General features: G+C 44.7%; 1 protein-coding gene across 1 annotated transcript; it reads right to left on the reverse strand.

Moving 5' to 3' along the window:
* Positions 1-34,499: 34,499 nt before the first annotated feature.
* On the reverse strand, positions 34,500-34,814 carry LOC140596194 (putative large ribosomal subunit protein eL32'). Its single transcript, XM_072743921.1, has one exon. The coding sequence runs from the start codon at positions 34,812-34,814 to the stop codon at positions 34,500-34,502; it is 315 nt and encodes a 104-aa protein (XP_072600022.1).
* Positions 34,815-71,908: the final 37,094 nt, after the last annotated feature.

The following is a 71,908-nucleotide window of genomic DNA, read 5'->3' on the forward strand; positions in this document are numbered from 1 at the left end:
GGACATTTCTGGCCTCCTCCAGCTGACTTGCATCAAACTGGGGCTGGCCCAGGCTCTGGACTCTGGAGTACACAGCCAAGTGCACCAGCCTCAGGCCCTGGGAAAGAATTTACAACCATCCTGAGCCTGTTTACCACCTGCCAAGGAGCCCTTGGAAGGCACAGGCTCTTTCTCAAAACCAGTTTTTACAGAGCTGTGTACAAACCAATTCAACCGGATAGGATTTTTTTTTCCTTAGGTAATCTCTTTTTAAAGTATAACATATTAGTTGAACCACATGAAATTGCCGACATTCAACCACTTCTCATGTATAAAGATGGCAATTTCATGCAATTCAACATAGATTTCATGTGATTCAACATTCATAGAACTGCATAAATCAAGTGTACAACTCAGTGAATTTTCCCAAAGTGAACACAACTATGGAACTAGTGGACAGGTCAAAAAAAGAAAACACTACCAGCATTCTGGAAGCCACATTCATGCCCTTCCCATCTCTAACCACCACCATAACCCACAACAGTATTCACGATCTTGACTTTTAGCACCATAGATTAAGGTCTATTTTTTTATCTTTCTATAAATGGAAATACATAGTAGATACTTTTTTTGTATGAGATTCATCCATGTGGTTGCCTGTAGTTGTAGTTTCTGTTTTGTTGCTATATACTATTCTGTTGTATAATTGTACTGTAGTATATTTGTTCTTACTATTTTTGATGAATATGTAGTTTCCAGTGTTTATTTTTTTTTTAAGATTTTATTTATTTGAGACAGAGACAGAGTACAAGCTGGAGGTAGGGGTAGAGAGAGAGGAACAAGCAGACTCCCTCCTGAGTGTGGAGCCTGATGTGGGGCTTGATCCTGGGGCTCAGTCCCAGGACCCTGAGATAATGACCTGAGCTGAAGTCAGATACTTAACCAACTAAGCCACCCGACACCCCTCCAGTGTTTACTTTTAAGAATATTGCTTCTAGAGGGCCCCTGCTGGCTCAGTGGGTAGAGCATGTGACTCTTGATCTCAGAGTCCTGAATTCAAAACCTGCATTGGAAAAAAAAAAAAAAAAACCTGCATTGGGCATGGACTCTACTTAAAAAGAATAAATAAATAAAAATTAAAAAATAATAATACTGCTTTTAGGGCTGCCTGGCTAGCTCAGTAGGTGGAGCATGTGACTCAAGATCTTGGGGTTGTGAGTTCAAGCACCATGTTGGGTGTAGAGATTACTTAAAAATAAAATCTTTTTTTTTTTTTTTAAGATTTTATTAATTTATTCAAGAGAGACAGAGAGGCAGAGACACAGGCAGAGGGAGAAGCAGGCTTCCTTTGGGGAACAAGAGACCTGATCCCAGGACCCAGGATCATGCCCTAAGGTGAAAGGAAGATGCTCAACCATTGAGCCACCCACCTGTCCCCAAAATAAAATCTTTAAAACAAAACAAAAAAAGAGTATTGCTTCTGTTAATAGTCCTACATGACTTATGTTGAAGACATGTTTGTGTATCTATGGATGTACAATAAAGTAAACCAGAGGACTGGTTTAGCTTTAGTGAGTACTTCAGTTATCACAAGTGGTTGTAGTAATTCACACTCTCTGTACTTCTTTATTATGTTTCCTTGCTGCCTAGGTCTTGGGCCAGGTTCTATGTAAAGAATGAATAGAGGGGGTTGCCTGGATGGCTCAGAGGTTGAGCATCTGCCTTTGTGATCCCGCAGCTCCAGGATGGAGTCCCACATCGGGCTCCCTGCAGGGAGCCTGCTTCTCCCTCTGCCTGTGTCTCTGCCTCTCTCTCTGTGTCTCTCATGAATAAATAAATAAAATCTTTAAAAAAAAAATGAATAGAGGGGAGAGGTGTCTGGGTGGCACAGTTAAGAGTCTGACTCTTGGTTTCAGTTCATATTATGCTCTCAAGGCTGTGAGATCAAGCCCCACACTGGGCTTTGTGCTCAGGGCAAAGTCTGCTTGAGATTCTCTCTCCTGCCCCTCCCAATCCCTTTAAAAAAAAAAAAAAGATTTTATTTATTTATTCATGAGAGACACAGAGAGAAAGAGAGAGAGGGGCAGAGAGACAGGCAGAGGGAGAAGCAGGCTCCATGCAGAGAGGCCGACGTGGGACTGGATACCGGGTCCCCAGGATCACGCCCTGGGCTGAAGGCGGCACCAAACCACGGAGCCACCCAGGCTGCCCTGCCCCTCCCACTCCTGTTCTCGCTCACTCTCCCTAAAATAAATAAATCTTAAAAAAAAAAAAATGAATGAATAGAGAGGAGATAATCATGACATGATTCATGAAATGAGTCTCTATTTGTGTAGTGATTAAGAGCACAAGTGGATTGAATTGTTACTCAGTGCTTCTATTTACCTACCATCTCTGTGATCTTGGGCAAGTCACCCAACACCACTAGGCCATAAGTTCTTTACCTGTAAAATTGGTTAAGCATAGTAGTTCTTATATCTCAGAGTCTTTCACTCATTCCTTTACTTGAAAAACGTTTGTGGAATGCCTACTGTGTGCTGCTCTGTTTTGGACACTGAGAATTCAGGGGCGAAAAGATAGATGAGGCTTTGCTCTCATGGAATGCATGTATGTTCTGGTTAGAAGATGCAGATAATAATGGAACAAACAAATAATTAAGGTAATTTTAGATAGTGATACAGTCAATGGAGGCAATAAAACAGGGTGCTATGACCAAGCAATGGGGGAAGCATAGTAGCGGAGTCAGGATGGCAGTGATTGAGCTGAGATGGATGATCAGAAGGCAGCTGTAGGTGGATCCGAGGGAAGAACACTCTGCGCAGAAGGGCCAGCTGGTGCAAAGGACATGAGGTAGGGACAGGTTTGGTGTATGTGAGTTGCAGAATGAAGGTTGATCTTGCAGGAACTAACTGACTAATGGGTGGGCTCTTTGGGATACAACAGCAGAAATAGGCAGGGGCCAGGTCATGCAGGGCCTTGAAGGCTGTGGTAAGGAGTTTGCATTTTATTTATTTAAATTTTTAAATTATTTTTAAAAGGATTTATTTATTTACTTATTTATTTGAGAGAGAAAGAGGTAATGGGGAGGGAGAGAGGAGATCCCAAGCACACTCCCTGCTGAACATAGAGCCCCTAGCAATGCAGGGCTTGATCTTATAATTCTGACATCTTAACCTGAGCCAAAATCAAGAGTCAGATACTTAATTGACTGAGCTACCCAGTCGCCTCTTACTTTTTAAAATGTATCTTAAGGTTTTATTTTTTAAATTTTTATTTATTTTTTATTATTTATTTATGATAGTCACAGAGAGAGAGAGAGAGGCAGAGACATAGGCAGAGGGAGAAGTAGGCTCCCGATCGATGTGGGATTCGATCCCGGGTCTCCAGGATCGCGCCCTGGGCCAAAGGCAGGCGCTAAACCGCTGCGCCACCCAGGGATCCCATAAGGTTATACTTTTAAATAATCTCTATACCCAACATGGGGCTCAAACTCACAACCCCAAGAACAAGAGTTGCACACTTTGCTGAGCCAGCCAGGCACTCCGCATTTTATTTTAGTATCAGTGGAAGTCATTGAAGAGTCTTAAATGGGACCACCATGAGCTACTTTATGTGAAGATTAAAAGAGATTTTATATATATAAAAATAAAACTTAACACAGAATCTGGCATGGAGTGGTGTTTGGTAAATGTCAGTAGCTGCTACTGCTATTATTATTTTTTTTATTTTTAAAATTTTTATTCACCCATGATAGTCACACAGAGAGAGAGAGAGAGAGGCAGAGACACAGGCAGAGGGAGAAGCAGGCTCCATGCACCGAGAGCCTGACGTGGGATTCGATCCCGGGTCTCCAGGATCGTGCTATGGGCCAAAGGCAGGCGCCAAACTGCTGCGCCACCCAGGGATCCCCTGCTGTTATTATTATTGATGCTCTTAAAGAATCTAAAAGAATCTAAAAATTTTCATCCTCATTGAGGATCAGGAAGCCAAGGCATAGAGCCATGGCAACCATGTGTAAATTCAGTCCAATCGGAGAAGAGGATATAAATTTCATTAATCAAAGGAACTGCTTTTCATCGTCTCTTTTCCAAATGGGAATTTTAAGGCAGAGGATTTTCTTTGTGGTCAGCAATTGTTTGAAGCCAACCAAACTCAACTCTTTCAGTCCCATTCTGCCAAAATGTCCAGTGTTCAGTCACTTGGGTGCCATTGGCTGTGGCCCCATCCACCATTTAGGGCTTGGAAAGGCTCATGATTGGTCATTAATCCATCTGCCTCTGCCCCGGGTCTGATGGATCAAGAATGGGGAGGGTACTCCCTGCCCTCCACCTTGGGTGGAGGTTTGCTGAGATGCTGTCCAATTGCCGGCCTTTGAAGGTAGCTGTGTTTAATTTTCTCTGAATGAACGCAAATTGTGTGATGAAACCAGGGAAAGTTTCTTAGGGTGTGGAACACTTGTTTCTGGGCAAAGTGCCCTTCTCTTAGTAAGGATGTTTTCAACCCTTTACTCATCAGTATTATTTGAGCTTGTGCTGGGTGCCAGGTGCCAGGCACTGCGTAGATGTGAATATAAAGAGTGCCATTCTTACCCTTACAGAGTTTCCAGTTTAGTGAGACATACATTCACCAAACAACTGCACCAATATAAACATAAAATGACAGCAGTGATCAGTGCTCTGCAGGAATATAATGAAGGCTGGGGCTTTGGGAAAGTTCCTCTAGTATGTAATGATACCTGAGCTGAGCCCAAAAGGATCACTGATGATAAGTGGGTTTAAAGGGTGGAGTGAGAAGTATTCCAGGCCAAGAACGGCACACACAAAGGTCCTGAGGTGGGAGGGAGCAGGCATGGTGAACCTGAGGATGAAAGAGAAAGCCACTGTGACTAAAGGATTGAAAATCCAGTAGACTCTAGGCCCAGAAATAGCTAGAGATAGGGGCGAGGGGACAGAGGCTATGGAAAGATGTGCAGTTTTATCCTTCTCAAGGACCACAGGATACTATTAAAAGTCTTGAAGCTATGGGTGTAGGAGTGTGAGTGTGTTAGAGAATATGTCATTCCATCCTAGAGGTGATAACAGAGTAGTTTTTCCCAGTTCCAGGGTGTCGCACTATCCTTGTGGCTTCCTTGAAGTCTGGCCACATGTTTGCAAATAGTTCCTTTATCAAACTCTCCTCAGATGACTGAATTTCTTCTGTTCTCTTCTGTTCGACTTTACAGAGAAATCGCATTGGCTGGATGAAGCAGGAGGAAACTTCACCAGTTACTTAAACTCACTCCTTTGTTTTACTTGTAAGAAGCACGCATTACTGGATTTTGGTTTCTAGCCAGTCTGACAAGCTCTGTCTTTTCAATGCAGAGCGGTACATTTCAGTTTTTCATGTATTTATATGAGAACTGAAAATTACTGAATTAGTTAGAGTTCTTTCTGTCTTATTTTTAGGGCTTTTTGTATTGCATATGTATATGTTGAGATTACCTTTTAGAGCAGTTTTTAGATTTTTTAAAAAGATTTTTATTTATTCGTGAGAGAGTGAGAGTGAGTGAGAGAGAAAGAGCACCAGCAGGGAGAGGGGCCAAGGGAGAGGGAGAAGCAAATACCCCACTGAGCAGGGAGCCTGATGCAGGGGCTCCATGTGGGCCTCCATCCCAGGACCCTAGGACCATGACTTGACTAGAAGGCAGCCGTTTAACCCACAGAGCCACATGCACAGCCTCCTTGTGTGCTGGTTTTTATTTTTGTTTTTCCTTCTACTTTCTCATCCTGTGGACTGAAGTGTTTTTTTTTTAAACATCCCATTCTTTCCCACTGGTTGCTGTGAAGGTTATAATGTCCGAGATACTTAAATATCAATCACAATTTTTGACCTCTTAAGCAACACAATTCAAGGACCTTAATTAACTTAAATTCTTAACTTTCCACTCCCCTTCCTCCCCCCCTTTATATTCTGCTATTTCAATGTGTTCATTCTGTATTTATTTAATTAGTTAATTATTTATTTATTTTTCAGAAGAGATGAGACATTGTTGTTTCTTTATGTGGTCAAATACTGTTTATTGGTGGCTTACAGAACCACTCATCTCTTTGTTCACTGTTCCTTTTTATAAGTGTCTGAGATTGCTTTCTTTCTGCCTGAACTTCATCCCTCAGAGTTTCCTTCAGTGCCTGTAGTAAATTCTGTTTTCATTGGTTTGAAATTTACTTTCTTTCCTCTCATATTTGAATTCTTGGATAAATTCTTGAACAACTGTTATTTTGTCTCAGCACATTGAAGATAACCTTCTGGTTTCCATTGTGGCTACTGAGAAGCCTGTGGCCCGTCTAACTTCAGTTTCTTTGTCATTGATCTATCTTAGTCCCAGGTCCTCTGCAGTTTCACTATGATGTAAGTAGTTGTGAATATATTTTTCTTTACCCTTCTTGGGATTTCTGGGTCCGGAATTTGCTGTCTTACAACAATTTGGAAAAATTCTCAGCATGGCCGGCATCATTGTGAAGCCAGTGAAGTGCCCAGGGCACCAAATTTAAGGAGGCCCTTAATTTTTATTTTATTATTTTTTTAATTTATATTTGTGTAAATGGAGAATTGGCCCTGAGACTGAGTGTCTAAAATAAATTTTATCCCGTAGGTACCTCACTCACTTCACTCTAATTCTGGTCCTGACTCTACAAACACTCCTATTCCTTATTCTTTCCTTTATTTTCTTTGGTAAATACAATTAAATATATATTAGACCATCTTATTCTAACCTCCAGTGTCACATACATAGTTTTTGTATTCTTCATCTCTTTATATCTTTGGGTTTTTAGATTTCTTCAGATCCATTTTCTAGTAAATGAATTCTGCCTTTAACAATATCTTATCTATTTAATTTATCTTAGTTTTAATTTTTTGTTGTTGTTCAAAATTGGCTTGGTTACTTTTTATAGTCTTTTATCCCTAGTCCATCTATTTAAGGCTCACATTTATTTCTTGAAATAAGGCCACCTGGGTGGCTCATTCAGCTAAGTGTCCAACTCTTGACTTCAGCTCAGGTCATGATCTCAGGGTTGTGAGATTGAGCCCCAAGTTAGGCTTTGCACTGAGCATGGAACCTGCTTAAGATTTCCTCTCTCTGGGGATCCCTGGGTGGCTCAGCGGTTTAGCGCCTGCCTTTGGCCCAGGGCCCGATCTGGGAGTCCCGGGATCGAGTCCCGGGATCGAGTCCCGGGATCGAGTCCCACGTCGGGCTCCCGGGGTGGAGCCTGCTTCTCCCTCCTCCTGTGTCCCCCTCTCTCTCTCTCTCTCTCTCAATCTGTGTGTCTATCATAAATGAATACATTTTTTTAAAGATTTATTTATTTATTTATGAGAGAGAGTATAAACTCATGTGAAGGCTGGTTTGTAGGTATGAATTTTCATGGGAGATTTTATTTTTCTTTGCTCATCCAATATTAGTGTTTGCCAAACAGATTTCCTTGAGGCCCCTTCTGTGCTTTTAGATATATTTCTCATTCATGCTTACCCTGAGGTTATGACTCTTTATGGACCCCCCCCTCCCCCTTTTTAAAGATTTTATTTACTTATTCATGAGAGACACACAAACAGAGGCAGAGACATAGGCAGAGGGAGAAGCAGGCACCCTGAGCCAGACGTGGGACTCCATCCCGGGATTCTAAGGATCATGCCCTAGGCCGAAGGCAGATGTTCAACCGCTGAGCCACCCAGGCATCCCTTTTTTGAGGGACTTCTATTACACTTCTTACCTTGTGAGGTATTACCTTCTACTTACCTTTGTTTCCTTCTTACCTTGTTTTTTTTTTTAAAGATTTTATTTATTTATTCATGAGAGACACACACAGAGAGAGAGGCAGAGACACAGGCAGAGGGAGAAGCAGGCTCCATGCAAGGAGCCTGATGTGGGACTCGATCCAGGGTCTCCAGGATCACACCCTGGGCTGCAGGCTGCACCAAACCGCTGTGCCACCGGGGCTGCCCTCCTTCTTACCTTGTATCTTCTATCTGCCTCATTCCTTGTATTAATCAGGATGGGAGCTTCATGTCACCAGGATTTTGCCAATAGAGTTAGTGTAAAGCTGTCTTGTGTACTCACTTGTGTTCCAGAGTTCCTCTCTTCTTTTCTTTTCCTTACTTTTCTTTTTGGCCTCTGCATATTTTACCTTTTTTTTATTCCAATTCAACAATGTATTTTTGAAAAAATTACATATTTTATTCACTATTTGGAATTGTTTTCATTGGGAAAGCCATCCAGGGTATTTGACTATCATACTATAAGAAAGTGAAGCAATTATTTTACATTCCCAGAGAAAGAGGTAGAGTGGTATAGTATGACCAGTTTGAAGGCCAGATCATACTGAGTTCAAATCCACATTTAATTCTTACAAGATCAAGGTGCCTGCTGGCTCAGTTAGTAGAGCAAGCAACTCTTGATCTCAGGGTCATGAGTTCAAGCCCCCTGTGTGTTGTAGAGTTTACTTAAAAAAAAAAAAAATTCTTACAAGAACCCTGTGAGGTAGTTATCATTGTTGTCTTCATTTTATAGTCAAAAAGACATATTGAAAAAAACAAAAACAAACAAACAAAAAAAACAAAAAGACATATCGAAAGCCATAGGATAGAACCAGGAACCAAACCCATGTAAGAGACTGGAGCTTATGCTTTTACCTTCAGTGATATTCTGTCTTTCTAACACAACAGGCCACTGAGTCCTAAAAATTCAATACTTATCTAAATATAAATGCACTGAGGGATCCCTGGGTGGCGCAGCGGTTTGGCGCCTGCCTTTGGCCCAGGGCGCAATCCTGGAGACCCGGGATCGAGTCCCACGTCGGGCTCCCGGTGCATGGAGCCTGCTTCTCCCTCTGCCTATGTCTCTGCCTCTCTCTCTCTCTGTGTGTGACTATCATAAATAAATAAAAATTAAAAAAAAAAAGGCCAATTTTAAAAATAAACAAATAAATAAATATAAATGCACTGAAATAGTTTATCTGTTGGGGGGACAGAGATAACAAAGATAAACAAGATAGAGCTGGGGTGCTGGCTGCTTTAGTTGGTAGAGCATGTGATTCTGGATCTTGGGATTGTAAGATTAAGCCCTATATTGAACATAGAGCTTAATTAAAAAAAAAAAAGGAGCTAAAACACTAGATAACAGACATCATGATTTTGGGATCAATTAGAAGTTCCTTGATTGGCTATGAGGGAGGAAAAGGGGCAGAGTAAAAGATTATTCCACATTTTTGAGTGACCTGATGGATGGTACCTTTAGGAATAGGGAAGTCGGAAAGAGCCAAGTTTGTTTTTGTTTTGTGCCTTAGTTTCTTCATGTGTAAAGATATGTGGTTGGACTGACCTAGAAGGATTTTGTGGTTTTAGACTACCCTTGAGGCTTCAGGATTGGCAAAACAATTCAGGAATAATTGTCTGGTAGGCAGCTGGAATTTGGGGCTGGGATCTGGATGGAAGTTCAAGTTACAGTGTATGGATATGTTGACCTGAGTGAGACATTGGGAAAGGGAGGGATGATAGTTGAGGCCATAGAGGTAGGTTAATAGAGGAGGATGGGATCTTTGGGGGTGATGATTGTGACATACACTACAGGGGGTGTATTAGTTTGCTAGGGCTGCTGTAACAAAGTACCACAGATGAGGTAGCTTAAATGATATAAAATTATTAGCTCACAATTCTGGAGTTCACAGTTCTGGAGACTAGAAGTTGGAGGTCAAAATGGCAATAGGATTGTTTTCTTCTTAGGCCTCTTTCCTTTGCTTGTAGATGGCCATCTTCTCCCTATGTTCACATGATATTCCCTCTTCCTATGTCCTGATAAATCCACCAGTCATAGTAGATTAGGACCACCTAATCACCTTTAATTACTTTTTTTTTAGATTTATTTATTTATTCATGACAGACAAACAGAGAGAGAGAGAGAGAGGCAGAGACATAGGCAGAGGGAGAAGCAGACTCCTTGCAGAGAGCCCAATGCGGGACTCGATCCCAGATCCCAAGAACACGACCTCAGCTGAAGGCAGGCGCCCAACTGCTGAGCCACCCAGGCCTCCCTCATTAATTACTTTTTAAAGACCCTGTCTCTAGGGACACCTGAATGGCTCAGTTACTTGAGCATCTGACTCTTGATTTCAGCTCAGGTCATGATCTCAGGGTCATGAGATTGAGCCCTGCATCAGGCTCTGTGCTCAGCCCAGAGTCTCCTCAAGATTCTTTCCCTCCCCTTCTGGCTCTTCCCTCACTCGTACTCATTCACTTTCTCACTCTCTTTTTCAAGTAGAAAATAAAATGTTTATAAGACCCTATCTCCAGGGACGCCTGGGTGGCTCAGAGGTTGAGTGCCCGCCTTGGGCCCAGGGTGTGACCCTGGGGTCCCAGGATCGAGTCCCACATTGGGCTCCCTGCATGGAGCCTGCTTCTCCCTCTGCCTGTATCTCTGCCTCTCTCTGTGTCTCTCATAAATAAATAAATAAAATCTTAAAAAGAAAAAAAATTCTTAAAAATAAAAAAGACCCTGTCTCCAGATACAGTCATATTCTGAGGTTTAGGGTGTTGGGACTATAACATAATGGATTTTGGAGAGATGCAGTTACACTCACAACACAAAGCAAGAATCAGGGGCAGAGGAGGGAGAAGGGAGGACAATGGAAGAATATGCTCACCCAGAGAAACCAAAGGAGGAGAAAGGTGCTGGGAGAGAGGTAGGTACTACCCTGGGAGTAGTCCAGAAGGGCACCTGGATTAACAGTGGGAGTACTGAGGACTACCTACAGGAAAGGGAGGTGGGAGATCAGGCTTTGAGGGTTTGAGGCAGATGCCAGCATGGCAAGAGAGTAGAGGCAAGACCAAGCAGCAAGCTTTTGTCTAGACACAATAGATATTCCACATATATAATTATTGAATGAATAAAATGGACTTTCTTTCCTCCCTCCTCTGATACTCCGTGATCCTAGGACTTAGTTTCTCTTTAGAAATCGTGAGGTTGGGGATCCCTGGGTGGCTCAGTGGTTTAGCACCTGCCTTTGGCCTAGGGTGTGATCCTGGAGTCCCGGGATTGAGTCCCACATCAGGCTCCCTGCCTGGAGCCTGCTTCTCCCTCTGCCTGTGTCTCTGCCTCTCTCTCTCTGTGTGTCTCTCATGAATAAATAAATAAAATCTTAAAAATAAATAAATGAAGGGTAAATTAAAAAAAGAAAAAAAAGAAAGAAATCCTGAGGTAATGCTGCATTCCAAGACCTTGGCCCTGAGCTTATTCTTTGATGTGGCTGGATCTTGGGGACAGGCCAAGGAGAATAGAACATCTTTTCTCTGAGGGAGGGAAGGAGGAAGGGAGAGAGAGAGAGCACGAGAAAGAGAGAGAGAGAGAGAGAAAATGAATTGAGTGAACCAAACCAAACTGCATTATCAGTAAACTTCCAGATCGTGAAGAAGAGAATAGGGTGACATGAGGTTGGAGAGGTCTTCAGGGTTATTTTCCAATTTTCCTGTCTGCCCTTCAGAAATGAAGAGGTTGTTCATTCATTCATTGAAAAAAAAAATTTTAATTAAGCACCTACTCTGAATTGGGCACTGAGCTAGGCAAGAGGGAGATATCAGTGAAGCAAGTATCAAAGATTTATTGACTGCTTATGTAATGCCATGTTCTTGTTAAGCACTTGGTATACCTCCTGCCTTCAAGGACAATGTAACCCAGGAACTGTTGGTGTTTCATTTACTTTTTTTTTACAGATGGAGGATGGGCTAACTGAAGCTTAAGATGGTTTGATGGCTCACTGTGGGTCATAGAGTTATAAGTAAGCAACTTGGATACATCCCAGGGGCAACTTTTTCCAGCCCCAGTTTCACCTAGGCTCCTGGAGCTTCCCCCAGGGTACAGTAAGGGGCTGGCTTGGGGTCCTGCATGAGTCAGGCTGAACTGGGGATAAGCAATCAAAGTTCCTGCTGTTCCATCCTGTCCTTGGCCTGAGCAAGGACACTATGTAAAGGGACGGATGTGGGCTAGGATAATAATGCCAAGTCACTGCTGATGAAAGCCTTGTGTGTTCACCTCCCCCCAGCCACCACCTGAAGCCTGTCTCAGCTACTATCCTTGTTGTTACACTCACATCCCTCTCAGCTCCACTGACAACAGCTGGAATTGTGGCTCATGAGCCAAAGACGTGTTTCCTTCCTTCTTTGGGGCTACCTCAGGGCTACCTGAGAACACAGCTGGATTCTGAAATCTTATTCTCCAATGCCTGGGATGCCCCTCTGGTTCCAGATAAAGGGAGAAGCATAGGTTCTGTGAACTCTTTTTGAGTGGGATCATGACGAAACAGTCCAGTGATCTCTTTATTCTATTTTGAAGTGAAGAGGAAGATGGCCACACTACTGACCAGTGAGTCAGTGGGTATAGGGACTGAATACCATATTTGGGTGGAGAGTCAGGAGATAGAATGAAATTTGTTGAATCACCCCCCTGTCCAATCTAATCTGGAAATCAGAGAAGCCTGAAGACTTAAGGAGTACACAGAGATGTTTATACAAGGATGTTCATCACGTTGTTTTAGTAGTAGCAACCTACATGCCCATGTGTAGAGGATTAATAAAATCAACTTTAGTTGTTCACAAAAGAAATCTAAGGGGTGACTGGGTGGTGCAGTTGGTTGAGCATGGTTTTGGCTCAGGTTGTGATCTTCTATTTGTGGGACTGAGCTCCATGTAAGGCTCTGCGCTCAATGCAGAGTCTGCTTCAGATTCTTTCTGCCTCCCCCTTCCTCCTTCCAGCTCACTCTCTCTCTCTCAAATAAAGAAAAAATTTTTAAAAAGAAGTCTAAGTTGCCATTGAACAGTGTGTGGTAAAGCTATCAGGGATAGGTAGAGAAAGGTGTTCAAGACTGATAATTAAGTGAATAAAGCAAGCCACAGAAAAGTATCTGTGTGTATGTTTCTAGAGCCATGGATGTTTTCTGGAAATACACATGAAAAACTCCTAACTGGTTACTTCTGAAGAGTATGAATGGAGGTTTGAGTGAGGAGTGAGACTTTAGCTCTTTACTTTATATTCTTATGTACTTTTTTTTTTTTTTTCAGATAATGAGCATGTATTGTTTTTGAGATACGACAATAGTGATAAAGAAAAAGTGGAAAAAAGAAAGGCTTAAGGTTGACAATCCAGGGCAGCCCGGGTGGCTCAGCGGTTTAGTGCCGCCTTCAGCCCTGGGCCTGATCCTGGAGTCCTGGGATTGAGTCCCACATCAGGCTCCCTGCATGGAGCCTGCTTCTCCCTCTGCCTGTGTCTCTGCCTCTCTCTCTCTCTCTCTCTCTCTGTGTGGGTCTCTCATGAATAAATAAATAAAATCTTAAAAAAAAATACATATGTATTTTTTAAAAAGGTTGAAAACCCAAAGGTATTGAACAATTCAGCACTGAATTCAGTAGTGCTGAGGGCAGGAGGAACCACCATGTGGGGCCTGAGATGACTTTGCACGATGGAACTTTCTCTTAGCCACTGCTTGCAGAAAATGCTTTGACCAGCCAAGGCTGGACACAGAGGCAGGAACTGGCAGGAAATCACTATTTGCAAGGCTGGCTCAGTGACAGAAAGTCTAAAGCAAAATCAAGGCCAAAGTTCAACTCCAAGAACAGGGATTGGAGTCTCTAATAACAATAGCTGACACATACTGAGTACTTATCCTGTATCAAAACAATGTGCAAACTGCTTTACTTAGCATTATCTCATTTAAATTTTCACAACAAACCTATGAGATAGCACTATTATCCCAATTTTGTAGATGAGAATATTGAGGCTCAGAGGGTCCAAAAACACACAATTAGAATTGGTAGGATTGGGATAACCCTGGTTTGTCTGTTTCTGAAGGCAGCTCTCTTACTACCTCCTGAATATTACTCTGTGTTGAAATCTAAGGCCCTGAAATCCAAGAACAGGACATCCTTACCATCAAGGAGCAGCCAGGCTAGCTGGGGAAGATGACATTTATGCATGTGGACTATAAAGATTTTATTTATTTATTCATGAGACACGCACACACACACACACACAGAGGCAGAGACATAGGCAGAGGGAGAAGCAGGCTCCATGCAGGGAGCCTGACATGGGACTTGATCCCAGGTCTCCAGGATCATGCCCTGGGCTGAAGGCAGCGCTAAACTACTGAGCCACCTGGGCTGCCCTGGACTATATATTTTATATAAGGCACACATCTGGATATACCTGGGCTGCAAAGATGATAAATGCTATTTGGATCTTAAATTTAGGGAGATCTGCAAGGCCTAAAGTTGTACATAAAGGCATCTTGGAGGAGGAAAGATGTAAATCAGGTCTGGGAAGGATGGATTGAATTAAGAGAGGGGTGAGAACATTCCAGAGAAGAGAATGTATAAGTCGTGCAGAAGTCTGTTCTGTTGTTTCTGAGACCGTGAAGCATCTTGCCTAATCAGTGAGAATTGTGTATGGGTGATAAGTGGGCAGTGTGTGTGAGGAGGGAAAACAGAGCATCAGAAGTCATTCTGAAGGGTGAAAACTTGCAGAAGAGTTGTGACTTAACACAGGAGGAAGTCAAGAGCCTCTGAAGGTATTTTTGGGCAGTGAGGAGACACTGAAAAGTGATGCTTCAGAGAGATTAATCCGACAGAGGTGTCAAAATGACTTGGAATGAAGGACAGAGCCATGGGGAAACATAGGTGTGGGGTGACGGAGGTGTCAGTGGGTACTATAGGAATGAAGCAAGAGGTTCAGGGTGAGAGCTGCTGTAAAGGGAGAGAGGTAGAGGAGACAATAGAACTTGCTGATTGAAAATAAACAGACTGTAAAATCAGGGGTCCAAACCAGATAATTGTGGGACTTCAAATCCATGTGTCCAAAGAAGGGAAGGCCTATATCTGGAACAGGGAATTGGAAGAGGGTTTGCTGTTGGAGGCAGGGTGGAGACAGATGGTGAATTGTGTCTTCATTAGAGACCTCTGTTTTCCCTATGACTGTAAGACAGTGTAGGGACTTTTTCTGTTTTCTTGATCGTGTGATGCATAGGACTTCCTTTGTTTGGATCAGTTCATTAATTCAGCAGTTCTTTATTAAGCTGTCATTATGGTATGGTTGTTGGGAACACAGCATTGAGAGGTCAGATCTGGTCCCTGTCCTCATGAAACGCAGATACTGAACAAGAAATTATAAGTGTTCTTACTGCACCCTTAGTATCAAGGTGGCATTTCTTCTCCTAGACCAGTCCTCCTCCCTACTCCCCCAGCATACACCAGCTGGTAAGGGCATTTGTGAAACATTTTACTGTACATCGTGTCTTGTAATAAAAAAAATATCATCTGGGGCGCCTGGATGGTGCAGTTGGTTGAGTGTCTGACTCTTGGTTTTGGCTCAGTTTGTGATTTCAGGTCCTGGGATTGAATCCCATGCTGGGCTGTGTGCTCAGCATAGAGTCTGCTTGAGATTCCCCTTCTCCTTCTGCCCCTCCCGTGTGTGCTTGCATCTCCCTCCATCAAATCAATCAATCACTCAATCAATCAATCTTAAAAAAAATATCACAACCATTCATTTTTTTCTTTTCAACAAATATTTATTGAGTGGCACTTTGGCTTTGTGTTTTTAGCCCTCATGCTCACAAACTAGTGGAGGACACAGATAAGTAAGCAGGTAGTGATAATATGTTGTAAGAATTGTACCAAGGAGTAAGTACCAGGTTGTGGGAGCAACTAGGAGGGATATGTGTCTGGGCAGATAAGTTTCCCTGACAAGAATAATGAGATGTGAGGCACCCATCTGGCTCAGTTGGTGGAGCATGTGACTCTTGATCTCAGGATTATAGGCTCCGTGCCCTATTTTGGGTGTAGACATACTTAAAAAAAATAATAAATTCTTAAAAAAAAAAAAGAACAATCAAGTATTAGTCACACAAGGGCATGGGGTGTATTTTCTATGCAAGAGGATCTTCTAGTTCAAACACCTGGATGCTGCAGAGGCCTAGGCTTGTTGGGGAATGATTTACAACCTAGATTTTTATACCTAGCAAAACTACTGGTAAAAATGTGAAGAGGGAACGAAAGGCAAGATAGATGCTGAAATGCAAGGTTTCAAAAAATTTACCTGCCGTGCGTCTCTTCCCAGGAAGCTAGTTGAGGACCTGCACCACCAAAATCAAGGAGTAAATCAAGAGAGCAAACAACATGGGAATAGCTGCATGAATCTCAGGTAGGTAGGGGCTACATCAGAAAAGGGTTCTAAAGGCATAATGAGGACCCTGGACATGATTGTAATGACAAAATTACCTAATAGTAGAGTGATATTAAAATATTGTTTGTTTGTTTGTTTGTTTTATCCCAAGGACCCATTTGAGCAACCTTGTGATTGGCTCCTACCACATTAAAGCGATAGTTTTTTTTTTTTTTTTTTTAAGATTTTTATTTATTTATTCATCATAGACACACACACAGAGGGAGAGGCAGAGACACAGGCAGAGGGAGAAGCAGGCTCCATGCAGGAAGCCTGATGTGAGACTTGATGCTGGGACTCCAGGATCACACCCTGGGCCAAAGGCAGGCGAAAAACTGCTGAGCCACCCAGGGATTCCCTAAAGCTATAGTTTTCATCTATTTTACCTTTGTGTCCTTTTGGAAAGGATTCTGCTGAGTTTTAAAGAGTTTGGAAACTATTGTACTAGTAAAACCTAAAACTGTGTATAGCTACTACTTAAGCTGCCTTGTGCAATTTGGCAGGGCTTCCAGAAGCTCCCAGGGCTGTGCAGGTTTCTAGAGCAGTGCAGTGTGGGAGAGGAGAGAGTGGTACAGGGAGGTGATAAGGCACAGCTACCAAATTTCAGGAGGACTCTTTGCTGGTCATTCTTCCTTCAGCAGCAAAGGTGATCCCTAGAATACTTTTGTTTACCATTTAAGTGCTGAAGCTGCCTTCCCCAATGACTTCCAGACTGCCAACAAATAAATTTTAAAAATATAAACTTGGGGTGGGGGAAACACAGCAAGACCATGACTCTTCTCCTACTGAACTTTATCACAGCTGGAATAAGGCAAGGTATGTATGAGAGGGAGTGGTGTGTGTGTGTGTGTGTGTGTGTGTGTGTATCTTCAGTGGCCTCCAAGAAATTTGTGGATATGTTGTATTGTAACAGGGATCCAGGTGTTCCCTAAATCTGAAGCCAAGGAGAACCTTTTCTTTCTGGATTTTATTCGATATCTGCTTCTTAAGTACTATGATAAAAGATCAGCCCACAAACCAAGCCACTTGTAATGGTGTTTATTGGTTTTGCTATCCATAAAAAGGGTATTCCTGAGTTCCCCATCAGCTAGGAGAAATCCTTATCCACCCTCTCATGACCAACCTCTTTCCCTACTCCTAAGCAAGTGAATTTTAAATACCACTCTAAAGTTGTTGGCTGGTGACCTGGAAAATTTCTTTTGCTTTTTTATCGTGTTAATGGCCCATCAGTTTAAACGTCCTACCCCCAGAAACTTTCTTTCTCCTAACTAGACTGAAGAGGGAACAGATTTAAAAAAAAAAAAAAAAAGAAAGAAAGAAAGGATTCCTATTTCTAAGGGCCTTGGGAAGATTCCAAGATGGCCAGGTCTGATTGAATGGAAGGAAGGGATTTAATTTGTCTTGATCAGTCTGTACAGCACCTAGCTGATGTAAAGGCAAATGTAAATTAGGATATTATTGAATAACTTTAAAGGAAAGTGATAATTTTTTAAAAGATTTTATTTATTCATGAGAGACATAGAGAGAGAGAGAGGCAGAGACACAGGCAGAGGGAGAAGCAGGCTCCATGCAGGGAGCCCGATGTGGGACTTGATCCCAGGACTCTAGGATCATGCCGTGGGCCGAAGGCAGGTGCTAAACCGCTGAGCAACCCAGGGATCCCCTTAGCTCATGCTCTTAACCACAACGTTATGCTGTTTATAAACTACAAAGATCTAAGGAAGCCTAAAGTTGAAGCGGAGAGTGGCTAAACTATTCCCCTCTGGTACATGACAGTTCACCTTGTGCCAGTCATGTAGGCCAGGAAGTTGCCAAGTTATCAGGTCCTCGTTGGAGGGGTCAAGCCTGCATATAATATTATAAGCAGACACTTGCCCCTAGCCTTTTGGATTTCTGGAATAAGGTTCTGACCACAGAACACTATTCTCTTCAGGTCTTGGTCTGTCAGATTCCATTTCTCAGTTTCCAGAACAACACACAGATGCACAGGGCAATCAGAGCCTTTATTTATTTATTTATTTATTTATTTATTTATTTATTTATTCATGAGAGACACACAGAGAGAGAGGCAGAGACACAGGCAGAGAGAGAAGCAGGCTCCCTGCAGGGAGCCCGATGTGGTACTTGATCCAGGACTTGAGCCAAAGGCAGATGCTCAGCCACTGAGCCAGGTGCCCCCAGTCAGAGCCTTTAACATCATGCTACTTCCTTCACCTATGTTTATGGGCAAGTAGCACTTTGGGCAATTTTTCTCTCCCAAATCAGCTTTGTCATCTCTTATATCAAGTCGGGCTGCTAGCTTTCAAATCCATCTTCTGTAATCCCTAAATCCCATGGGGCATTCCCTAACTGGGCAGGAAGCAGCTAACCAGGTCAGAGACTGTCATTGGAATAGCATGCTGAGGAGAGAGCAACTGTGGGAGAGCAATGGGAGTGCTACCACCCCCTGGAAAATTACCAAAGGTGACCTTGCTGGGGGACGATCCTGGATGGAATTCCCAGGGCCTAGGGTAGGCTTTTATGCTTCCTTTTAAAATTTTTATATTTATAAACAGAAGTCCCTTTATCAAAAAAAAAATTAATCCCAGTTGTTGTGAACAATTTAAATAATATGGTGATTAACAGAGAAAGTACAAGGATGCCATTAATAATACAACGCACTTCCCTGCCCCACACCTCCAACCCTATGCATCTGCATAATCACCACTAGTAACAGTTTGGAATCTGTCCTTCCAGATGGTTCTGTTAAGTTTCCTGTGTGTGTGTGCGTGTGTGTGCATGAGAGAGAGAGAGAGAGAGAGATTCACATAAGCATCAGTGAGAAGATCCTATTCTGTACCTCATGTACCATGAGCATCTTCTGAGTCCATCGTACAGCTCTCCCCGTTTTAACAGCAGTGCAGTAGTCCATTGTAAGAATAGACAATCTTGGGACACCTGGGTGGCTCAGGAGGTTGAGCGTCTGCCTTTGGCTCAGGGCGTGATCCCAGGGTCTCGGAATCGAGTCCCTCATTGGGCTCCCTGCAAGGAGCCTGCTTCTCTGCCTGTGTCTCTGCCTCTCTCTCTGTCTCTAATGAATAAATAAAATCTTAAAAAAAAAAAAAAAAGAATAGACAATCTTCCCTTTTTCCTAATTTCTCTGCTTTAACAGATCTTTCATTTCCTTGGGAACCTCAGCTCCCTGTTAACCAGCCCAACTCTGGGTCCTGCCTCAGGTTGCTGCACAAATGGGAAGGCAGTCAAAAGGTGGGAAGGGCAGTGGTGGGGGGAATGGGGCTGTGCAAGTGTATTCCAGCCAGCCATACTGGGGTACATAGGAAGTTCTTTCTCCCCACCCTGCCAAATGGTTCCCTGCTCTGCCTAAGGTCAAACTGCACATTTTATAAAACCGATGATTTTATGGGAATCATCTTTGAAAATGACCAAGAAGATCAATGGGAAGAATCAAAAGGGTGTTTTCTTAGAGTTACACTGTATCATTTGGGACCTGCACTCTGGGCATGTACACAGGGGTCTACCAGAATGACCAGAGGCCTTTCAGGCCAATCCCCTGCCTCCATCCAAGATATGTTTGCTTGAAGCCCCCCATGTTCTCTCTTGGTGGCTCTCCTGTGTGAGCAACAACTCCATTAGGTAGACATTTGCTTCTTGTCACCGGAAAGGTGCTTCAGCTTAGAGGATCCAAGCTCTTGACCAGATTTGCTCTCTGTACCTGTTTCCTTGTTTGTAAAATGGGTATAAGAATAGTATCTATCTAATTGGTAGAGTTTTTAATCTGTAACTTAAATAAAATATACACATGGCATATTTGTCATATTATATGGTATATGGCAAGCACTCAACGCTGTGAGTGATTATACCCTAAATCCAGATATCCCTCACTGCATGTTTTTTTTTTTTTTTTTTTTTTTTTTTTTCTCACTGCCCTTTAAACCTAGACTTTCGAGATCATCTAGGTCACTGGCTCTTGACCCTGGCTGCGCAGTGAAGTTAGCCAAGTCAGCCACGGAACCTTAAAAAAATGTCAGTGCTCAGGCTTCACTGGCAGAGATTCTGATTCTCTCACATGTGGAATCAGGGGGATCACTGCTTTTGAAAATCAACCTGGAGAATTCTTGTTTGCAGCTAGGGTTAGAGTACTGAATTTAGTTCAGTATTCTGTTTCTAGGTGAAGCAACTGTGAGGCCTGGATCCAGGAAGGGACTTGTCTTTCTCAGTCTGGACACCAACCTCCAAAGGCTTTCCTTCCCAGGGACGGAGATCTGTCCCTGGGATGCCCTTCGGGTAGTCTTGGGTATGATCCGGGGTGCTGCTCCTGCTTCTGGTCTCTTTCCGGGTAATATTGCTGGACCCCTCAACCCATTATTTGGTCACAAACTCGAGGAGGTCTCCCTATAGGAAGCCACAGTTCTAGAATACAACCCTCTTTTATTAAAGCATTTACAGCGTTTGAAATAATCCGGTGCATCCATCCATCCATTCATTTTAAGAATCTAAGCTCCCTGGGGGCAGGGGCGATGTGTGTCCTGTTCCCGGGGTACCAGGCCTAGGATGGTGACCAGCACGTGGCTTAATAATAATAATAATAATAATAATAATAATACCCATTAGATGACTGGATGAGGGAAATCCCGGGAGGGTAGTTGAGTTTTTCTTATTTTTCTGGTACTAGCCATCTGATTCTCATTACTCCTACAGCTCGGGAAGCCTCTCTGCGCTTTGGCGTTTTATAAACCTCGTGTGCGTACGTCGACATTTTAACCATAAATCCAGAGTTTGGGGGCTGGAAGATTCGAGGCGAAGGGTTTGGGGGAGGGGGTAAGGACTACGCGGAGGTCCGAGCCTGGCCGGGGGCGGGCGCCTCCGCCCCTGCCTGCGCCCCTGCCTGCGCCCTCCGCGGGAGGTGGCCCCGGGCCGCAGCCTCCAGCGCGGGGCGCGCCGCCGCCGTCTCGGGGCCGCGGGGAGGGCCGCCGCGGGGAGGGCCGGCGGGCGGGTCGCGGCCGGGGGCGGCTGGGCCAGCAGCCCCGCGTTGCGGCCGCGCGCCCCCGGAGGTGGCGCCTTGGGGAGGCTGTGGGGGGAGCCGAGGGGGAGGGGGAGGGGCCCTGTGTGTGTCCCTTTAAGAGCCGGAGCGCTGCCCCCGCCTCGCAGGCGCCCGGAGCCTCACAAAAGAACAGGATGTTGTTGATTTGTCACCAAACCACAGAGAGGAAATGATTGTAAATTTCCTTTAAACATCCCCACCGCGCTCCGGCCGCCCCCGCTTCCTCCTCCGCCGCCCCCGCCCGGCCCGGCGCAGCGGGGCCTCGGCGCTCCCGCGGGGCGCCCGCGCCCGGCCCGGCCTCCCGGAGGCCCCAGGCCGCGGCCGGCTCCGGGCGCCCGCGGGAGGAGCCCCCCGCCCCGCCCCGCCCCGCCCCCGCGCTCCCAGTTGCTTTCCTCGGATTTTTTTTTTTTTTTCAACAGCTGCGGCAGAGCAAGGGCCGTGGCCTGGAAGCACCTTAGCGTGCGCCCATCCTGTTTAGCAGTAACCATTAGTTACGGTGCCCCTGGGGGAAACTGAGGCCCAGGGGGCTTCCCTGAGTAGCCGAAAGGCACCAGCTCCGGAAACCTCTTGAGGGCTCTTGGAACACCCAGTCTCGGTTTGGTTCTCCCCAGAGCTGGAGTTTGTGACCAATCTGCCATAGAAATTCCCGTTCATCAAGTGTGGCAGCTTCTCCGGGCAAGTTCAAAAGCAACCAAGACTTCAGACCACGTTCTTTCTTTTTTTTTTTTTTTTTTTGAATTTTTATTTATTTATGATAGTCACACAGAGAGAGAGAGAGAGAGAGGCAGAGACACAGGCAGAGGGAGAAGCAGGCTCCATGCACCAGGAGCCCGACGCGGTACTCGATCCCGGGTCTCCAGGATCACGCCCTGGGCCAAAGGCAGGCGCCAAACCGCTGCGCCCCCCAGGGATCCCCAGACCACGTTATTTCATGAGGAGCATCCCCACCATGTCCAGCTGGGCACCCATCTTTAAGGAGCTGTTTGGGTCTGGGTTCCACCTGTGCCCTTATGTGCTTTGATGCACCTTTACCTCCCCTGGGCGGCTTCTCGTTGTTTTCAATGATTTTTGAAAGCCTCTGGTGCAGTTAACGTTTGCTTCCAAACTGCAGTCCATGGCGGAGTGGTCAAATCTGGTCTGTGGTGCTTTGGAAGGCTTCTTTTGCTGTACAGAATGTTCTTTTGGAGCAATTAATGTTTCCGATTCAGCATTGGCTGCACTGGGGTTCTTGGCTTGAATATTCAAAGCAGCAGTTAATACCCCAGGCCTGTGCATTCTCTCCTTTCATCCTTACAGTAGCCCCATAGACCTTGCTGCTCCCTTAGTACAGATGAGGATGCTGAGGTTCAGAGAGGTTGAGGAGTTGGACCAGCAGTGACAGGACTTACTTAGTGACCACTATCTGATTACTGGTGGTGTCTTTCTTTAGTACTTGAAAATTGATTATTTGGTTAGGAGAACGGGTAGGGACGGGAGCGCAGGATGCTCTTGTTGGATCCTTTGTCACCTCAACTTCCCCTGGGAACTCTAGGCCAAATCTCACCCTCTGCTGAAGGAGCACCTGAGTGACTCACACTCTCGGGCTGGAATCTTCCCTTTTGGGGTCTGATGAAATCCTGAGTGCTTAGATGAAGAGGGGGACTTATGGAGTCTGAGTTTTTTCCGTTCTACCTGACCAGGAACACGGAAACTTAAAAAAAAAAAGAGAGAAAATCTAGTACTGGATTCCTAAGGCTGAATAGCCAGCCGCCTTCATGTGCAAGACCCTTAATTCTAAGCTCTAAAGGGCAGTGGGGTGGATGGGGATGGGGTGATAGAAAGTTGAGTTTGACTCCAGGTATCATCAATGTCACATAACTATAATGTTATCATGGGCCTGCTGTGTGCCCACGGACTGTTCCAGGGGCTATCTATGTGCTTTCTCATTTGATCCTAAAAAGGTCCTAGTGGATGGAAAGTCAGTACCAGAGAGGCTGTACACCTAGGAATGGTAGGTAGCTGGGTTTCGCATCCCTCTGCACAGGGTCTCTTGTGTCTGTGCTGGAGGAAGCACCAGTTTTCTGGCGCCCCAGAAATGGGACTACGGTGCTTTCCTTCAGTCAGTGCAGAAAGCCAAGGTGATTTTGAAAGGGAAATGCAGTGGCCTTTGGCTCCTCTGTGCTGCAGCTGTCTTGCAGTTATTCAACTCTGAGCACATTTGTTGATGGATTTCCAGTGTCGCTGCAGTATCTCCACCTGTCTTTTTTGCTTTTATAGATTGCCAGTCACAGGGGCATCCGGGTCCTGAGCACTTGGGAGGGAGAGCCATCTGCTTAATTATTTCCATTCCCTAGATGAGAAACACAGGGCACCAACATGCCGAGTTGTTGTTCTGGGCAGGCTGGCTTAAAGCAGAGCAGGGCAACAGTAGTCAGGGCCTTCAGCCTCTACCCATCACTCAATTCTGGGGAAGCAGGAGCCAGAGGGTAGGTCACCTGATGCCTCTTGGCCTCTGTTTCCTAGGCTGTGCAAAACTTTGGCCTACTTGTCTCTGAGGCTCAGTCGTCCTCATCCAAAGAATAGTTTCTGTTTACTCATTCAGTTAATATTTATTAAACATCTACTATATGCCAGGCACCTCTGCTATATGGCTGGAGATACTGCAAAGAACGAAACAAAAGCTCTGTCTTCTTGGGATTTACCTTTTAGGTGGAGAACAAAAAATATTAAACACATGGATATGTAAAATGTCAGCTAGTGTCATACCACTTTGTGGTAAATAAAATAAAGAACATTAGGGGAGAATGCCGTGAGTATATGAGTGGTAGTGTTTTATTTAGGGTCGTAAGGGAAGGCCCACTGATAAAGTGGCACTTGAGAAGGAAGGGAGAGAGTGAGCCACACTGCCTTGTGAAGTTTGCTATAGGTGGTTGGACTGGCAAAGATAAGGACCAGGAGATGGGCGTGTGTTGCATAGCACTTACCATGTGTCAGGCCCTGTGTTAAATGCATTGTGTTATTTTATCCTGTTCTTGCTGAATCTTATTTGAAAAAGCTGAGACTCAGAGAGGTTTGGTGACTTGCCCACGGCCACACAGCTAGTAGGTAGTGAAGGTGAAATTCAAATGCTGGTCTTAACCTTCATGCTGCTTCCCACTCAGGGACTCTTCTTTTGGAGCTCCTGTTTAATTGATGACCTAGTTGTTGTGATTTCTTGGGGATTAAGTGTCAACAGTGGCCATGACCTCTGGCCCCTAGGTTGCCTGGTGTTGGGGAAAGAGCTGAGGGCCTGAAGTTCCTTTTTTGTGAGGGGAAGGCAATATGTTTGATGCTGGAAAACCCCATGTAGTGTTTATGGCAGAAGGGGGAAAAACACCTCCAGATTAGCGTAAACAAGAGAAATGGGAGAATGGGGTAGCCTGGATCCCTCCACCCCCCTCCTTCGTTTTAATTTCCCCATGATGGGCTCAACGCAGCATGTTGTATTATACAGCGATAATTAAAACACTTGGATTAGTGAGTTGAGATTTATAGGGCAAACAGGAGCCAGAGGAGAAACGACAGTCATGTCTTTTATTTGCAGGCAGATATCCAAATTGCCACTTGCTTGCTTTTTCTTCCTGACACTATCACCTACTCTGCTTAATTAGATTCTTTTTTTTTTTTTTTTCTGTATCATTTCCAACACCCGCTTAGCCTGCTGCTCAGCAGAGTTTAGGAAGCCATATACTGAACCCTTTTCCACAGCCCGGGGAAGTTGAGTCTGGAATGAGGCAAAGAAGAACCAAGGAGGGTATCTTGCCATCCGGCTGTGGAACCCACCTGTCCATCAGCATCCTGGCACAGGGGCCACCGAGTGGAAGTACCACGCTTCTTACAGTCCTGCTCAGCTTTCCATGAAGCATCCTCTTTCTTGTGAGGAACAGAACAAATTCCCCAAATAGAGACCACCCCCAACACATTCCATTTCAAAACCAATAGGGTTAAATCGTGTTCCCAAATTGTTATTGAATATTTTACTCCCTTTAAAGTGTCATCATAGACTGATGGGGGTGAGGGGTAGGCAGGACTACGATGGACAAAATGCTGTCTGAGTTTACAATCTAGTAGAAAGAAGAGTTGAAAATCACTGATGAGAGTTTTTGGCCAAGTTCATATGTTTGATTAGTATTTATTGACTATCTAGTGTGTGTCAGGCCTTGTTGTAGGCGGTTACAGGACACAATAGTGGCACAGCATCCTGAGAAAAATCTCCATCCATGTGAATTTAGCAGCACTGGGGGTGGGGGACTGGCAGGGTGGTGAATTTGTCACTGAAGAGCATAAGAACTTGGAAGAAAAATTAAATGGGGAAGGTGGCTAGGAGAGTGCTGGGGCTGGTCATTTTTAAAACCTGAAGAGGTGGGACGCCTGGGTGGCTCAGCAGTTGAGTGTCTACCTTCTGCTCAGGGTGTGATCCTGGAGTCCCAGGTTGCAGTCCCACATCGGGCTCCCTGCATGGAGCCTGCTTCTCCCTCTGCCTGTGTCTCTGCCTCTCTCTGTGTGTCTCTCATGAATAAATAAATAAAATCTTAAAAAAAATTAAAACCTGAAGAAGAAGGCGGCCCTTTATGTTTCTGTAATCAGCTGGTCTGAAACTTATTTTTCTCATCTGCACAGTAGGGCTAGTCGTAGATACTCTTAAAGGGATTAAATGAGGCAAAAACCATATGCATGTAAATAATAAATACATAATAAATTATAATAAATTATAAAAAATATATGAAACACATACTTAATTAGGGCTCTGTGAGTGCTTGCTCTTTTCAGCACTACTTGCTTATGATAAGGTGACGGGGAGCTGAAGGGACAGTGAAAGGGAAGAGTTATTATCTGTGTCCCGCTCCCCTCTTCCAGTAATCACGATTTGCCCATCCACCAGGAATGCAAAAGTGCAGGTGAGCTCTTGTGGCAGAATTAGGACCACAGAGGGTTTAGGTCGGGGTTTGGTATGTGGAGTGTAGATGGGAGTTTGAGGCTGGTCGATTTTTGCCTTCTGTCTTAAAAATTATTTTCCACATGCTTGGTGTTAACCCCGATTCTCCACAATAAATTGGGCAGGGGGGCAGGGGCTGCCCGCTTGACAAACGGGAAAACAGGCACAGGATGTGAGTGCCTGGCCAAGGTCACCTCCAGTCTCCAGAGGAGATCTCCTGCCGCCTGGAGATGAGTCATCCTGGAGTGTTGTTCCCGGGGTGAAATCACAAAGGAAGGAAGGCTTGGATTTATTGCAGGCAGCCCGGGAAGTTTCCTGTTCTTGAGAAATCTCAGAAACAGTAACTCCTCCACCTGAGGGGCTTTATTCTTCTGACGTTAGCCTACTGAGGAGCCCCCAAACCTCCAGAAGATACAGTGTCTGATATGGGGTGAAGGAGAGGGTAGAAGGCCTTTGACATAAAGAGGAGAAAAAAGGAGAAGAAAGTGTGTGGGGGTTGAGAGCTTGGGTCCTGGGGTCAGACAGGTCTGGGTTTGGTGGTTCTGCCACTTAACCAGCTTGGGCAAGGCACATGACCCCCCGTAACCCTTAGTTTCCTCGTATGTATCAGTCCATAACTCATGGGTTGTTGGAAAGTGAAATTAGATGGTGTGTGCCAAGCGTTTAGGCCAGTGCCTGGCGGCTGGAGGCTCTCGGAAAAGTGAGTTGCCATCACCGCAGCAGAAAAGGGAACAGCTGGGTAAAGGTGAGGGGGTGAGAGGGTGCCCAGGTTGTGCATCTGTCAGTGCTGGACCACTTCCATGAGGTCTTGCTGAAGTTCCTTCCACCCAAGGCTTCTGGAGTCAGTCACCCAGTAGGTGCCATCTTGGCCTTCTAGGAGTTTGTGCTGGGACCAGCAGAGCAGGGCCAGCCAAGTATCTGATGTCTTCCTGCCGCCGTTGCTCACCCCTCCCTGCGTCATGGTTCACTGGGCACGGCGGGCCTCACAGGGGCCCCCCTTGGTTCACTCTCTTCCCCTCCCTTTAACCTTTGCTTCTCTGGCTCAGACCCATTATTCGTCCTGTTGCTGTTGACTCCATATAATGAAAATAATTGAGCCTGTCTCCACCGATGACTGTCTAGGAACAAATCAAGCTGGCCCCAGTCATCCGCCTCTGATTGAACACACCCCGCCTGCTGCAAACAGTCCTGCTTGGGCTTGGGTCTTAAACCCAGGCTGCAGTGCTAGATGCAGTGCTAGATAGATGTACCCTACCGGACAGCTTCATAGTTTGCTGAAGGGTGTCTGGGGGTTCTGGGACGAAGGTGCAAAAGTTCTGAGAATACCTCTAAGCGTTTATCCAAAACCCTAATTACTGTGTTCTCCAATTATGCATCTGCCCTTCAGCCTCCAGCCTAGCTTCCTTATCACTCCCTGTCCCACTGGATGTAGAAGATTTCTAGAAAACAGATAACAGAGGGGGCTGAAGAGTTACCTGAGCTTGGGGTGGGGAAGCTACTAAAGCTTTGGATTTTTCTGATTTTTATGTAAATAGTTCCAAAAGCAGACCTCAGAGGAGCTATACTACCCAGCAAGAGTGAGAAGGGCAGGGTTGTTGATGTATTATTCTAGTCCAAAGCCCCATTTATGTTTGTATATTTTCTTAAGATACTATCACAGTTTTAAGTGAAAACAACGCCACCACCACCACCCTGTCTTATCTCTAGAAGGACCCTGCCCTTTTGCCTGCTATGCATTCTCCTCTTTATCCTTGCACATATGCACATATGCACATACTGTGAATTGGCTCTCTGGGACCAGGATTGTGCTAAAGCTTACATATTTTCCACCAAATTATTGTGTTTCCATTCTGCATTATAGACATTTCCCCAAGTTCCTTTTTTAAAAAATATTTTATTTATTTATTTGAGAGAGCATAAACAGGGGGAGTGGCAGGGAGAGGGAGAAGCAGACTCCCTAGTGAGCAGGGAGCCTGATGGGGGGGCTCCATGCCAGGACCCCGAGACTAGGACCTGAGCCGAAGGCAGACACTCAACCCACTGAGCCACCCGGGTGCCCCTCCCAAAGTTCCTTTATAGTCTTCCTAATTACTGATTAAAATAGGAACCTAAGATTTCCTGCTGTAGCACGGTGGGACCATTTTCTCCTTTTGGGCATTTGTGGGCAAGAGCATCAGCTAAGGGCTGCTGCACAGCTGTAGTAGTAAAGGGCACAGTGTGGAGGGCGGAGGACTGGGCTGTGGGAAGCAGGAACAGACTGCAGCAGGGGGCAGTGGGGGGAGCGCACGGAACTCCACTCGCTCTCATGCTGGACACTTGGGTCAGCAGTCCCTGCATTACTCGCTCTCCATTTTAGCCACATGAATTGGTGTGGGGACTGAGTGAGGGTGGCGGCAGCTGTCTGCTCAGGTGAGGGTGGTGGGGAAGGAGCCATCCTCTTGAGGTAGGTGGAAGAGGAGTTTCTATCCGCATTTTACAGAAAAGGAATCTGCGTCTCACAGACGTCAAAGGACTTGCCAAAGCATAGCTCTGAAGTAGCAAGATGCAGAACAGGGTGTTGGCATTCTGACTCCTGTGCCTTTCGCCTCCATCAGCCTGATGTTGGTTTTTCCTCCTCTGGCTGTCTCCTCCAGACTACCTTTCTTCCTGATACAGGGGTTCCTCCCCGAGAAAACCCACATATGCACATCCAGGGTAGCCACAGTTGGTACTACAGGGCTAGCCCCACGGAGGAAATGATTTCTTTTTTTTTTTTTTAAGATTTTATTTATTGGGCAGCCCGGGTGGCTCAGTGGTTTTGCGCCGCCTTCAGCCTGATCCTGGAGACCCGGGATCGAGTCCCACTTTGGGCTCCCTGCATGGAACCTGTTTCTCCCTCTGCCTGTGTCTCTGCCTCTCTCTCTCTCTCTCTCTCTCTCTGTGTGTGTGTGTGTGTCTCTCATGAATAAATGGGTAGAAAATTTTTTTTTTTAAAGGATTTTATTTATTTATTCATGAGAGACACACAGCTGGAGGGGCAGAGACGTAGGCAGAAGGAGAAACAAACTCCTTGCGCAAGGAGCCTGATGCTGAACTCGATCCCAGGACTCTGGGATCATGACTTGAGCCTAAGGCAGACACTCAACCATTGAGCCACCGAGGTGCCCATGGAGAAAATGATTTCTAAAGGACAGAGTTGCTGGCAGGGAAAACCAGGAAATTGTTCCTTAAAAACTACCCAGGTATGGGGTCTCTTAGGGTAGTGCAGTTGGTTGGGCATCTGACTCTTGGTTTCCACTCAGGTCGTGATCTCAGGGTCTTGAGATTGAGCCCCCTTTTGGATCTGTGCTCAGCAGGAACTCTGCTTGAGATTTTCTCTCCCTCTCTCCCTGCCCCTCCCACTCATGCTCTCTTTCTCTCTCTTTCTAAAATAAATAAATCTTAAAAAAAAAAAAAAAACCTTCCCAGGTACAAGGTGTGTTGTTGTTGTTGTTTTTTTTGGTTTTTGTTTTCGTTTGTTTTTGTTTTTGTTTTTGTTTTGTCTTGTTGGCCCAGGATGGAGATGTTGGCTCAAGTTCCTCCTGTAAATCTTTGGGATTTAATGCAGCCATTCAGCCTCTGTTCAGAGAAGTGTTGTGCTGCCAGAAACACCTTTTTTAAGTCCAAGCAATGATCACTGCACATTTTTCTTTCACAGTAGAAAGCCCTGAGTCTCTTAAAAGTGTTTGCAGACAGCATTGAGTCCTTAGAATAACAAGACCGTTTTAAGGGAAAAACAAAACCCATTGTTTATGTCAGCTCTGCAGCTTATCAATATGAAATGAAGATGAAGATTCATTTATGTGAAGAGACCATATTTTTGGTGGGGGGATTGTTAAAAATTCATATATCTTTGCTAATGGAATCATTTCCACACTTATCATGGAGGGGAAAAAAATAACAAGGCTCATAAAATCTTTCCTGTAACAATCAGAGAAGGAGTGAGTCTCTGAAAATACAAATTTGTGGTATTATCTTTGCCTTTAGCAAAATTCTTCGAGCTTTCAAATAGCATGTTGTGGACCTAGTCTGGCTGTTACATTAGTTTAGCATCTTCATTTGTGTGGGTGCGTTTTTAAAGATTTTATTTATTTATTTGAGAGAGAGAGAGCAGAGCTAGAGAGAGGGCATGAGTGTGAGGAGGAAGGGCAGAGGGAGAAGCAGACTTCCTGCTGAGCTAGCAGATCCATGGGGGCTCAGTCCCAGGGTCCTCCGGTCAGGACATGAGCTGAAGGAAGACACTCAACCTACTGAGCCACCCAAGTGCCCCAAGCATCCTCTTTTGATTTATCCTTTTCCTAGACCATGTTGCCCTAGACCTGCCCTCACTCTGAGCCAAGCCTATGCCAGCCCTCTTTCCATTCACTATGGCCTTGAATCCCATCCCCCACCCGTCTTTGAAGTAGCCAGGGTTCCTGTGTGCCTCGCTCAGTGAAAACACTATGAGAAACTAGAGTTTTGCAACATACAGGCCCCAGAGCTGCAGTTATGAGTGATGACCAAGCTCTGAAAGCCTCCTAATAGGAAGTTAGTGACAGAGGTAGGATTTGAATCCAGCTCTGAATGGCTCCTAACACATACTGTTTTGCACTACCCAGTTCTGCCTTAAATTAGCAAACTGTGCTGAGCCCCTTCTGTGGAGTAAGGTGCCTTGTTAGGAAGGCACCTGGAAGGAAATGCCAAGGTGAATCAGAATCTCTTCAAGGCACTTGCAGTCTTGGGTGGGCTAAGGGTCAGCCTTCATTGTATGGAAACATTTGTTCATTTGTAATCTTCATTATACAGATAAGGAAACTGAATCCAAGAGGTCAAATGACTTGCTCAAGGTCACACGGCTATGATGTGACAAGACTTTTATTAGGTGGTTGTAGCCAGAAGTCCACAGTCATCCAGACTTATGACTTGTGTAGCCAGAAGTCATAAGTCATCCCTTATGTAGACCATTACATTCCTACGTGCAAGGCAGGCGAAGCTCAGAGCTGCACTTAAAGATCAGACAAAGGCCAAGGTGGCAAGTGTTTGGACGATATGTGCCCAGTGCTCCTGAATGGTGTAGAGATTCCAAAAGAGCTTTATCCCTGCAAGGTGCCTGGAGACTCCTGGGTCCATTGCCTTATGTGCAGGAGAACTCATGGGCTCACCCACCTCTCTCCTTATGGCAGAGTCCCTGCTTTGGCAAGCCGACTCATAGGATCTCCTATCCCCAGAGGTTTTCCAACAGGATAGAAACCGCTGAGGTCATCTGTGCTGTATAGAAATATTTGCTTTAGGCTGTGCAAGCTGAGGAAAGCCTGGAGGAGCAGAGGAAGGAAGGCAAGCTGGGAGATGCCCTTCCCTATCAGAGAGCAATGAGGCCCCGGGCCTGGGTTTTCCAAGGCCCCACCACCAAGGGACTTCTTGAACTCTCAGCTTGTCTGCTCAGCTTAGAAATGGGCATGAAGATGATATGGACTCCCTTTCATAGTTTTGGGATGGTGCCTGGAGAACCGTCAAGTCCATTGTCAGACTCAGTGTAGACGCTTCCTACATTTCCTTCCTTCCTTATCCTTCTCTGACTGACTTCCTTCTGAATTTCTAGCCCTGTAGGGCTTTTCCAGCTCCTTCACATCTGCAGTGACAGCAGATGCCCCACACGAGGCTCCTTGATGATTGTCCTACTATACATGAATTTCATTGGAGATGTGCTTATTAAGAGTGAAAGATGCTGGGGCACCCACATGTTATACCAGGTGTGGAACCAATTAAAACATTCTCGTTTGGCCTTTAGAATCACCCCCTATCCTGTGCTTCATGGCTATATGACCTAGGTTATATTGTTTAACGCCTCTGTGCCTCTGTTTCCATATTTGCAGAATGGAATGAGAATGGTACTTACCTCACAGAGAGGCAGGGAATATGAAACACAATAGTGCATTAGAGCCACTGGCACTGGGCATCCCCGGTGGCGCAGTGGTTTAGTGCCACCTGTGGTCCGGGTGTGATCCTGGAGACCTGGGATCGAGTCCCACATCAGGCTTCCTGTATGGAGCCTGCTTCTCCCTCTGCCTGTGTCTCTGCCTCTCCTCTCTCTCTCTCTCTCTCTGAATAAATAAATAAACCTTAAAAAAAAAAATGAAAAGGAGGTCCTTTAAAAAAAAAAAAGAGCCACTGGCACTGGAATGTGCTAGGAACTATTACCTAAAACAAACACCAAATCTGGCTGGAAGGGATTTTAGGCATCAGGGCCTACCTTTTAATTTTTTAGAATTGATTTATTTAAGTAATTGACACTAACAATAGCAAATGGCAATAGCTAATATTTTTGGGCGCTTACCACATACCGGGCACTGTGATAAGTGCTGTCGTGTGTTAAGTTGCTTACAATGTGAAGCTGCACCCAATTCTTTTCCAGAGAGGCAGCCACCATCACCAGTGGTCTGTATCTTTACCTGTGTCTTCTGTGCACATACAGATATTTAAATCTCTTTTTACCCCTTCATTTTTAAATATGAGAAATCTTGAGCTCATGGTGAAAAGCACAGATGGTCATAAAAGTTCTTATTCTGTGTGGGGGGCGCTGCTCCAGACGCTATGTGGTTTTGAATCCTCACTATAACTCTGTAGAATTAGCTCTGTTATTTGGAATAAATGCTCTAAGCCTTAGTTTACCTCTGTGGGTTGATTGAAGATTAAGTTAAATAATCCACAGAGAAGGATTTATCAGAGTTCCTGACACATCCTAACTGCTGAGGAGATGGGGAGGGTCAAGGTTTTATAGGGGTCCAAAGCTTGTATGATTTGAAATCTGTCTTTAAGAGAAAGAATAGAGGATCCCTGGGTGGCTCAGTGGTTTAGCACCTGCCTTTGGCCCAGGGCGTGATCCTGGAGTCCTGGGATCGAGTCCCACGTCGGGCTCCCTGCATGGAGCCTGCTTCTCCCTCTGCCTGTGTCTCTGCCTCTCTCTCTCTCTCACTCTCTGTTTATCATGAATAAATAAATAAATAAAATGTTTTTTAAAAAAATAAGAGAAAGAATAGAGGTGCCTGGGTGGCTCAGTCGATTAAGCATCTGCCTTTGGCCCAGGTCATGATTTCGGGATCCTAGAATGGAGCCCCATGTCAGTCTTCCTGCTCAGTTGAGAGCCTGCTTCTCCCTCTGTCTGCCCCTCCCCTTGCTTATTCTCTTTCTCTCTCTTTTTCTCAAATAAACACATAAAAAATATTTTTAAAAAATTTGGGATTCCTGGATGGCTCAGTTGGTTAAGCCTCTGCCTTTGGCTCAGGTCGTGATCCTGGGGTCCTGGGATCAAGCCCCACCCATATCAGGCTCCCTGCTTCGCAGAGAGTCTGCTTCTCCCTATGCCCCTCCTCCTGCTCATTCTCTCTCTCTCTCTCTCTCTCAAATAAACAAAATCTTTAAAAAATTAGAAAATTTAGGAGAAAAATAAAAATTAGGAATCTGATATTAAGAATGCAAGTGACTGGAGCACCTGGGTGTCTCAGTGGTTGAGCCTCTGCCTTCTGCTCAGGGTGTGATCCCAGTCTGGGGATCGAGTCCTGCATTGGTCTCCCTGTGAGGAACCTGCTTCTCCCTCTGCCTATGTCTCTGCCTCGCTCTCTGTCTCTCATGAATAAATAAAATCTTAAAAAAAAAAAAGAATGTAAATGATTAATTTAGAGGGAAAAAATATAGTATTGTATGTCAGCTATGCTTACAAGTTTTAAAAGTAGAAAAAAATAAAGAGCTCTAAATAGTTTGTATATTTTAAAAACTAACAAATACCTCAAACACTATAAAATCCCAAAGAATAACATTTTTCTTAATCAACCGCCTGACACACCTCTATTATCCTTTGTATCCCTACATTTTCTAGCTTCATATTCTTTGATCATTTCTTCATATGACAATAATTTTATTTCTTTTTTTTTTAAGATTTTATTTATTTATTCATAGAGAGAGAGAGAGGCAGAGACACAGGCAGAGGGAGAAGCAGGCATCATACAGAAAGCCTGATGTGGGACTCGATCCAGGGTCTCCAGGATCACGCCCTGGGCTGCAGGCAGCGCTAAACCGCTGAGCCACCGGGGCTGCCCGACAATAATTTTCTAAAATAGTTTTCTGTAGAGAGAATAAAAGAAAATTCATCCTTTTTTCTAGCATGGTTGATCAAAATTTGTCTTTTTTTTTTGGATAATCTTATGGTTTTATTAACACACATATGACATGCATATCAGCTGTCTATTCGTTTTTTCACTGTGCAGCCTGGCATTAGGATTGGCGATTCTGACGGCCACCTAGGCTGTTCCTCCCACAATGGCTTTGCAGTTCTTGGAGGAGAGAGACATTGTGAGCAGCACTTTAGGCTCCTTGACCTCATGGACTAGGCACTTCTGGAAGCCACTGGACAGCATGCACTTTGCTTTCTTGTTGCTCACGTAACCACTGTTGGGCATCAAGATCTGGCCCTTGAATCTTCTGTGCACCCTACAGCTAGTACCTCTGGGTTTCCACCACTTGTGCTTCATTTTGACATCTGACTGGTGCTGGATGAACTTTTTGGTCCTCTTTTTAACAATCGTGGGCTTCACCAGAGGTCTGAGGATGGCCATGATGCCAAATAAGAGATGGCTGCCAAAATTTGTCTTTTATTATTAATGGTTCAGATGCAGAAAATAGGTGAATTCACATAGACCCACACACTGTTTTTAGCATTACTACATGTTCATGTCTCATAAACAGGAATTTTGGTAAATTCTATATTGTGTGATTCCATCAAAAATGAAAAAGGTGGGGCACTTGGGTAGTGCAGTTGGTTGAGCATCTGATGCTTGGTTTTAGCTTGGGTTGTGGTCTTGGGGTTGTGAGATGGAGCCCTATGTCAGGCTCCATGCTCAGCGAGGAGTCTCCTTAGATTCTCTCTTCTCCCTCTACAACCTCCCACTCATACTCTCTTTCTCTCTCAAAAATAAATGAATTAATCTTAAAAAATATAAGAAAAGAAAAGAAAAAAGAAACTAGGGGGCATTATAACTGTATGATCAAGTATATTTCTGACAAGAGAATTTCCCCTTTGACCATGGGAGCTGAATTCTCCACTTACAAAAACACAGGTCTCCTAACTGGAAGCATTTCTCCCAGGTTGGTGTCTGACTCTGTACATTTTAAACCTTTCTCTTTCCTCCGTACCACATACTTCAATGTTGGGCAATGTAGGACATGTTCATGTGGTCTCACCTGCTGAGGTGGTGTAGGGAACTGGTAGGTGGGTATAGGAGTATTCTTGGGAGTTCTGGAGGGTTTGCAGTAATTCATCATATGCGGGGATGACTGTGAACCACATAAATATATCCTGCTAGAAACTCAGTGTCCTGGGACACCTGAGTGGTTCAGTCGGTTGGGTGTCTGCCTTTGGCTCCGGTCATGATCTCAGGGTCCTGGAATGGAGCCCTGCATCAGGCTCCCAGCTCAGCTGGGAGCCTGCTTCTCCCTCTCCTATCTGCTCATGCTCTCTTGCGTGCTCTCTCTCTCTCTCAAATAAATAAATACGTAAATAAATACATAAATACATAAAATCTTAAAAAAAAAAAAAAAAAAGAAAGTTAAGAAACTTAGCATCTCACCAGTTTGACTCCTGCTCAGGTGTTCCCTGAATGCCAGGCCACTATAACATCACACAGCAGGAGGGCAGGCATAACAGAAGGGAAACTGGAATGGGGAGAAACAGTGCTCTTTCCACTTGTGGTGGAAACTTGACTTTGGCAGAGCTTAGAGAAACCCAAGACCATGTGCACATGTTTCTTTCCGGGGCCTTGGAAGGGGCTGCTGTGAGCAAGGACTCTGAAGCTTGAGCTCTGTGAGCTTCACAGTGACCTGGTTAAGCTGTTGTTTGTATTTGTGGTTACAGAGGGCCATGCAGCCATTTAGGAGTGGTGTGACCTTGTCTCTTCATAAACCTGGGTTCCTCAGTAGTAAGCATGATACTATTACTAGTATTTACTTCTTGGGAACATAAACATGAGGGCAGGCATGGGTCTGATTGTTTATTGCTGTCTCCATGGTGTCTAGAACACATAGCCCACACTCAACAAATACCTATTTTGTGGATGTCATGTGAAAAGCAGGATGTTGGGTGTTTAGGTCCAGGCTCTCAGAGAAAAAGAAACTGAGGCACAGTGAGGTTTCCTGTGCTGTGCACTGCCGCTGGTTAGACTCAAGGGAGACCCTGGGTCTGTGGGCCTCCTTTCTTCCCCCTGACCCTCCCACATGTGCTGTATAGGAAAGGGAAGCTTAACTCACTTCCGAGTGCCTGAGATAGTCATCTGAGTTGTTCCCTCTGTTATGGACATGAGCCAGGGTATCTGGGTCTCATCCCTTGAATTTGCTCTGATCCACAGAATCCACTGTTGTAGAGGCTCCCCTGCCTTCTCCTCCTCCCTGACCTGACCTGGGTCTCTGGAAATGATGGGAGGCAAGCAGACAGTTGAAAGAACAAAGGTGAATGGTTTTGAGCCATAAAATAGTGAGCCTGAAAAACAAGTTTAGAAGATGAATGGCTTTGGGCTTGCAGAGCTTAGCAGGGGCAACCCTTAGAATTGTTGACATTCCCGCCTAAGAACTCCAGGAGGCCCTGTGTGGGCCAGAGCCCATCTATGCACAGCTCCCCTATGTTCGGATAGGTCTAGCAAAACTAGAAGTCGCCCTATGAAGTAAAATATTGGAGATGTGGCCAGAGGGGGGCCTCATCAGTCAGTGGTCATCTTGTCAGTACGTGACTGGAGCTGTGGTCTAAGGAGCCAGGTGGCTGTAGGTGGTCACTCTGCCAGACATGCAGAGCCGGTGACAGAACTGCAGTCTGGGCCCTATAGATGGATTGCACCTCTTTGCCCTACTTCTCTGCCTGCTATGGATTTCCAGCCAAGCTCTGCACCAGTTCCCACCTGTTGTATTTTAATTTAATTTAATTTTTAAAAGATTTTATTTATTTATTCATGAAAAACACAGAGAGGCAGAGACACAGGCAGAGGGAGAAGCAGGCTCCTCACAGGGACCCTGATACAGGGACTTGATCCCAGGACCCCAGGATCACAACCAGAGCCAAAGACAGATGCTCAACCACTGAGCCACCCAGGTGTTGCCCCCACCCCCGTTGTAGTACAAGCTGCCCTGATGGTGTGGGCCCAGCCTGGGATGCTTCCCCTTTCTATAGGGAGCTCAGACAAAGGATGAGGGTGCTCACTGCTCTTGTATACACCCCTCCCCCCATTAACAAGACAACTGGGATGTTGCAGCCTCTGCTTCCAGCCCGATTCTCCCTCCAGCCCTTGGATAATATTTATATACAAAAGCTGGCTCTGATCTCTACCCAGGAAAACACCAGCTGCTATTGAAAATCTTTTTTTGCATGTGATAGAGAGCAGAGCACTGGGCCTCACGTGGGCCCCTTTGAGCTTCTCTGAGGGTGTTAGGGAACAGCAAGTGCGTTTTATTTATGTTTTTCAAAGTCATCCCAGGGCTGTGTCCAGGCAACTGAAGGCCCGTCAGAGCCAAAAACGCTTCATTTCTTTTTAGAAAAGACAAAGGGATTAGGTGTCCTGGGGACTTTAACAAATGCATTGTTTGTGGATTTGATTGAGGTTTCATTGAGGAAAGGCAAATGCAGAAATGAGGATTGCCAAAGATCCAGGCTGCCACTGTTGTGAAGATGCCTAGAGACAGGCATATATAAACTATTGGCCATGATGTCAATTAGTGCAGCCTCTTGGAGAGAAATTTGGCAACATCTTTCATAAAAGATGAGTATGACCTTTGATGCAGCAATTCCATTCCTTGGAAACTATCCTAGAGTGGTGTTTACCCATGTATACAAAGATCTATGTTCAGAAATGCAAAAAATAGGAAATCACCAATGTGTCTCTCACCAGGGGACAGGCTTAATAAATTATAGTTCATCCAAATGATGGAACACTGAGCATTAAGGAAGAGAACAAAGCAAATGTAGTAGATGCCCCCCACCCCTACCATTCAAAGTTTTCCTTTTCAGAGTTCTAGATACAGCAGATGACCCTCCTGAAGAATCTGCAGAAGGTCCAAAGTAGCCTAACGCTATGCCATGGTGCCTGTATTGTTCACCTCACCTCATCTCATCATGGAGGCATTTTATCATCCACTTCATCACAGAAAGGAAGATGAGTACAGTAAATAAAATATTTTGACAGAAAGGAAGAGAACACATTCACCTAAATTTTATTACAGTATACTGTTATAATTGTTCTATTTTATTATTGGTTACTATTGTTAATCTGTTCCTGTTCCAGATTCTTTTTTTTTTTTAAAGATTTTATTTATTTATTCATGAGAAAGGGAGAGAGAGAGGCGGAGACACAGGCAGAGGAGAAGCAGGCTTCTGCAGGGAGCCGGACACGGGACTTGATCCTGGGACTCCAGGATCACGCCCTGGGCCAAAGGCAGGCACTAAACTGCTGAGCCACCCAGGGATTCCTACTGTGCCAGATTCTTAAGTTAAAATTTATCATAGGTATGTATGTAGGAAAAAACATGGTATATATAGGACTTGGAATGATCCATGGTTTCTGGCTTCCATGGGGTGTTGTGGAATGTACTGCCTGTGGATAAACAGCTCTACTACAATGAGACAACCCACATATAGTACTTACTCTACAAACTATACTAAGTGCTTTATGTATTTTATATCTACATATTTACAATACAACTCATTCATTCTTCACAGTAGTCCTTTGGTTACTATTAGAATATTTTTTTGAATGGGGAAAAAGATATTAAATAATTTGCCTAAGATCAATAACTAGTAAGTGAGGGAGCTGAATGGCCCCGAGGTCTAGAACCACCACACAAATGCCTGTAAGTCCAGATAAAGAAAGATGCCATTGGGTTATTCTCAAGTGAAAAATTCAAGTAGTAGAGAGTGTGATCTTATTTGTATAAAAATAATTTGTGTGTGCACACACATGCGTGCATATGTGAATCTGTCACATGTATATGTAAAATTCTGGTGTGGAAGGATGCATACCCAGGAGCAGTTCCCTGCAAGGACAGATAGGAGATGGCATGTGGAAAGAGGATTTTTTGGAAGATTTAAAAATTAGGGGATCCCTGGGTGGCTCAGCGGTTTAGCTCCTGCCTTCGGCCCAGGGCATGATCCTGGAGACCCAGGATCGAGTCCCATGTCAGGCTCCCTGCATGGAGATTTAAGGATTTAAAATCTTTAAAAAAAAAAAAAAAAAAAAAACATTTAAAAGTTTTTTTTTACTATTAACTAGATATGGTTTTGTGTTTTCTGGAATAAATGCTTTAGGAACTGTAATCTTGACCACGCTATCAAGGTAATAATAATAAGATAATCATACTTTATGTTTTTCTATTTTTTAAAAAATTTTTATTTATTTATTCATGAGAGACACAGAGGGAGAGAGAGGCAGAGACACAGGCAGAGGGAGACGTGGGACTCGATCCCGGGTCTCCAGGATCACACCCTGGGCTGAAGGCGGCACTAAACTGCTGAGCTACCCGGGCTGCCCAGTTTTTCTATTTCTAAATAGTCCTTAGAAAAAAGAGACTTTCCATAACCGTGGGCTCAGAGTAACCCTTGTGATTAACTCCAAAATAAAAAAATTAAGAGCCAAGCCTAATAGGACTAGTGATAAATTAGGTGAAGGTAGTCTAAGGAATTGTTCTTCTGATTGGCTGAAAGGCATCCTGAGATAATTATCCTTATTCTCATTACCCTTCAAAGTTTTGCCTCCTCCTGGAAACCTTTGCCCAGACAGTGGAAGACTCTGGTGATTGTTTTTGACATATAGCCCCTCTGCATTCCATCTTTGCTTTCCTGCCCCCTGGATTTAATATGTTCGTGTAATGCATTATTATACCTCATATAAATACTCTAGGTATTTGGGCCTTTGTTCCATCATTGTCCCTTTGGGGTCATCCCATCCAAATGCACTCATGATGTATTACACTTTTCTATACTTTGCAATTTGCAAATCTTATTCCCATTTCATTATTTCAATTAACTGGGCATAGTGCCATGTCACTGTAATGCACTTCATACAATGTCTTTTATAGAGGTAAAGCAGGGACTTAGGAGAGGGTCTGATAAGAAACATGAGAGCTCTCAAAATTTTGACCCCATTTTAAAGTCTCATTGTTTAACTATTGATTTGTGAAATGTGACCCATCACAGAGAATAGAGAAAAATAACCAAAACAGCTCTACTTATCGTGTCAGGTTGGAATGTACCCAGTGTTAACGCGTTTTAATTAATTAATTAATTAATAGATTTTATTTATTTATTCATGAGCGACAGAGAGAAAGAGGCAGAGACACAGGCAGAGGGAGAAGCAGGCTCCATGCAGGGAGCCCGACATGGAACTCGATCCCGGGTCTCCAGGATCACACCCCAGGCTGCAAGCGGCGCTATACCGCTGCGCCACCAGGGCCGCCCCGCGTTTTAATTGTTGAATTAAGTTTAGGTGGTAATTTTTATCTTCTATTATCCCCATAAGGAACTGAGGCTCAGGGAGGTTACATGAAGTCCTCAAATTTGTACATGTGGAGGGGCACTTGGGTGGCTCAATTGGTTAAACGTCTGACTTCATCTCAGCTCAGGTCTTGATCTCAGTGTTGTGAGCTCAAACCCTGGGTTGGGCTCCACACTGAGCATGGAGCCTACTTTAAAAAAAAAAATTGTACCTGTGGGAAGTGGGAGATTGATTTCTCACCCAGGTCTGTCCGTTCTTCCCCAAAATCCAAGTACTGAGCCCTCAACAGAGAAATAATAGAAAAGTTTCACTGAAGGGGTGGGTGCCTTGGTGGCTCAGTTGGTTAAGTTTCCAATATTTGATTTTGGCTCAGGTTGGGATCTCGGGTCCTGGGATCATGCCCCACTTAGAGCTCCACTCTCAGCAGGGAGTCTGCTAATCATCATTGCCCTCTGCTCCCCACCCCCTCCCCTTTCTGGTGCACATCCACTTTCTCTTTCTTTCTCTTTTAAATAAATATTTTTTAAAACCTGCAAGGTCAAGAGAGAGAGAGAGAGAGATGTTTCACTTAAATAACATCTCCGTAACATACTGTCAATAATTTAGTTTTATTTCCTTAGTTTTATCTATACTAGAAAAATACAAACTTGGTAATTTGAGGAGATGTAAAATGTTTATACCGTTTTCCTTTTTCACTAACATCATCAGAACTATCTTCCTTGTTGCTTCATAGTGTCATTTTAAATAATTGCATACTTCTTAAAACTCAGTAGTAAAAATCCTAATTTAACCGATTAAAGTGGGCTAGGGCTTAAGAGGACATTTCTCTAAAGAGGACAAAGAGGCTGACAGGTATATGAAAAAATGATCTATGTCACTAATTATCAGGGAAATGCAAATCAAACTGCAATGAGATATCACCTCACACCTGTCAAGATGGCTATTATAAAAGAAAAAAAGTGTTGGCAAAGATACGGAGAAATTTGAACCCTTGCACACTGTTGGTAGGAATGCAAAATGGTGCAGCTGCTTTGGAAAACAGTATTTTCTTCAAAAAAAAATTAGAAATACCCTATGATCTAGTAATCCCACTTCTGGGTATTTACACAAAAATATTAAAATCAGGATATCAAAGAGAACACTCCTGTGTTCATTGTAGCACTATTCACAACAGCCAAGATGTGAAAACAACCTAAGTGTCCGTCAGCAGATGAATGGATAAAGAAACTGGCATATACATATAATGGAATACTAAAATGAGCCTTAAAAATGAAGGACATTCTTCAATATGTGACAACATGGATGAACCTTAAGGACATCATGCTAAGTGAAATAAGCTGACCACAGAAAGACAAATAGTGCATGTTTCCACTTATGAGGTATGTAGAGTAGTCTTCATAGAATCAGAGTGGAGTGGTGATATTAGGGGTGAAGGTAAGGAGAAATGGGAATTACTAGTCAGTGGGCATAAAGTCTTAAACAAGATGAGTAAGTTCTAGAGATCTGCTATACAACAGTGTACCTATAGGTCATCAGTAATGTATTATACACTTAAAAAATTGTTAAGAGGATAGATCTGATGTTAAGTATTCTTACCACAGTTGAAAAAGAAAGGGGAATACCTGGGTGTTTCAGTTGGTTAAGTGTGGTGAAATCCAGCCCTACTTCGGACTCCACGCTCATCCAGGAGTCTACTTGGGATTCTCTCTCCCTGTCTTCCACCTCTGCCCTTCCCCTCATTCGTGCTCGTGCTCTCTTTCTCTCTCTCAAATCAATAGATAAAATCTTAAAAAGAAAAAAAAAAAGATGCATAGATACTATTCCACAAGAGGGCTATTCTTGGGAGGGGTTCCTACACATGGAATTGGTAGGTCTTAGAATAAAGATGTTTTTATGATTTTTGATAATCACTGCTAAATTGCTTTTCACAAAGGCTATATTGGGATCTCTGGGTGGCTTAGCAGTTGAGCACCTGCCTTTGGCCCAGGGTGTGATCCTGGAGTCCTGGAATTGAGTCCCACATCGGGCTCCCTGCATGGAGCCTGCTTCTCCCTCTGCCTGTGTCTCTGCCTCTCTCTCTCTCTCTCTCTCTCTCTCTTTCTCTTATGAATTAAAAAAAAAAAAAAAGGCTGTATTTATTTGCAGTTTGATCAATAATTTTGAGGGTCATTTTCTTCACATTCTTGTTAGGCATAAGTTACTGTTAAAAAACGAAAACACACAGACAAAAAGTTGGACTTGTTTGCTAATATGTACCAGGCCCTTCACACTGGTTAGTCTGGAGAAGTAGCATGAGGCCGGTGGTGGAGCTGGAGGGACAGTGAAGGGGGATGTCTGTTCTCTTTTCTTTCTTTAGTTTTTTTAAGATTTATTTATTTATTTTAGAAAGAGGAAGGGTATGGACGTGAGTAAGGGAGAGGGATAGATGGAGAGGGAGAGAAGGAATCCAAGCAGACTCCATTCAGCACAGAGCCTGACACAGGTTCGATCTCACAACCCTGAGATCATGACATGGGCAGAAACCAAGACCCGAGAGACAGAGAGAGAGAGAGAAGCAGAGACATAGGCAGAGGTAGAAGTAGGCTCCCTGTGGGGAGCTGGATGTGGGACTCAATCCAGGGTCTTTGGGATCATGCCCTGGGCCGAAGGCAGGCGCTCAACCGCTGAGCCACCCAGGCATCCCTAAAAATATTTCATTATAAGCACAGACTCCTTTTGTAATACATATATTTTAAATTTTTTATTCTGAATATAATTTATGTTATAAAAAAGTTGCAAAAATAATACAAAAAATTCCCTGTATAGTCTTTGCCATATATATATATATATATATATATATATATATATATATATATATATTTTTTTTTTTTTTTTTTTAAGCTGAAGTAATTAGAAATGCTCCCCAAATGTCAGTCCTTACATCTGCATGATGCTGTATGTCAGGGTTTCTTAGCAGGTAGGATCCCATAGCAACTTGGAGAAAATGCTCAATAAAAGACAGACTCTTGGGCTTGAGCGGGATCTATGAAATCAGAATGTTTGTGGGTGAGCCTGAGAAATCAGTATTTAAACAGCCTCTCACCCAGGCGGTTCTCATACCCCCCAAGGGCTGAGAAACACTGTTGAAAGTTTCTTCCTTTTCATTTTATTTTCTCCAGCAATATTATGGCTTCCTTACTTGGAAAGCTCTCCAATGTGCTAAAGATTGGGAAAAGTGAGTGAAATATGAGCATCTTTGTTGCAACTTTTCACACTTTGTGTTGCTACTGCTCTGCCGTAGCCAAGCTGTCTTGTAATTTGTTTTCTCAAAAGCCTTCTTTCTCCCTCCAACTAGAAAAAAAGCATCCCAAGGGTGCAGGTCCAGAATGGCCATCTGGATGGTGGTGGTCCTATTAGTCCTTGCCACTTATATCCTGGATGTCCCAGGGAGTGGTGGTTCAAGGCCTTCCTGTCTCCTGGCTTTGTTGGAGCAGCAGCCGGTCGGTCCTAAAACAGTGAGAGTGGCAAGCAGGCCAGAGGTGGTTGGGGTAGGGAGGTGGGATCCCATCAGATCCTGGCTCCTGGACTTCCTGCTATTTCTTTTATTTATCGCTGAAGCTTTTCCATGCACGCTTTGTCTCTCTTGGATACTGTGGGCATGTCCTTTCCACATGTGTGTTATGCACTGGCCATGTCCCAGGTCATCTCCATAGAGATGCCCCTACCACTTCCACCTGCCTCTCTACCTTTTTCCACCTCAGAGTTGTTCTTTCCAAACTGTAGATCTGACCAGGTCCCATAATAGCTTAGTGACTTAACAACTATGAAAAAGGTATGTGGGAAATGTGGCCAGAAGGACAGCCGAGAGCCAAACTGTGGAGAATTTAAGATGAAGCAAGTCTTGTTGTTAAATGTTTGATTCTAAGTTTATCGTTTCCTATGTTAAAAAAGTAATACAACATACCAAGTGTTATAAGCCTGGATTACCTTTGAAATGGAAAAAAAAAAAAGTTTAAACAGTGTCATCATGGTTAAGATAGACAATTTGGAAAATAACATGGAAAATCGAGGGAAACAGTTGCCAGCAGCTTACCAGCTGGCAAATCAAGCTTACTGTGTGCCCCTGGGTATGAAATAGTGTGGAGAATGAGGGCTCAGGCCCCGAATCAGGCAGATCTGAGCTCAGATCCTTTTTTCCTCCCTGTTAGGTGTGGGCAACTCTTGGGCAGCTTAATTATTTTCTTGGAGCTTGGAGTTTCTCATTGTTAAAGAGAGGATCAAAATAGTGCCTCACTTGTCATGATGGTTAGGTGAGATAGGAATGTAAAGCCGTTTGTTAGCAGGATGCTTACTTAGTAAGTGCAAGTTCTCCTTCATGGCATTCATTTCCTTTTGGTCCTTTCCCTGCAAGTAGTGTTTTGTTTTCACATAGTTGTGATCACACTGTCTTTATAATTTTATTTCCTGCTTGTTATGCTTAACACGGTAGCCCAAGCATTTTCCATGCTGTTCTTGACTCATTAACATACATTTTAGTGGCTCCATAATATCCAATTGAGTGGATATATCAGATACACCATAGTTTAGTCAACCATTTCTTTGTTGTTAGTCATAGGAATTATTCCAGATTCCGTGTTCCATATAACCCTATGTATGAACACTTTTGATGTAAAACGTTGTCCTCCTACCAGTTAAAAACCATTTCCTTGGGGAAAAGTCTTAGAAGGGAGACTGTAAAGTCAAAGGGCCTATACTTGTATCAAGGTTTATGACCTATGCTGCCAAATTGGTTCCTGTAGAGTCAGCCTTCACTTCTATTTTCAGGGCAACAGAAGAGATACGGGCTAAAGGACCCAGATTTATTTTTATTTATTTATTTATTTATTTATAAAAGATTTTATTTATTTGAGAGTGAGAGAGAGAGAGTGCATGAGCATGGGGAAGGGTAGAGGGAAAAACAGACTCCTCACTGACCAAGGAGCCCAATGAGGGGCTTGATTCCTGGATCCTGAGATCATGACCTGAGCTTAAGGCAGACACTTAAACGAGTAAGCCACCAGGCACCTGGACCTGGCTTTTATTATGCAGTGTAGTTGTTGACATGCCAGATAGGGTTGGAGTTTGGGGAAGCTGTAGTGATGAACCGCCCATCCTGGGATGCTCAGTCATCCTAGCATGATGGTAAAGTTGTCCAACAGAAAGAGAACCAAAATCTGGAGTATTTGAGAAGTATTGTCTTTTCCTTTAGTTACTGTTTGACAAACCCACTTAGACACTCACTTCACTTGGAACTTCTTGGGATGAATTGGCTGTGAGAAAGGAGACACACCTACCTGGGGTAGGGTGGCTGATAATTAAGTGCCTCCCAGGAAGCAGGGGCCCAGAAGCTTTAGTATCTTCCCAGACTCCGGTAAGTGAAGTGAAGGTTGTGTATAGTGCTCACCCTTTTTCCAATCCTGGCTGATTGATCTGCTCTCCAGAAGCTCTCTTTCTTGGCAGGAAGGAGTTGGTAGCCCTCAGAGGACAGCTGTTGGTTCCCCCTTCTGCCCCCCGGCGGCTTCCTAGGCCTGGGTCTTTCTCTGCACTGTACCCCTGACACAGAGGCCTTGGGAAGGGAAAGTGACAGTGCTTAGGCTGCAGGCTAGTGGAGGGGGTCAGAGACTGTACTTCCTCTTCCAGCCCTTTCAAAGCATTTTTAATCCGATTAGGTTTTCAACAAATACTTGAAGATTTGCCCTCCTCCGAGAGGCTCACAGGGCTGAGGAAGAGCTTTCCTCTGTTTGCTTTTCCTTTATGTGGAAACCTACTTGGGCGGTTTCTACAATCAGCTCCCCGCCCGCCCCCCCCACCCCCCCACTCCCGCCCCGTTCCACCCCCCATGCTACCACCGCCCCCTACTCATCCCTCTCTCACCTGGGAGATTCCAAGCAGGCTGAAATTTACCAACCTCAGGGTTCTGGCCGCCTGAGGCTTTCTGGGCCTAATGAACTCTCATGCCCTTCAGGAGCACCACTTTGAGCCGTGGGCTTAAGGCCACTGCTCTGACCTCTCCTGGCCTTGTAAGTGTGGTAGACTAACCTCCCTCTTGCAGGGCAGCCAGCAGTATTGCATCTTGCCTCCTGTGGATGGAGAAAGCCAGGAAGATGGGGGCCAAGCTGGGCTTGGTTTTGGAGAGCAGAGACCTGGCTCTCAGCTCCTTACTACTATTCTTCCTCCCCCTTTTAATTATTTAGTAAGCTCTATGCCCAACCTGGGGCTTGAACTCACTAGGGGTTAGGCAGTGTAAATGTGCTGGGAGGAGGACACACACACACACACACACACACACACACACACACACAGAGCTATGTGTCTGGCTGTATATATGGAGCAAACACTGGAAGTGGGGTGATGTGGAAGGGAAGGAGGGCAGATGGTCAAGCAAATTAAATATACATATTAATGTATATGTTAATATACATATTAAACCAGAGAATAAATCCTTGGTGAATTCAGTACAGGATCAAGCCTTGGAAGATTCCAGAATGACTTCCCAGAGGAGGTGGCAGATAAATGGACAAGTGTCTCTTGCAAAAGACAAGTGCAAGGAACTAGATTTGTTCATCCAACAAATATTTGTTGAGCATCTGCTGGATGTCAGATACTGCTCTAGAGGCTAGGAGGCTAGTGGAGAGCAGAACACATACAGACCCTGCCAGTCCAATGGGGAGAGACAGATGAATGAAAAGATAATGTGTTAGGTGGCATTGAAGAAAATTTACTGTGACACAGGTTAAAATGCTTAGGAAGATTTAATTCAGGACTTTTTTAGTGGGAAAAAGAGAGTGAGTTCAACTCAATATAGCAGACAGCTGGACATCTGTAACAAACAAAGTAAAGGGGGTCTGGGGATGGAAGAGACATCAAGGGTGTGGGAATTCTTGTTAAATCATCAGGATTCTTTTTTTTTTTTAATGATTTTATTTATTTATGAGAGACAGAGGGAAGCAGAGACAAGGGCAGAGGGAGAAGCAGGTTTCCTGCAAAGAGCCTGATGCAGGATTCAATCCCAGGACCCCAGGATCACAACCTGAGCTCAACCACTGAGCCACCCAGCTTCCCCAATCATCAGGATTCTTGCAGAAGGCAGGCCAAGCAGTTAAATATCATTGGTGGGTTAGAGGAGTTTGATCAGATAACACAAGAGTAGGGGCTGACTTAGGACTCTTTGTTAAGGACAGGCCAAGTGGAGGCCTAGTTGAGAAGGGCTCAGAGGCGTCTCACACAGGTTTGGTCAAGGAGAGTATTCGGTGGTGTCGAAAAGTGCTGTAAATTAAAATAAACGTGTGGGAGAGAGCAGCTAGAATGAGATGGGGGCTGCTTTTTTATTAGAGGCTGTTAGCAAGGCCTCTTGAGGAAGGTAATTTCCCAGCAGAAATCTAGATGGTGTCAGGGAGCCAGACCTTCAGACAACTCCAGGAGGTGTCCCAGGTTGAGGAAACAGCAAGTGGGAAGGCCCTGACAGGTGGTTTGGTGTGTTTGAGCAATCATGAGTAAGAAGAAGTCTATAGGGGAAAAGAGGTAGGAAAGAAGATCAGAAGGGGTGTGTGTGTGTATGTGAGGGGGTGTTGGGGGAGGGAGGGGTGTGTGTATAGATCCTACAAGGTTCTTGTAGGATGTGGTAAGAAGGGGTGAGGGAATGGAGAGAGGGATAGTCTGCGCCTGAGGTAAGAGGGAGTTTTGCCCACCTAGAGGGCTGCAAGGGGTCGTGTGTTGCCCGGGCATAAAAAAGGATCATGTGCCAAGGAGAGTGCCTGGGGAGGCCAGGAAGGTGGAGGTGGAGATGGTTGGGGGGCAGAGGGGAGGAAGACTGAGAGCTGAAGGAAAGGGGTAGACCATGCCTGTCTTTCACATCTTTTCAATCAGGGCTTCTCAGTCATTTTAATGAGAGACTCCTTCCCTGAGTAAAAATCAGGCAATAAAGAGAGGAATGCCTCCCCATTTAACTTGACCGAGAACTGCAGAAGACGAAAGGAGGGTTGGTTGAAACAAAGTTAGAGCTGGCCTAGTTTGGCTGGCTGCCGTTCCTATAAATATCACCCTCCTGGTCCTGGAAAGGCATCAGTGACGGCTGTTGGAGCTACTGGGGAACATCCTTCCTGTTCAGATGTCCAGGAGTTGGCTGTGTGTGGACATCCACGTGCAAAGTGCCTGGAAGCAGGGGGTGAGCACGCAGAACAAGAAGTTCAGGATTCTGAGCCCACCTCTCTTAAGGGCTCACTTCCTTGGGGCCGGCCCCACTTCCTCTGGGGGCCCAGGCATCCCTCTGGCAAGTCTTCAGCTAAGAAATATGCAGAAGTCATTGGCCAGACTTAGAACTAATCCTTTGTGCCAAAGGGGTTGGTGGAGGGGAGGGCGCTTTGCCAGAACCAGGATGTTCCTTGCTAGTGGTGAACCCTACTGCCTCCCAGCCATCCCGCTGATTTTCTTTTTAGAAGTGGGGGAAATGGGATTGAGGGCCCAGTGTAATTCGGCAACATGTGAGTTAAAAAGCAGATGAAAACCCACAGAGTAACCAGACATTCTTCTCTTTGCATGCAAGATCCTGCTGAATGTTGGAAGAGGAAGGAATATTTTTCTTCCTTTTCAGACATTACATCCTGTAAGGAGAAGATTTGGAACAGATGGGGGCCATGGGGACCTCACTGTATTTGCTTATATCCCCCTACCCCCTCCCACAACCAGAAATGGTTCATTTATTTTTTTCATAGTGAAGTTAATTTTTTTTCTTTTTCTTTTCTTTCTTTCTTACTGTCTTTTTTTTTTTTTTTTTTAAAGAGAGAGTAGGAAAGTAAGATGTCAGGGGTCAGGGAGAAAAATCCACAAGGTTCCAGAAAAAAAAAATCTACTTTTTATCACAGAGGCTTCTTCAAAGTCTAAATATAGATAATGAACTCAAAATTTCATTTTAGGTTTAATCGCTGTCCCAGTGACTTCTGCATTAAGGAGAAGGCAAGATAAAGGATCCCTTCCAGGTGGAGAAAGAGGCTTTCTGAGTAGTGAAAGGTAAGGCATGTTTCTGAAATTGTGGGTACACGATGTGGGAAAAACAAAATTGGTAGTGCTTTATGGGGGCAGCTCAGGTGTTTGAACGATTTGTAGCCCCCCTTCTGTTGGAGTGATTGCATTAGAGAAGACGATGGGAGTAGTGGTATCATGGGCCTTGGTGCACGTGACTGGCTGCAGCAGGGTCTCTGATGGGGTGGGGTCCTTGGCATGGTTGTGGGCAGCTGGATGCGTGGTGTGTGTTAGTCTCCAAACCACAGCCGGTCCTTTTTGCTAAGAGTGTCCAAGGCACAGTTCTCCTTCCCCTGAACCCTGAAGGGGGCTCTGCCAGTGGAGTCTGATGGCAGGAATTAGCCAGGGGGGGCCAGCCAAACTGCCTGCTGCTGTTTTATCGGTTCCTGGAAGGGAACAGGGGGTGGTTGCATGTGAAAAGGGAAGGGCAGGAGGAAGAGCACACGGCCTCTGTGTTTTCCTTTATTGTCCTTCCTTTCTGATTCCCTGGAGCCTATGTCGGGGCTGTCTCTTACTTTGGGTGGGATTGTGAGTGCCCAGGTCTAGTCCACTGCCTGCCTCTGGCATGCCGTTTCTGAAGGATGTTCTGGAGAGTCGGTTTACTGAGTCAACATCCACAGAAGGGGAAGGGGGAAGTGCTAATGGCTATAAGCTCAGTTTCTTAGTGGATACGGAGAGCTACTGCTTTGGACTCTCTTCCCTGCCTCTAAGACACATCTTGCTAAGGTCAAGAAAGACCTAATTTAAAAATCAGTTGACAGGAGAGCAATATGGCCCACATGCCTAGAATAGGATCTCACATCTTGATTCTTCATTCTTAACTTCTAGAACTAGATAATGTGGTAGATGATGTGCAATGGGAGCAGTCGATTCTGCTTCCCTGTCTGTTAGTCTGGCTATTGGAGAGGATGCTGGAAGAGCAGCACCTGGTGCTGGAGCACCATGCATTGCCTCCTGGGCACCGCAGTTTGGACTTCAGGGGGCACACCAGTGCATAAAATACAGGTCGTGCTTTCCCAGAACCCAAATGCAAATTTAAGAATATTTAATTCACGGTGGAGGGAGGGGGCTGGAGGTGGGGGTGACTGGGTGACAGGCACTAAGGGGGGCACTTGATGGGATGTGCACCCGGTGTTATTCTATATGTTGGCAAATTGAACTCCAATAAAAATAAAATAAAATAAAATAAAATAAAATAAAATAAAATAAGAATAATTCATGGTGGAGTCACCAGGGTTAGGCAAGCATATACACAGGAGACTGAATAATTTCAGTTAGCAAGTACTAATCAAGCACCTGCCATTTGTGAGACCCTGTGGATACAGCAAAGGATGGGACAGAGTCCCCACCTTGTTGGAACTACAGTCCCATGTGATGGATGATCTAGTCAAAGGCTCTGGAGCTACACTCTGGGAATTGCTGTATTAGAGGACACAAGGGGGGCTGGAGGTCCATCAGGCAGGCTTGGGGAACTGAGAATGGCCTCCTGGAGAAGTGACGTTTAAGTTAATCCATGAATAAGAAGACCTAACATTTGTTGAGTGTTTACTCTTATTAGTGGACATGGTACAGTCCTTTAGTCCTGGCATCATTTTTAAATTTTTTTTTTAAATTTTTATTTATGATAGTCACACAGAGAGAGAGAGAGAGAGGCAGAGACACAGGCAAAGGGAGAAGCAGGCTCCATGCACCGGGAACCTGATGTGGGATTCGATCCCGGGTCTCCAGGATCGCGCCCTGGGCCAAAGGCAGGCACCAAACCGCTGCGCCACCCAGGGATCCCGTCCTGGCATCATTTTTATTTGTTCCCTCTTTTATTCTGAGAAGTGTTGTGTTGGGATGGTGAATAGTATGGAAATCTGCTATATGCCCAACACGGCTGTCAGAGCTCCACTACTAGAGTAGTGCCGGCTCATACTAAGTGCTCAAAAATGGGGATCCCTGGGTGGATCAGTGGTTTAGCGCCTGCCTTCGGTCCAGGGCGTGATCCTGGAGTCACTGGATCGAGTCCCACGTTGGGCTCCCTGCATGGATCCTGCTTCTCCCTCTGCCTATGTCTCCCCTGCCCCCCTCTCTGTGTCTCATGAATAAATAAATAAAATCTTTAAAAAAAAATAGTAAGTGCTCAAAAATGACCTATTTCCTGGTCACTTGACTTAGCTCATTTAACCCTCATAACAACTCTGGACTGGGTAGTAGTTTACTGGTTAGGGGTTGCTTTTGGTTGCAATAAGAGAAACCTTTTGTAACAGTGGTTGTAGTCACAATGGCATTTATTGTGGATGAAACAAAGAATATAGGCTTTGGTGGTCTGCAGGTTGGCAGTGGCTCACCATTGACATTAAGACTCAGATTCTTTTTTTTTTTTTTTTTTTTAAGATTTTATTTATTTATTCACGAGAGAGGCAGAGACACAGGCAGAGACATGGGCAGAGGGAGAAGGAGGCTCCATGCAGGGAACCTGATACGGAACTTGATTCCGGGACCCCGGGATCACCCCCTGAGTCAAAGGCAGACGCTCAACCACTGAGCCACCCAGGCGTCCCAAGGACTCAGATTCTTGTTCTCTTTCTACTCCACCATCAGGGTTGGCTATATAATTTATGGGGCCCAGTGCAAATGAAAATATGAGATTCCTTTGTTTAAAAAGCAGGAAAAATTGGCAGGCCATGTGGCTCAGCGGTTTAGTGCCTGCCTTCAGCCCAGGGTGTGATCCTGGAGTCCCAGGATTGAGTCCCGCATCGGGCTCCCTGCATGGAGCCTGCTTCTCCCTCTGTCTGTGTCTCTTGTGCCCCACTGCCCCCTCTCTGTGTGTTGCTCATGAATGAATAAATAAAATCTTAAAAAAAAAAAGCTGGAAAAAAGTGCCTTTTAAGGTACTAAAATGTAAAGCTTTTTACTTACTTGGTAATCTTTCTTTTGAGTATGGCAGTTTATTTGCTACTTAACATTCTAAAAAAAGAAATTACAATATTAAATTATTACCTAGAATTTTACTGTTTATCTTTATATTGTACAGTGCTGGTTTTAAATGCAAGCATAAGAGCATTTAACTGGTATGCAAAATTATGCAATTATATTCAAATGAGATAATGTTCAAATTATATTTTTTTTACCAAGCCATTTTTCTTCTAAAATGCTCACATTTATCGATGAAAAGTAAAAAGCAAAATACAATTTATAATTAGTGTTAAATGAGATACCACCTCACACCAGTGAGAATGGTGAAAATTAACAAGGCAGGAAACAACAAATGTTGGAGAGGATGTGGAGAAAGGGGAACCCTCTTGCACTGTTGGTGGGAATGTAAACTGGTACAGCCATTCTGGAAAACTGCGTGGAGGTTCCTCAAAGAGTTAAAAATAGAGCTACCCCACGACCCAGCAGTTGCACTGCTGGGGATTTACCCCAAAGATACAGATGCAGTGAAGAGCCGAGACACCTGCACCCCGATGTTTATAGCAGCAATGTCCACAATAGCCAAACTGTGGAAGGAGCCTCAGTGTCCATCAAAAGATGAACGGATGTTTGAAAGTTAAATATTAGCGTGGCAGGATACAAAATCAATGCCCAGAAATCAATGGCATTTCTATACACTAACAATGAGACTGAAGAAAGAGAAATTAAGGAGTCAATCCCACTTACAATTGCACCCAAAAGCATAAGATACCTAGGAATAAACCTAACCAAAGAGGTAAAAGATCTATACCCTAAAAACTATAGAACACTTCTGAAAGAAATTGAGGAAGACACAAAGAGATGGAAAAATATTCCATGCTCATGGATTGGCAGAATTAATATTGTAAAAATGTCAATGTTACCCAGGGCAATTTACATGTTTAATGCAATCCCTATCAAAATACCATGGACTTTCTTCAGAGAGTTAGAACAAATTATTTTAAGATTTGTGTGGAATCAGAAAAGACCCCGAATAGCCAGGGGAATTTTAAAAAAGAAAACCATAGCTGGGGGCATCACAATGCCAGATTTCAGGTTGTACTACAAAGCTGTCGTCATCAAGACAGTGTGGTACTGGCACAAAAACAGACACATAGATCAATGGAACAGAATAGAGAACCCAGAAGTGGACCCTGAAATGTATGGTCATCTAATATTCGATAAAGGAAGAAAGACTATCCATTGGAAGAAAGACAGTCTCTTCAATAAATGGTGCTGGGAAAATTGGACATCCACATGCAGAAGAATGAAACTGGACCACTCTCTTTCACCATACACAAAGATAAACTCAAAATGGATGAGAGATCTAAATGTGAGACAAGAATCCATAAAAATCATAGAAGAGAACACAGGCAACACCCTTTTTGAACTCGGCCACAGTAACTTCTTGCAAGATACATCCACAAAGGCAAAAGAAACAAAAGCAAAAATGAACTATTGGGACTTCATCAAGATAAGAAGCTTTTGCACAGCAAAGGATACAGTCAACAAAACTAAAAGACAACCTACAGAATGGGAGAAGATATTTGCAAATGACATATCAGATAAAGGGCTAGTTTCCAAAATCTATAAAGAACTTATTAAACTCAACACCAAAGAAACAAACAATCCAATCATGAAATGGGCAAAAGACATGAAGAGAAATCTCACAGAGGAAGACATGGACATGGCCAACATGCACATGAGAAAATGCTCTGCATCACTTGCCATCAGGGAAATACAAATCAAAACCACAATGAGATACCACCTCACACCAGTGAGAATGGGGAAAATTAACAAGGCAGGAAACCACAAATGTTGGAGAGGATGCAGAGAAAAGGGAACCCTCTTACACTGTTGGTGGGAATGTGAACTGGTGCAGCCACTCTGGAAAACTGTGTGGAGGTTCCTCAAAGAGTTAAAAATAGACCTGCCCTACGACCCAGCAATTGCACTGTTGGGGATTTACCCCAAAGATTCAGATGCAATGAAACGTCGGGACACCTGCACCCCGATGTTTCTATCAGCAATGGCCACAATAGCCAAACTGTGGAAGGAGCTTCGGTGTCCATCGAAAGATGAATGGATAAAGAAGATGTGGTTTATGTATACAATGGAATATTACTCAGCAATTAGAAACGACAAATACCCACCATTTGCTTCAACGTGGATGGAACTGGAGGGTATTATGCTGAGTGAAATAAGTCAGTCGGAGAAGGACAAACAGTGTATGTTCTCATTCATTTGGGGAATATGAATAATAGTGAAAGGGAATATAAAGGAAGGGAAAAGAAATGTTGGGAAATATCAGGAAGGGAGACAGAACATAAAGACTCCTAACTCGGGGAAACGAACTAGGGGTGGTGGAAGGGGAGGAGGGCGGGTGTTGGAGGGGAATGGGTGACGGGCACTGAGGTGGACACTTGACGGGATGAGCACTGGGTGTTTTTCTGTATGTTGGTAAATTGAACACCAATAAAAATTAATTTAAAAAAAAAGTTAAATATTAGGTTTTTTTAAGAATTTAATATCTGTGATTACAGTGCTCAGTTTCCATTTCATTTGCAAAATAAAGAATTAGTATTAGGCTTCGTGCATGCTCTGTTCATAGGTATGTGGGAAGAGTATTTGCATGTATGATACACATATATGCAATAGGATGTAATTTTGCTAAGTGTTTTTCAACCACTATGTGCAAATGGTGTTAATATAGCTCTGATTTGTGACTACCTCTGGAACCATGAATAGGAACAGAAGCAAGAAAACGGATATTCAGGATTCTTGAGTTCCTATCCTTCCTTTGGCAAGAAGTACTGCCTTTGTGCTGAGAGGCAGGACCCATCAAGCTCATTTGTCCTCTCTCTTCCATGAGGGCTCCTGCCACCCAGGTCCTCCTCACTTTCAGAGCTGTGTTGGTCTCTCATGGTAGCCAAGGCACAATACACAACTCTCTCATTTGGGATGTAGCTCTCTCTCTTCTTTTTTTTTTTTTTTTTTTTTTTTTTGAGGACGTAGGGCAAGAAGGGGGGAAGTGTTGCTGTGGCATCTGAATGGTGCTAGTCATCCCAGCAGATGTTGAAGGTTATAAGTCATTCTGTGTGACCCTCAGGGACAGAGATGCCCATATGTTCTTTAACTTGTAAATGTGATTTTACGATAGATGAGACCTTCTAAAGCACAGGGCGCAGCGCTCTCTTGCCTGGTTCTAAGAGTAGTGCTGTGTTTCCAGAAGTCCTCAGCTGACTTCTTTTTAAGTTGTATTGACCTGGATTAATCACTGGCAAAAGGAAGATGGTTTCTATAACTTACTTAAAGCAATCATGGTAAGTTCCCTGGAATGAGCATGTGGCCTCTGGACAAAACTGGGGTTCTGTTAGTAAGGCAGAAGAGAGAGAGCTGGGTACTCAGCCAGTGATGTGTCCTCAATTATTCTCATTTTTCTGAAAGGGAATTCAAAGTTTGGAAAGGTTAAAGTCACACCTTTAACCTTTAACCTAAAGAGGTGGATCTCTGGTTGGAACTCAAGAAGCCTAACTTGGAGTATGTCTTGACCATCGTCCTTACTGCTTCCTGTGGCTTTTGAGCAGGAGGTAGTCTTGTTGGCAAGTGAGGCAGGAAAGAGGGCTGGAAGGAGCCTTCCAGGCAGAGGAAATAGCAGGTGTAGGAAGCCCAGAGGGAGAAAGAGATGGTATGGTCTAGGTGAGAATTAAAAGACATCATGAGAACCTTGAGCATATTGTGTGAAGGGGAGCCCTGGGGGATGAGGCAGGAGAATGGACAAAGCTAAGGCTGCTGGGTGGAGGCAGGAGGTGGCAAGATTAGGATCAGACATGGGCCAGGAGGTTGTTGAAAGATTCTAGTAGGGCAGACCTAGTAGTGACTGAGACAGGGGAGGGAGGAGGTAATGTGTGCGATCAAAAGATACTTAGAAAGTAGAATTGATAAGGTCTGGTGATATAAAGGTGAAAAAGAAGGAAGAATCAAGGATGACACCTGAATTTATGGCTTGGAACTGGGTTGGTGGACTTGCCATTCAGATACAGAAAACAGGAGGTGGTGCTGGGGAAGAGTGTGGAGGAGAATGAGTACCCCCACCTTTTTTTAAAGTCTGATGTTGGACATGTTAAGTTCGGGGACATACAGTAGAGCTGTCCTGTAGACCTTAGAGTCTGCAACTCAGGATAGAAGGCTATACTAGAGAGATGTGGGCTTCTTCATATATAGCCTTTGGATTCCACTGTGGGTGAATGTATAAAATGTGCAAAGGGAGTCTAGGACAAGCCTCAGAATCCCAGGATATAAGGAAAGCAGGTCTACAGGGAAAACTGAGTAGTTGTTGCCTCTAATAGAAGAGTTCAGGAGAACTTGGTATTATTAAAACCAAGGAAAGAAGCTTTAAGGAGGATAAGGTAAGGCCTGAGTACTGAGGAAATTGACAACTGTGGTAAGGGGTGTGTCAGGCCACAGCTTGATAAGCAGGAAGTTGACAGGACACTGGAATGTGGGAGAGTAGAGGGGATGTGGATGGAAGGGTAGTGGTAGCTACAGAGTGATGGGAGGATCCAAGGAAGGTTAAAAAAAAAAACAAAAACAAAAAACCCACAACAGGGAAGACTTGGGCATCTTGACTGCTGGTGAGAAGTAGCTTTCTGGTAGACCAGAAGCTGCAGAGACAGAGAGGAGGTGGGTAATGAATAGTGCAAGCACCTGCGGGGGCAGGAGGGGTTGGAATTCAGGGCTCAGATGGGATAGGTACTCTGCCCATTGGAACAAGTGGGGAAGAGGCAAGGAGGATGCCCATGTGGGAGAGTGTGTGGGACCAAGAATTTGAATTTCCATTTGGATGGTTTGCTCTGTAAGGCAGCGGAAAGAGGAGGCGGTAGGTCAGATGTTTAGGAAGGCTGAGCTCTGAATTCTCTCCCATAAAGACAAGAGAACTGACCAGCAAGAAGGGGAGCCCCTCTATTGTGTGCAACCAGCATAGCCACACATGTCCTTGTACTTGGAAGGATTTCTGCTTCAATGCTCTGCTGCCACTATCTTGAAGTTCTTAATTATTAAATAAAGAGCCCCTCATTTTCATTTTTTTGTATAAATATATTCCATGTAATATTTGGGTCATGCTTACATTAAAAATTATTCATTGTGGCTGCACTAGTTCACTCTGAAAAACTGTGTGGAGGTTCCTCAAAGAGTTAAAAATAGATCTGCCCTATGACCCAGCAATTGCACTGCTGGGGATTTACCCCAAAGATACAGATGCAATGAAACACCAGGACACCTGCACCCCGATGTTTATAGCAGCAACATCCACAATAGCCAAACTGTGGAAGGAGCCTCGGTGTCCATCGAAAGATGAATGGATAAAGAAGATGTGGTTTATGTATACAGTGGAATATTACTCAGCCATTAGAGACGACAAATACCCACCATTTGCTTCGATGTGGATAGAACTGGAGGGTATTATGCTGAGTGAAGTAAGTCAGTCGGAGAAGGACAAACATTATATGTTCTCATTCATTTGGGGAATATAAAAAATAGTGAAAGGGAATAGAAGGGAAGGGAGAGGAAATGGGTGGGAAATATCAGAAAGGGAGACAGAACATGAGAGACTCCTAACTCTGGGAAACGAACTAGGGGTGGTGGAAAGGGAGGTGGGCGGGGGGTGGGGGTGACTGGGTGACGGGCACTGAAGGGGGCACTTGATGGGATGGGCACTGGGTGTTATTCTATATGTTGGCAAATTGAAAACCAATAAAAAATAAATTTATTAAAAAAACAAAAGAAAAAATTATTCATTGTGCATCTGACATTCAGATTCCACTATATTTTATCGGGTGACCTATGTGAAACTGGAAAATTATGTGGCTGGTCCTGCTGGGAGGCTGAGGATAATAGTGGTGGTGTCGCAGGTCCCAGGAGGTCTCCTCTGTGAAGCGCCAAGTGGTGGTGGGGTGGGGTGGAGACTGGATGTGTTGTCGATGTTACTTAGAGGCTGTGTAACCGTTTCCTGAGATTCTAACCACCTGAAAGTCTGTGTGGAGGAGGCAAATGGTAGAAGGCATCTAGACTCCGTTATTTCCCATCTCATTTGGGTGAAACCCAAAGGCCTTATCTTGGTTTGTGAGGCTCTACCTCCCCTTCCATTTCATTTCCCACCCTTGCTGTGCTCACTGTAGCCTCTGATCAGCTTGCTGCTCCTCAACACTCGAAGCTGGGTTAGCCCCAGGCCTCTGCTGTGGTGGTTCGTTCTGCCTGGAAGGTTCTTTGTGTAAGTAACTTCAAGGCTTATGGTCCTTGTTCTCTCTGGATCCCTCAGAGGCTTTCCCTGACCACTTCTTTACAACAGTACCACCCCCTCCATCTTTTGTGTTGTTCTGTTTTGCCTCATATCATTTCTCACCTCCTGATATACATTTATTTTGTCTCTTTTCTTTAAAATGAAAGCACCATGGGAGTAAAGACTTTATCTCGCTTACTGATGTAACCCATGTTCCTAGGCACACAGAAGAAACTTAAACTTTTGTTGAGGGGCACCTGGGTGGCTCAGTTAAGTATCTGCTTTTGACTTGGGTCATGATCCCAGAGTCCTGGGATCGAGCCCTGAGTCAGGCTCCCTGTTCAGTGGGGAGTCTGCTTCTCCTTCTTCCTCTGCCTGCCAATCCTCCTGCTTGTGCTCTCTTTGTCAAATAAATAAATAAAATCGTAAAAAAAAAAAAAAATCAAACATTTGTTGAAGTAATATATAAAATACTACATCTTATCAGTATTTTAGATCAAGTTTTTTTATTTTTTATTATTTATTTATTTTTAAAAGATTTTATTTATTTATTCATGAGAGACCCACAGAGAGAAGGTAGAGACACAGGCAGAGGGAGAAGCAGGCTCCATGCAGGGAGCCTTACGTGGGACATGGGACTCGATCCCGAGAATCTAGGATCATGCCCTGAGCTGAAGGCAGACGCTCAATAGCTGAGCCACCCAGGCGTCCCAGATAAAGTATTTTTAAAGGAGAATTTTTAAAAATCTTGGGATATCTAGCTAGCTAGCTAGCTAGCTTAATGGTGCTCAACAATAAAAGGAATGAACTAATGCTATATACACCAACATTAATAAATCTGAAATGCATTATAAGTGGAAAAAGCCAGAGTCAAAAGGCTACACACTGAATAACTTCATGATATTCTAGAAAAGGCACAGTTATAAGGACATAAATCAGAGGTTGCCAGCGGCTGAGAATGGGGGGAGGGGTTGGCACAAAGTACCTGTTTGGGGTGATAGAAATGTCCTCTATCTTGACTGTGGTGGAGGTTCCATAACTCTGTGCCTTTATGAAAATTGTTAGCTCTTTACTACAAGGATGAATTCTACTGTATGTAAATCATACCTTAGTATTAACTAAAAGATACCCTGTTCTCATCTGGGTTTATGTTATAGTATTTGAGCATTTCTTGTGAGAGTTAGCTAATAATTGACTTTGCCTGGTGGCAAAGTGATCCCAGCCGTACGGTGTCACTTCTGCTTACTGCTCCTGGTAAATGCCTGTGCCAAGAAACTGACTTGTTCTTAAAGTGGGAGAGATTTGTTTAGGTGGAAGTCAGTTGTGGATTTCATTCCCAGGATCTCCCACTCCCTTCTAGGAAGAGAACACCTTTTCCTGTGTAGTTGGGTGGTGCTGACCTTTGCCCTGTGTCCCTAGGAGTGTTTATATGATCTGAGCCACTTGAGTCCTCTCTGGCACTTTGCCGCCAGAGCTCTTGAGTGAGATGGTGGTCTATTTTTGCTGAAATTGGTAGGACATGATTGTGAGGCTTTTAGTGGATATCTTGTTCACCAAATAGAGAAAGCAGGACAGATAGAACACTGATTATTTGAGCTTCTGGATCTAGCCATGCCTGAAGCTAGATATGCACCCTGGACTCTCCAATGACATGAGCTAATAAATTTCACTTTCCCCTCACTTAAGCCAGGCTGACTTTGGTGACTTCTAGCAATCACAGCTGAGCAAGTTCAGACTCACAGTATTCTGGTTGAAAATGAGAAATAGGAGAGTGGAAGATTAGCCCATTTTAACTAAATTAATGAGTTGTGAGAGGAAGTTCTAATTTCCCTGAACCTTTTTATTATGGAAGCAGGAGAGGGGACAGAAGGTTGAGATGGTGATGAATGAGGGAGACTGAACAATGAGCAGACAGAGCATGCCTCTGGCCAAATGGGGCTGGGGACACTCGGGTGGCATCCCTTCTTAGCAGGGGTTCCCTGGTTGGTTGAGGAGGGCCTGGAATTCAGCAGGCAGAGGGATTGGGATAGCCCTGGGCTATAAGCCAGCTCCAGGCTCTTGCCTTCAACTTGGTAAATCTCAGTGCTGATGACCTGCTCACTTCAAGGGTTATGAAAGACTAAAGGAGGTAACAGCCTCCTTTTGGTGACACGGTTATGAAAACCATCAGCACTCTATAGCTTCATTTGCTTGAAGGTAGAAGGCAAAGACTGAAGAATCACTCAGTGTCTCTTATGGACTTTGGGCTTTGATCTGACTTGCATGAATGGCAGATGACAGATCATCTTGGGTAAAAGAGGGTGAGGGGAAGGAAGCATAAAAGTAGGGCCTAGGGACTGAGAGTTCCTTAAGGGTCAGAGATAGGGTTGTAGAAGAAGATTTCTGAATGCTAACCTGAGCAAGGGGCCTGGGGCAGGCTTCTAGCTGGAGTTGTTCAGTGCCTTTACATGTTTTGGAAAGAATGAAAGACTCCCCTTTTCAAAAAATCTGTTTCTTTTTCAAAATAATGTAGACTTTTTCTGAATACAAAGTAATCACTTATCTGTTTAAGAATTTTTTAAAAATAGCATAGTATGCAAAAGGAAACACAGTCACCTATGATCATGATACTTCCAGAGAGAATACAGGTTGCATTTTTGTGTATTTCTTTCCAATATTGATTTAAGTGTGGCTGTGTGTATTTTTAAATATATGAGAGAGAGAGAGACTATAAATAAAATTTGACTCTACTGTATATATAGGTTTAGATTCTGTGTTTTTTCACTTAATGTATGATAGAAACATTTTCCTATATATTTTTACATCTTTTTTATAGCCTGATTTTTTTTAGGCGTTACAGTCCACCATTTAAATGTATTCCTTTTATGAGGTAGAAGACTGTTTCTAATTTTTTAGTATTATAAAACGATATTGTGGTTAGATCTGTACAGATACCTTTGTGTTCATCCTTAAATAATTTTGTAGGACAGAGCTTTAAAAGTGAGGGGAAGGTCAAATGGGCTATCTACTTAAGAATTTATGTCTTTATCTGGCCAGCTTACCCCTGATAAGTTAGGTGGTGCTTAGGGCTTTAGAATTCTCAGAATCTGGCCCTTGCTGATTATTACTGGATTTTGAGGAACTTGCCAATTGATAGGTGGGAAAAGCTCTTTCAATTTTATTTTAATGTGCCCTTTTTTCTGGTTACAGTAAGGCTGAACTTTTTTTTTTTTTCATAGAATTGATAACTATGTGTTTGGTTTAGCGTGTGTGTGTGTGTGTGTGTGTGTATGTGTGTGCGTGAATTGCTCCTTACAGCCCTTTATTCGTTTTCCTGTTGGAGTGCTCATATTTTTCTTACTGATTTATAAGAACTCTGTTTATAGTAAAAATATTAGCCATTTGTGGTTACCGATATATTTTTAAGAGTGTGGTGAAATGTTTTAATAATAGATCTTTTATTGAGGTCAAGGTAGAATGCTTGATCAGGGCGGGAGAGGGAAATCTGATGCTGCCCACCTCCTTTTCTATGTGGTATAAATCCAGAAATATATAGTACCTTAGGATGTTAAAATGTCCTAGAGCACAGCCTCGTTTCGCCTGGAGGGCTAACTGGCTCAAGCCCAGGAGGCTCTGGCCACATGCAGAGCTGAGGCCTGAGCTCCAGCACCACTTTGCATTGCCTGGGCTTCTGGATCTTTTCTGCCAGGCTTCCAAACCCTCCCTGTAGGCATTTGGTGCCCAGATGATGAGTGTCTCTATACAAGCCACTCTATTCGAAAGCAAAATCTTTTTGAAAGCTGTTACAGGTTTTTCCAGAAGTTCCAGTTTTTCAGAATTCACCTGCTCCCTTTGCCCCCAGCAATTAACATTTGAATTTCCCAATCTGCAGCTTCCTTTGTACTTACTGGGCAGTGACTGAGTCCAAACGGACCTTCTGCCAGGAGATTTAGCTCCGTGGGCTGGGTGGTGGAGCCCTTCCCCTGACCTGGGGCTGTGCTGCTCAGGAGAGCTCCTTCTCCACCCTCATTCTGTGAGGTAGCAGCTGGTCACTTAGGATGTGGATTCTCTCTGCCTCTCAAAGGTTCTTTCATATAAATATGTTCATACATTCTCCTGCTGCTCTTTTTCCTGAAAGAGTGAAGTTCGAGGCTTCAGTTGCTAAATTTAGCTCTTGCTGACGCACTGGCTCTCTCCTAGCAGTCTCCTCGTGTCTCAGTGTTGCCGTTAGCCTCACTGTTTTGCGGGGAGACGAACACCATCACATCCTACATAATACTTAGCTCTGAGGCATTTCCAGCTGGGAAATGCATTTCTGTATTTTCATAGCTGTGTTCTCTGCATGAATGGACTGTCGTGAAGCCAGGCTGACAGCCAGGGGGGCAGGTCGCGGGCTGGCAGCCAGCCTATGGGAGACAAAGATCCCCTGGGTGGTGGCAAGGAAACCAATGCAGTCCTGGCCACAGGTCTGCTTGCGGTCAGGTAGAGAGAGCGATGGCTCTTGGAGGAGATCTGAGGGTGGTATTTGAGTGGGATGGGAACGGAGAATTTTCACGAAGGTAAAGCCTTACTCCTTGAAGCAAATTGTTAAAATAATTCTGACACTTGTTAAAATAAGGCGGATTTTTTTCAGGGCTCTCACAAAAAGGGTATTGCATTAGGGGAGAAAGATGGGGCTCAGCTCTGAATACAAGGACCTGTGGGGATTGATGGCCAAGGAGCAGAATGAGAGGCTTAGTGGATGTAAAATGGCTAAAAGGAGATCTCAAGGATCGGGGAGACTGACACATCGAAGGCAGGGGATTCTCTCTAAACCAGGGGAGCAGATTCTGGCCAACTGGGTGGTGCAGGCCCAGAGGAATGAGGGCAACATCGAGGTCCGGTAGAGAAGAGGACTCAGAGAAGCCTGACTCAAGTTTGGCAGGGAAAGAGTCTTGGTCAGTCCCTCCTGTGTTTAAGGACAAAAGAGACCCTGTTCAGTTTTCCTCAAAATGATCTAAGTTCATTTCTCGTTCTGTTGCCTTTTGTTCGTTGAGTACCAGCAGAGCCATCTGTTAGGCCTTGTGGTAGAAGGCATTTGCTGGATGGTGCAAACAGTTTAAACGAAGAGGGAAGAGGACTCGGGATCTGCAGTGGTGAGGAGTCCTTTGAAGTTTTTATCAGGTCATCCAGCTTCAGCCTGCCAGGCTTCTTTAGATCTTGGCAGAGAAGGCCGGCTACGACCCTCCCTAGAGTTCTCATGAGCAACTGAGTAGTCAGGTGGTAGTTCTCTCTCAGTGAATCTAGGTTAGAAGAGTGGGAGAAAAATGGGAAACAACAAGAATTGAGAACTTGGTAAGGAGTGAGAAAATGTGCAAGATGGCAGGATGTAGTTCAGTTGACAGGTAGGTAACAAAGTAAAAAGTAATTTTTAAAAAAGATTTTCTTTATTCATGAAAGACACACATAGGGAGACAGAGGAAGAAGGAGGCTCCCTGTGGAGAGCCTGATGTGGGACTTGATCCCGGGACCCTGGGATCACGCCCTTAGCCAAGGGCTAAGGCTCAACCACTGAGCCACCCAGGCGCCCCATAAAAAGTAATTTTACCGAGAGATGATAAATAGCTCCAGGAGAGCAAACCAGACCAGAATTTGATACCCACAGAGCTGTGCTATAGTTTCCTATTTTTTTAAAAAAGATTTTATTTATTTATTCATAAACACAGAGAGGGGCAGAGACACAGACAGAGGGAGAAGCAGGCTCCACGCAGGGAGCCCGATGCGGTACTCAATCCCAGGTCCCCAGGATCACACCCCAGGCTACAGGCAGCGCCAAACCGCTGCGCCACCGGGGCTGCCCTATAGTTTCCTATTGAGAGGTAAAATTTCTCCAGGGTCTAACAATGGTCATTGGGTGAAACATAAGCATGGAAGGTGGCCTGGTGTCAGGCAGGCCTGGGTTCAAATCCCTGCACCAGTTGTGAGATGTCGGACACACTGGTTTAATAAATCATGTAGTTTGTCCACAGGTGATACTGACATGCAAGTAGAGATCAGAACTCATGTACTTAAATGGGTTTGGTGCTTGGTAGGTGCTGGTGGAGTGCGTGCACTCTGTCCTTTTTGGTGGAGGAGGGCCCTCCTGTGCGGCAGAAAGGGAGCCTCTGTTCTAGGCCTCAGTGGCCACTAGGCAGAACCCAGCTGGAAGAAGTGCAAGGCTAGCTGTGGCCAATAGAGGCTTGGTCCTCGGATGCTATGGACCTCAAATCACAGCTTGTGAACGTGTGCACTCAATTGCTATGTGTTTTGGTCACTTTTCCCATCTCACCATCTCAGTTAGGTATCCTTCATCCTACTATGCAAATGAAACTGAAGCTTCAAGAAGGTAAGCACCTGCTCAGCCACACAGGAAGTGGCAAGGTGGGGATTTGAGCCTAGGTCAGTCTGGCCCAGAGCCCAGGTTCTCTGTCCTCTTGGGCACCATTGATGACCAGGGAGGCAGACCCATGCTAGGGAGAATATTGTGGGCAATGGTGTGGACTTTGAAATCAGACAGACTGGGGTTGAAATCCTGACAATGATTGTACTTTTAGCTGTGCGAACGTGGGAAATGACTTAACCTCTGCGATCTTTGGTTCTTCCTCTGTAAAATGAGGGAGCTGTGAGGATGTCATGAGAGAAGGTCTGCCAACCTTGGCACAGGCCCTGGGGTGTGATGAGCATTCAGTCAACAATGGCTGGCTGCTGGCTGCTGTGGTTTATATGGGGGGTGCTGAGCCCTTTCTCATTCCATTGATCTTTTTTTTTTTTTTTTAAGATTTTTAAAAATTTATTTATTTATAGAGACACACACACAGAGAGAGGCAGAGACACAGGCAGAGGGAAAAGCAGGCTCCATGCAGGCAGCCTGATGCGGGACTCCATCCCAGTTCTCCAGGATCACACCCCAGGCTGCAAGCAGCACTAAACCGCTGCACCACCAGGGCTGCCCTTCCATTGATCTTCTTGTTTGGTCCTTGGGAAGGGTAGACTCTAGAGAGCAAGTCTGTCAGGCATAGGAGTGACCTTTGGCATTCTTGTCGGTCTTGGCATGTGTTGCTGGGAGCTGTTTATCAGAAACATAACCTGATGGACAGGTTGGAAGGACAAGGAGGTTGGAAGGACAAGAAGAGTAGCTGGGTAAGGTGTGCCCAGAGTGGTCCAGTTCTGCTTTTCCTAGTGATGGTCCAAAAGGAGAGACAGGAATAGGGGCTCATTTGGACCTAGTGGGCCCTCCTGAGGGAACCCAGCCTGGCAGATGTTTGCAGGATCTGGAGCTCCTGGGGCAAGAGGGACTGTCGGTGTCCCTGTCAGTCTCTACTTGAACCTTTCATATCAGCTTGACCTACAGTAGGGCCTATTTTCTTAGACCCTGCCCTCCAGAGATGTTTGTGTGCTACCAGTAAACCACTGGCTGACATCATCTCAGCACCTGCCTCATAAGGATGTGCCAAGAATCAAGTGTGGATGGACATAATGCTCAATTCCTCACGCTTTGCATGTGAGGAATGCCTACCCTCTATCTGTAGCTCATTCATAGTTGGTTGATTCTGGCACTGTTTTGGGTTCAAAGGTCACAGTGATAAACAAAAAAAATCCACACACTCACAAGGGGTCATATTCTAGTAGGGAGGACAGACAGGAAACATGTAAGCACAGAGACTTGAATGCGGTATCGGGGGATGAAGAACAAAAAAGCAGTGGAAGGAGACAGAGGAGTATTTCAGGGTGACCAGGAAGGGGACCTGGGTAAGTAGAGACCCTAGTGAAGTAAGGGTGCCAGTCATGAGCATGTTGTGGGGGGCATTCAAGGCGGAGGCCCGGTGGTGGAACGAACCCTGGGACAGCAAGTAGGCTGTAGGAGAGGGAGCAAGGGAGGTGGGAAATGAGCTACTAGATGACGTTGGCCTTCTCACCATTTGCAACAGCCATTATTTCCAGGTCTTGGGGAGGATTTAGCCGCTCCTTTGCTCTCTGCATCATATGTGCTGTTGTGGCAGTTGTCACGCAGGATAAGAGTGTCGGTCTGTTTTATCCCCTGCCGTGAGCTCTTCAGGCCGAGAACCAAGTCTCTCTTGCTGATGCCTAACACCTAGGGTAGAACGTGCACTTCACATAGTGAAAAATGAATTTGAGTAACTGGAGTGCTATCTGACAGGGTTTTCTCTGTGCCAGTCACTGCGGGAAGAGCTTTGTAATATTTGTCATCCCATTTAATCAGTAGCCTCTCCCTCAGGCATTGCCCCAGCTTTACCCAGAGGATACACCCCAAGGACCTCCTGAGCTGGGATTTGCAGTCAGGAGTGGAAGGGCCACGCTTTCAACTATGCTAAAGCCTGAGGGTTGGCTGCATGCAGGGGTGCGGCTGTGAGGGCCCTGCGGGGGACTGGTGTGTGCTGCTCGGGGGCCTTCTTGGACCGGGAGGAGACAGCTGACCCTGCGTTCTTGGAGCATCCCATGGGGCCTGCACGGTAGCCCTTAGACCCCCTCTCGGCTTTGTAGTCCACGACTGGGGAAGTGGCACTTAAAACGAATTTATTCAGGTGGGACCAGCGTAAGACGTGGAAATAAGGCTTTTGAGCTGCCGCACATAAACTGGAGTGTAAATGAAAAGCCTTTTATTTGGTTTCCGAGCCAGACTCTGAGAAGCCAGTGGGCCGTGTGGTCTGGAAGCGCACGGCGCGGCCGTGGTCGGAGCAGGGGCCACCGTGACGGACGAGGGGACGATCGCGGTCGCGCAGCTGGAAGGGCCCGGAAACGCAGTGGGGACCAGAAAGCCGTTTCCGAAGACATGGAAGGCGCGGAGGAGAGGAAAGGCAGCGCCCCCGTCCCGGCGCATTTGAGAAGGAAAATGCTTGAGGTAACCCGTGTTGGCAGCTTTTATAGCTTCCTCCCAGTACTGGGCCGGCGCCCCTGCACGGCCTGCTGTTTTCTCTCCTGTGAGGCGGCCGCTCTCCAGCCTCCAGCCGCGGCGGGGAGCCCCAGGGCGGGCGGCGGCCCCTCAGGAGGACGCCCCCGTTCGGCCGGCGGTCCGGGCCTCCAAGCCGAGGCCGGCTGTGGTGGGTGCCAAAGAGGGAGGCGGCCGCCCCGAGGGCAGGCCCGCCGCGGCCCCTGCGCCTTTGGTTGCCGCTTGCCGGGCCCTTCCGTGACCGGCTTTAACCTGCATTTATAATCTCTTCTCTTTGGTAATAGGTGCACGTGTGTGAGGTGTATTTGGACACTGGATGACGTGTGTGGTGAAAAAGACGTCTCTATCACACTGGCGACCCACGTGGGCGTGCTTTGGGAGGAGGCCCCGGCTCGCTGCTCTGGGATCCTAGGAAACCCAGACACGTCCCTCAGGTGAGGTACGACCTGCTGCTTGATGTTCTCGCTAGACTCCGTCTCCCTGTTTTCTTTCAGGTGATTATACAGAAACCCAAATACATATCTTAAAAATTTTTTAAAGATTTTTTTTATCCTAAGAATTTCAGGTTTGTTTTTTAACTTGTATTGATTAAGAAAAAATAGAACATTAGCAAAAGTAAGGAGATAAATGTCCTTTGCATTCCTGTCATTCAAGATAATTGCTGCTGCTATATTGGTGTTTATGTTATTCTAGACTTTTTCCTGATGAGTATATATCAATGTAAAGTAAAATCTAGGGGTACGTGGATGGCTCACTGGTTGAGCGTCTGCCTTTGGCACAGGGCCTGATCCTGTGGTCCTGGGATCGAGTCCCACATTGGGCTCCCCAAGTGGAGCCTGCTTCTCTCCCTTTGCCTAAATCTCTGTTCTGTCTCTGTCTCTGTCTCTGTCTGTGTGTGTGTCTCATGAATAAGTAAATAGAATCTTTAAAAATAATAATAATAATAAAAATAAAATCTAGTAAGTAATGGTGGCTTACATTTGAATGTTACTATTTGCTAGCACTTTACATGCACAGGCTAATTTAATCCTCAAGAATCCATTTGGTTTCAGGGATCCCTGGGTGGCTGAGCGGTTTGGCCACTGCCTTCAGCCCAGGGCCTGATCCTGGGGTCCCGGGATCAAGTCCCACCTCGGGCTCCTTGCATGGAGCCTGCTTCTCCCTCTGCCTGTGTCTGTGCCTCTCTCTCAGTCTGTCTCTCATGAATAAAAATCTAAAAAAAAAAAAAAAAAAAAAAAGAGTCCATTTGATTTTTATTATTAAACCCATTATATGGGTGAGAAAGCTGAGACCTAGAATGATTAGGTACCTTAAGATCACAAAGGTAAATAGCCAACCTGGGATCTGAACTCTGGCAATCTGGTTCCATAGCCAGTGCTCTTAGGTACACACTATGATAATTTGCAAAAGAAAAGATAGGGGTGTGGGATCCCCTGGGTGGTTCAGCGGTTTAGCGCCTGCCTTTGGCCCAGGGCGTGATCCTGGAGTCCCAGGATCCTGGAGTCCCAGGATCGAGTCCCACATCGGGCTCCCGGCATGGAGCCTGCTTCTCCCTCCTCTTGTGTCTCTGCTTCTCTCTCTCTCTCTCTCTCTGTCTATCATGAATAAATAAATCTTAAAAAAAAAAAGAAAGAAAAGAAAAGATAGGGGTGGTTGGCTGGCTCTGTTGATAAAGCATGTGACTCTTGATCTTGGAGTTGTAAATTCAAGCCCCACACTGGGTATAGAGATTACCTAAAAATAAAATCTGAAAAAAAAAAGTATAGGATAAAACTATTCATAACAATTTGTAACTTGCTTTTTTTCATTTAATGTGTTATGAACCCTTTTTGATGTCAATAACTTTTTTTTTTTAATTTTTATTTATGATAGTCACACACACACACACACACACACACAGAGAGGCAGAGACACAGGCAGAGGGAGAAGCAGGCTCCATGCACCGGGAGCCCGACGTGGGATTCGATCCCGGGTCTCCAGGATCGCACCCTGGGCCAAAGGCAGGTGCCAAACCACTGCGCCACCCAGGGATCCCTTGATGTCAATAACTTTACATTCACAGCATCATTCAAAATGAGCAGACTGGGACCCCTAGGTGGCTCAGTGGTTGAGCATCTGCCTTTCACTCAGGGCATGATCCCAGTTTGGAGATCAAGTCCCACATTGGGTTCCCTGTGAGGAACCTGCTTCTCCCTCTGCCTATGTCTCTGCCTCTCTCTCTCTGTGTCTCTCATGAATAAATAAATAAATAAAAATTTAAAAACAAAACAAAATGAGCAAGCTGTGAAGCATGCATTGCAAAAACGGAATGCTATTTTCTTACGTAGCCATTTTAGGTAATAGTAATTATCATATTTAAACATTGATATCAGGGGATCCCTGGGTGGCTCAGCGGTTTAACACTTGCCTTTGGCCCAGGGCACGATCCTGGAGTCCTGGGATCGAGTCCCACGTTGGGCTCCTGGCATGGAGCCTGCTTCTCCCTTCTCTTGTGTCTCTGCCACTCTCTTTCTCTCTGTGTCTATCATAAAGAAGTAAATAAATAAATCTTTAAAAAAATAAAAAAATAAACATTGACATTAGGGCCTCTGGGTGGCTCAGTCCATTGACCGTGCAACTCTTGACTTTGGTTCAGGTCCTGATCTCAGAGTTGTGGGATTAAGCCCTGGCTCCAGTGCTGGCGGGGAGCCTGCTTAGATGCTGTATCTCTCTCTCTCTCTCTCTCTCTCTCTCTCTGCCCCTCCGCCCTGCTGGAGCATGTGCTCTGTATCTCCCTCTCTAAAATAATAAAAATAGCAGGCATCAAGGCTCTGCCTCATGCTGTACTAAGAGCTGTGTGTATATTATCTAATTTAAGCCTCATGCAACTAGGGCTTCTTACAGGGGAACAAGAAGGGTCAGGGGTAGATTTTGCAGGGTGTATCTCATTTCCATGAAGCCTCAAATTTAGACTTTTTTTTAAGGTAGCCTCCATGCCCAAAATGGGGCTCGAACTCAAGACCCCAAGATTATGAGTCACATACACTGACTGAGTCAGCTAGGCGTCCCTCAAATTTAGATTTTTGACTTTATCTTCAAATAAATTTATACATACAGTAATAATATTTTTGAGTGTTAATTTTAAAAACAACTTATTTTGAAATAGTTTGACTCAGAGGAAGTTGCAAAAATAGTACAGAGAATTTCTGTATATCCTTCACCCTGCTTCCCCCAATGATAATATCTTCCATAACTGTAATATGCTGTCAGAACCAGGAAGTTGATGTTAGCATCTTCTATTAGCTCAGGTTCTCTGTTTGTTATTAAAGTTAATTTTTTAAAAAATAAGTACAAAATACATCACACTTGATAATCTAGTTTGGTAGTTCTTTATTGTTAAATATATAGGAGTCTCTAAGTGGTGAAGGCTGGGGCCTCTCTCCTAGCTCACAGAGGTGAACCGTGGTAATTAGCTCAACAGGTAAGGGATGGGGATCAAATTTTTTTAAAAAATTTATTTATTTATGATAGTCACACACACACACACAGAGAGAGAGGCAGAGACACAGGCAGAGGGAGAAGCAGGCTCCATGCACCGGGAGCCTGACGTGGGATTCGATCCCGGGGATGGGGATCAGAGAGGGCAAGTCACTTGTATGAAGTCACACAGCGGTAATAAGCTTCATAGCTGAGGCTTAACCTCTCTGATTTTAAGATCCACTCTTGAGCTCCCACACTTCCCAGCATCTCTTCTGATTTGCTGCTGTTCAGGGCAAGTCCCTGAGTGTAAGTATGTATATTTACCTGCATCCATGCATGCATATGCACATGCACAGATTTTTTTTTTTCTACCATTCTCCAGAGTTCCTTCTCTGAGACTAGAGAATGCCAGAGCTAAAGAGGACCTTGAGTTGGGCATGTAGCGCAATGCCTCATTTAATAGAGAACAGTCATGCTAGCATGGGGGCCCATGTGCTGTGTCTCAGGTTGGCCCAGATCCTAGGGCTACAGGCCACATTCTTCCATAAACCCAGTCATTTTGTAGGT

This window comes from Vulpes vulpes, chromosome 2 (genome assembly GCF_048418805.1).
Source record: "Vulpes vulpes isolate BD-2025 chromosome 2, VulVul3, whole genome shotgun sequence".
NCBI classification, from domain to species: Eukaryota; Metazoa; Chordata; class Mammalia; order Carnivora; family Canidae; genus Vulpes; species Vulpes vulpes.

Bases quoted from the DNA above. Each gene is read 5' to 3' on its own strand.
- LOC140596194 (XM_072743921.1), bottom strand. From the start codon at position 34,814: ATGGCCATCCTCAGACCTCTGGTGAAGCCCACGATTGTTAAAAAGAGG.